This window comes from Nomascus leucogenys, chromosome 14, assembly GCF_006542625.1.
Source record: "Nomascus leucogenys isolate Asia chromosome 14, Asia_NLE_v1, whole genome shotgun sequence".
NCBI classification, from domain to species: Eukaryota; Metazoa; Chordata; class Mammalia; order Primates; family Hylobatidae; genus Nomascus; species Nomascus leucogenys.
The window spans coordinates 7653597-7720410 of NC_044394.1; the positions used below are offsets into that span (position 1 = coordinate 7653597).

A 66814-nucleotide genomic window follows, 5' to 3' on the forward strand; every position below is an offset into this window, starting at 1 on the left:
CATTTTTATACAGTAGACGTAAAAATTCAAATTATTTTAAAAGGCAAAATTTATATACATATGTGGTTGTTTTCTATATATCACCTTCTTAAAGAGACTGTGCAAGTCCATTTGTTGTATTTTCTTAAAGAGGGAGAAAAATTATTTGCAAAACTTGCTAAAGTCAATGATTTTGATGGGATTATTGACTTCTGCTTATGGAAAACAAATATTAGAATTGGACACAATGCACATATGGAGAGGTTATTCAAAGTGAAGGGGACACATCACATTTCTGCATTTTACTTGCATTAAAAGAAACCTTTTTATGTGCTACCATATTTGTTCCTATCTCTCCCCACCCCCCACCCCATCCCCCGCCCACACACACAAATTTTTACCGTTTTACCTTTTTGAAGAATTTTTTTGTAAGACCAATAACCGGGATGAGAAGAATCCTGAGAATGCCTGGAGGTGAGGTAGAAAATTAGAAATACTTCCTAATTCTTCTCAAGGCTGTTGCTTTACTTCGTTTCAGATAATTGGAGAGTAAAAAGTTAAAGCCTATTGGGAGGAGTTGATGGTTTCTGAGAAATACTAGGTACATTCATCCTCACAGATTGCAAAGATGATTTGGGTGGGGCGTATAGTAATTTTCTGCTTAAAAAATGAATACCTTGTAACCATTACCTATATGCTAAATATTCTTGAACAGTTAGTAGATCCAGAAAGAAAAAAAATTATGCTTTCTCTGTGTGTGTACCTGTTGTATATGCTAAACTTATTAGAAAATTTTGTATACTTTTTAACATGTCGAGGGCAGAAGGTAAAGCCATGTTTTGACTTGGTGAAAATGGAGTTGCCAAACAGCCCATTAAGCTCCCTGGTATTTCACCTTCCTCTCCATCTCTCCCCTCCCTCCGGTATGCCTTTACCCCTTTGAAAGGGTGCCTTGTACAATTTTATATATTTTATTGAAGAGTTATTATCTCTTACTCTGAATTAAATTAAACATTTGTTTTATTGCAAAAAAAAAAGAAGAGAAAGTTATCTCACTTTTAGCATTGTCTAAATAGTTCCCCAAAAGGCATTTGCCCTTTGTTTTTGTTCCATCTTTACTAAATACTCTTTGGATAATCTTCACATTGTGCTACTTAGCTGAAATGGCTTAAATATGTCCACTTCAAAATTCAGGTATTGAAATTTAATGATAATTCGATGGTGTTAAGAGGCGAAGCCTTTAAGGGATGATTAGGCCATGAGTATTCCTCCCTTATTAATGGGATTAAGGCCTTTATAAAAGAGGCTTCATGCAGATTAGGCTCGCTAGCCCTTTGGTCTTCTGCCATATGAGGACACAGCATTCCTCCTCTCTGGAGGATGCAGCAACAAGGTGCCATCTTGGAAGCAGAGAACAGCCCTCACCAGACAACCAAACCTGTTGGAACCTTAATCTTGGACTGTCCAGCCTCCAGAACTGCAAAAGAATAAATTTCTGTTCTTTACAAATCATGCAGTCTGTGGTGTTTCATTATAACCATACAAACAGACTAAGACATTACCCAGCACAATCTTTCCATCATTTGTATAGTATGGCTGAGAGGAGGATGGCATAATATAATTGAGGAACCAACGCCAGAGAGGCCAGGGCCATGCCTACTAGTGTTCCAAATCTAGGGTAGTGAATTCAGTTCCAAGGCTACTACTTCATGTGTGTTTCTTCTTTTCTGTTTAACTGGAATGAGAGCTTCTTGAGGGCAGGCGCCATGCATTATTCATCTTTAAATCCTCCCAGCACCTGAACAGTACCTGACAGAGAGAGGAAGAATTTTTACTTTTACCTTTTTTTAACATTTTTCCAGCTTTGTATAGTTTCCCTCTGTCAATTCCTGTATATTTATTTCTTCCATCTTCCTTGGGGTATGCATCATTTTGTAAAAGTCTCAGGCAATGTATAATATGGACCCAAAGTTAAGAAGATGATGCAGAAGCTTTTTGTTCCCCCTTCTCTCCCAGCAACCATCCCATCCAAGAAATGAAAGTCAGAGACCAGGCACGGTGGCTCACGCTTGTAATCCCAGCACTTTGATAGGCCGAGGCGGGCGGATCATTTGAGGTCAGGAGTTTGAGACCAGCCTGACCAACATGGTGAAACTCCATCTCTACTAAAAATAGAAAACATTAGCCAGGCGTGGTGGTGGACGCCTGTAATCCCAGCTACTCGGGAGGCTGAGGCAGGAGAATCGCTTGAACCCGGGAAGCAGAGGTTGCAGTGAGTAGAGATCGTGCCACTGCACTCCAGCCTGGGCAACAAGAATGAAACTTCGCCTCAAAAAAAAAAAAAAAAAAAAAAAGAAAAGAAGATGAAGAAAGAAAAAAAAAGAAATGAAAGTCAGAGGCTCTTCCTGGTTTCTCTTGAAGCCATCATGTCAACTCTGAGCTTATCCTTTCTCCACTTCTTCCTCTTTGTTTCTGTTTCACACATTTCTCCATATTCACACTCAACCTTTGGAAATGAGGAAGGGTAAAATGGACTCTCTGTCTTATTTGATCTCCGTGGTCCCTTAGAACAGCATTTTCCTCTTCCACATTAAAATCCTTTAAATATCAAATGATGCTTTTCACATCCTCCAATTTGTCTCTTCTCCACGTGCAACATCTGCCTTCCTAGAGTTGTTCCTCTTGTGACAGGTTTGCTGATTCCACCACCCCGGACATCTCTTCTGTATTTACTCTTACATGGCAACAACCCTCTTAAGGTGTGATGCTCACCATATGACACTGCTGCACTGGGCTGTAATTTCTTTGAGAAAAAATGATTTTCTCCTCTGAAATATACATCCATAACAATGCTTTTAACTGCAAGTAGCAGAATAACCAAGTGACAGTGGCTTAAATAAAGAAGAAAGTATTATCTCATTTAAATAGAAGACTAAAGGATAAGCAATTCCAGAGTTGGTTAATTTAAACATTTTAGGGCTCTGAGTTGGCTGCTCTGCAATTCCTTGCCTTTCCTCTCATGGTAGCCATATGGCTGTCAAGGATCCAGGCATCACACCTTTATTTCAAATGATTCAGCAAGAAGCATAAGAAAATGCATCCATGTGCTTTTTTTTTCTTTTTACCGGGGACAAAAGAACTACACCAGCAGAATTATCATATGACCCAGTTGACCAGCACTGCATCATATGGTCACGCCAGTCTGCAAAAAGTAATGGAAGGGTGAGTGTCTGGTTTCTTCAGCCAGGAAAAAGAGTACTGGGAATGGCAACCAACAGTGTCTGCCATGTATGTGTAAGCCCCTGGCAGCAAGAAGACAGACAATTAGCTTGAGTGAAAAATCTTATTGATAAGAAAACTCTATCATGGGCAGTGATCATAAAATCAAATGCCTAGAGAAGCTGACAATAAGTTAAGTGGGCCCAGGGAAAACTAAGGGGAACTGGAGGAGCTCATCCAGATAAAAGAGGAAATCCTACTTCAAGTCTTCTCTTTGACCCTAATGCAGAATTCCAGTACTTAAGTCCTTACAAAAAAATCGGAAGGATTTTACTTAGAGATACAAAACAGCCCCAAATCAATAGTCCCAGGCTATTTTCTCCAATTGACAAAACAGCTGACATGATAATCCTAAGAGAGGCCTTCAAGTTCTCCAGTCCTACTCATGCACATAGTGCTTCCAATCAGCATTTTAGTGGTTTGATTTTAAATACCAGTGGTTAGCTGGAGACCACTAGGCAGATGAAGAAAATTTCCAATATAGAAGGCAGACACAAAAACAACACAAAATGGAAAAAGAGAGAAGTCCAAGTAAACAGAAGCAATTCAAGTAATAGAAGAAAACTTTCTAGGTGTTTGTAAATTTAACTTTATATTTTGAGGTAACTGCAGATTTATTTGAAGTTGTAAGAAATAATAGAGATCTCATGTACATTTTACCCAGGTGCTTTCAATGGTAACTGCCATATGCTAAATGTTTATGTCTCCCCAAAATTCATGTGTTGAAACTTAATCCCCAGTGGAATGGTATTTGGAGGTGAGGACTTTGGTAGACGATTAGGTCATGAGGGCAGGGGCCTTATGACTAGGATTAGTGCCCTTATAAAAGAGTCCCTGGAGAACTCCCTTGCTCCTTTGCCATGTGAGGACAGTGAGAAGACAGCTGCCCATAAACTAGAAAGTGGACCTTGATGAGACACCAAATCTGCCAGCATCTTGTCTTGGACTTCCAAGTCTTCAAAACTGAGAAATAAATTTCTGTTGTGTATAAGCCACCCAGTCTATGGTGTGCTGTTACAGCAGTGCAAACAGGCTAAGGCAGAAATAGCTTGCAAAACTATAGTATTATATCACAAGGATATTAACATTGATACAGTCAAGACATAGAACAGGAAACTTTTTAAAATCCTACCATTAATATCCACAAAAGATAAGTCATTGTATTCATAAAACAAGATTAGGATGCTATTTTAGAAGGGTACAATAAGAGGATGAGAAAAAAATTCTTGGAAATTAAAGATATGTTTGTCGTATACTGTATTTTTCTAAGATGACCACATCAATATCTTCCATTTCACATGCTCTTCATTACAGTATGAATTTCACATTTTTTTTAATTGAGAAGTGAGATCTTTGTTTCCTACCCTTGAATCTGGAAGGGCTTTTGATCTTGGTGGAAGTGTCACTATGTAACCTCTGAGGATAGGTCGTAGAAGGCAATACAGACTCCAATTAGTTCTCTTTGGAATGCCCACTCTGGGAAGCAAGCTACTATGCTAGGAAAAAACCCAAGTAGCCACATAGTGAGACCATTTGCATTTCTATTAATATCTTGATTGACTGGCATTTGTCCCCAGGTAGCTTTTTCAAGAAAGATTTATGAGAACTATATTTTCTGAATTAAATATTTGAAACTATCTGTTGTTTTTATATATAAATGACAATTTCACTGAATAAGCATCTTTGGATAATATTTTTTATTTTTCTTAGGTCTTTGTAGATGTTCTTCTGTTTTCTAGGGCTGTTGAGAAGTTTGAAGCCAGCCTTCTTCTTATAGATAGATTCATCTTTTTCCATGGCAGCTTTTAGGATTCTTTCTTTATCTTTGGAGTTCTGTAACTTTATTAAGTTCTGTTGTAGCATCTGTTGACATTTATCACATTTCCTGGCACATAATCTGCCTTTTCAATCTATTGATTCCATTTATTTCATTTTCAGGAACATTTTCTTGAATTGCATCTTTGGATATTTTTTGCTCCAATTATTTATATGTCTTCTTCAAGGACATCCAAGTATTAATTAAACTGATATTCTTTGTCTATATTTCATGTGCAAACATATACACACACACTTCTTACTGATCTTTTTAAACTTTTGCTCTTTTCCATTTCATTGTGTTTAGTTCTCTTAAGCCTGCCTTTCAGATATCTTACTGTATTTTAAGCAGTGACTATTCTCATTTTCACTGCTTCCATTTTTTTGTGATGATTTTATTTTCTTCCTATTCTTTTTTCCTGATCTCTGCCAGTTAAGTTTTCCATCTCTGTTTTCATATTATCATTTAATTCTTAAGATTTAATTATTCTGCTCTGAGCTCTTAATAGATAGAAGTTTGATTTATTTTTTTCTGAGTTATCTACATTCTTGAAAAACTTTTCAATAAAAATTTTCTTCTTTATTCTGTTCTGTGCTCTTCACCTGCCTTCTTTCCTCCTTTTTGACCTATTTTTGATAGACTCTGCAAGTTGCTTTTTAATTGTTACACATTCTTAAAGAAGCAATTTGTTTAACTAGTTATGTGTTAAAATAAAAAGTGGTGGTGATGGTAGTGAAGACAGGCCAGGGAGTGCTCTCGGTTAATTGTCTTGGGCTCAGAGCACAGCCCTGAACACTGAATGATAGAGGCATTTGTGTGTGTGTGTGTGTGTGTGTGTGTGTAAATTTAGTCCATCTCTTCAGCTGGTAAAGATCAACAGCTGCAGGGGTGCCCATAGCCCACAGTTTCTCTATCTTACTGGATACTGCAGTTATAAATGTGGCATAAGCCCAGCCTCTCAATCCCTTTTTGGTGTTAAATATCACCTAAGGAAGCTCTTGCAGCCAGCCTGTGTGCCCGGATCTGGTCCATCCACACAAAGGTGGTTGTTTTATCCTTCATCATATACCACCTACTTAGGAGCCAACTCTGCCAGCATTGTCCAGGAGTTGTTGTGGGCAGAAGCCTCTCTCTCTTCACAGTACTTGATAGTCCTTCATGGTTCATTTTGGGTTTTGTTGTCATCTGAGTTGTAAACATGTCTTAATTTTATTGAAAGTGGAATTTCTGTTTCCAGTGAGGAAGAGAAAAATAAAAACCTTCGTTTTCTTATAAACAGAAGTCATTTGTTCATTTAATTTTTTAAAAGTTGTCTTGGGCAACTTTTTAGTTTATAAAACTCTTACTTTTATATGATTCAGAATATCAGTTCTAAAGGTAATATACAGCACAGAAAAGCTGCTTATAATCTACAACACCGACACAAAGGGAAGGAATATAAGTAAAATTTCTTCCAGATTTATCTTACACATGGTTATTCCACAACACCAGGTGCTTAATTGAATTTGTTGAATATGCCCCCATTAAAATGAATATGGCTATGTTTATGAGAATTTATGCCTTTAAGACATCTCTTACTGAGGCTATGTTCTCTGAGAGAGAGAGAGAGAGAGAGATAAAGGTATTTAGTGCAAGGACTTGGCTGCCATGATTGTGAAGCTGGCTAGGCAAGTATGTAATCTGTAGGGCAGGCCATCAGCTGCAGTTGCTGTCTACACGCAGAATTTTCCTCCTTCAGGGAAACCTCAGTTCTTCTCTATAGTTCTTTCAACTGACTGAATCAGGCACACCCAGATTATCTAGGATAACCTCCTTTACTTAAAGTCAACTGATTATAGACATCAATTATATCTACAAAATACCTTCACAGCAACACCTAGATTAGAGTTTGATTGAATAACTGGGAACTATAGCCTAGTCAAGTTGACACATAACACAGACCATCACAAAGGGAGAATGATTAATTATCAATGATGCTGGGATTCCTGCATGATAATTTATATGATATTTCCTCTACAGGGAGTAATATTCCTCTAAAGGGAGTAATAATTGACACGTAAAGAATGCTAGCACTTTGTGGATGGTGTGAGTATAATTGATATTGGTAGTGAATCAACTGTGGGGGTATGGTTGACAAGATGAAGAACAAGATTTATGGGGTAATTAAGTTTTCATTTTAGTATACAGACATTTTCCCATCCATGACGTTGCCTATGTAAAGATCAATTCAGTTTAAAAGGAGAATGGGTGCAGCACACCAACATGGCACATGGATACATATGTAACAAACCTGCACATTGTGCACATGTACCCTAAAACTTAAAGTACAATAATAATTAAAAAAAAAAAGGAGAAGAAATCAAACCAGTTACCTTGACGACAATAAGAAAGAGAACTGTCCATTGTGCTGATGAGCAGGTCATTGGTTCTCAATATCTGGTCCCTGGAACAGTTGCATCAGCATTATCTGAGAACTTGCTACAAATGCAAATTCTTGGTCTTACCATTGATGTACTGAATGAGAAATTCTGGGCTGGGAACACAAGTCTGCCTTTTAACAAGGCCTTCAGGTAATTTTCTCAAGGGTAAGAGTCATTGGTCTAAGAAATAGGTTCTCCTAAAACTCTCAGAGTCTCCTTTTTTTTTGAAGACCCTCTTGTCCTTTTGGATCTTGGCCTGAATATTATCCATTCCTCAAATCTCTAAAATTTTCAATGTTCTTGGTACTTTGGGCCCCACAAGGAAGACCTCTCAAAGAGTATGTGCTTTTGAGACATTTAGAAACTTTTTAACAACTCCCATTGCTCCTTTGGCCCCAGTGATAATCAGCCCAGCTCAGCTTCCTGAGCCCTGTCCAATAGTTTCTCCCCAAGGATATTCCCCATTGCCCTGGGGTCTCACCCATAGTATTATTTATGAAGTAAGGGCAGGAGCTAGGAAACTGTGAAGCTGAAGCAAAGGATCTCCAAGAAGATGTATACTGAAGCCCCATTCTGGGCTAAAGGGAGGTGAGAGACCAGTGTTTCCCCAGCTGCACAGAGATCAGCTGTAAGAAAGATCTTGCAACACCTGCTAGAGGGTGGGAGTGACATAGACCTGATGGTAGTAAGTCTAAAGGATGAGCAGAGACTCAAGAAAAACTGCAGGGGGAATGTGATGTTGAAAACAGATGCCTCCGATTACATAGGAAAACAACAAAGCACAGAATTCACCCTATGAGACTTAGAGGGAGGATGCTCACAGCAAAGGACATCAAGGGTGAGGAAAATCACAAGATTCTCGACATTGTCACAGGAAACAAAGTCACATTTACCTGCTAATATATTAAGTTGGCAAACATTTCTGAGCAAGTGCTAAATCAGAGATGCTGTCATAGACGCTGGGCTTACTAAGTTATGGAATTTACAATCTAGTTAAGAGGAGAAATAGAAAAAATGATAAATGCTATAATGGAGGTATTTATCAAATGCTATTGGAACACAGAGAAATGAGGAATTAATTCTGCATGAGAGAAATGGGGGAAGGAGTCAAAGGGAAAGTGATATTTCTCTTACTGCCTCTAGGTTGAGAAGGTAGCAAAAGGCATTTCAGGAAACAGGATTTATTACCAAAGATATGAAAATAATGAAATATACTGCCTACATAGAAGCTATGAGTTCTTTGAACAGCAATCAGTTCCCAGGTGACAGTGATACTGATTAGAAAGATATAGGGAGGCTATATTTTATAGTCTTGTGTGAAATGCTGAGAGTTACATGCACATACGTAGGTAGGTTTTTCCACCCTGAGTTTATCCACAAAGCATTTTAGGTGGCTTCTGAGAGTCTGAGTTTTAAGCTGTGAGCAAATCAAATATTATAACAATGAGGAATATGATCACATCTGAGTCAGAGAGGTCTCATGGATAGCTGTGTAGAAGGTGCCCTGGAGTGTAAGTAAACTGAAGGAGCAGAATAAGATGAGAACAACCTCTAATATTGTAGATAATAGATTGCAATAGGCCAGGTAAGAGAGGGTAGGAGAGATTGAGACAGGGCAGGGGGAGGGGGGAGACCACTGACCCCCTCCCCTGTCACCCTCCATCATCTTCTTTTTTTTTTTTTTTTTTTTTTTTTTTGGTTTTTTGAGACAGAGTCTCGCTCTGTCACCCAGGCTGGAGTGCAGTGGCATGATCTCCACGCACTGCAGCCTCCAACTCCCAGGTTCAAGCAATTCTCCTGCCTCAGCCTCCCAAGTAGCCGGGATTACAGGTGTGTGCCACCACGCCCAGCTAATTTTTTTGTATTTTTAGTAGAGAAGGAGTTTCACCATGTTGACCAGGCTTGTCTCAAACTTCTGACTTCAAGCGATCCACCTGCCTCAGCCTTCCAAAGTTCTGGGACTACAGGCGTGAGCCACCTTGCCCGGCTCCTCCATCTTCTTCTGTCCTTTTAGTCCCATTTTCTCCATCTCCCCAGCACTTTTCCACTTCCCCTACCTTCACTTGCTCTATTCCTTCATCTCCCTTTATTCCTTTGTCTATTTCTATTTGTTTTCTTTCAACAACTTCCTTTGTCTCCCACCCTTGGGTTCAGTAACATCTTGTAAAATTCCTGTTTCATTCAGAGGCTCTCTGAGTCCCATTCATACAATATTCATCATCTATTTCTCAATCCAATGACTCTCCCTCTCTTTTCTCCCTCTTGTCTCAGCACCACCACATATGCCTCACTCAAAAGGGGCCGCCCACAGTGGAGGGCAGGGGAACTACTGGATGTCTCAGGCATCCAGCTGCATCCAGCGTCTTCCTTGTGCTGAACTTGTACACCCGATAGCTATTCACCCACGCAGCAGTCAACACCAAGTGCTTTTTTAGGTTGACTGTCATTAAGAATGGGTACTGCAGGGCACAAATAAATTGTGAGATCCAGATACAGCCTCTGGACTTAATAGTTGAATTGTGGAGGGAAAATATAGACAAGGAAAATCCATTAACACGATGATGTATTAAATGTCATGTGAAAAATAATTGGCAAAGAATCTTATTACAGAGTGGAAGAGAGGATATCTTTAGATTAAGAGAATTCACAGAGGTGGGTAATTGCCATTGATTATTCCATGCACCGTTTTAGGAACTTTGTATCTATCATTCTACTTAAGTCCTCAGAAAATTCTATAAAGCAGGTATTTTTATTTCTACATTACAAATGTGAAAACTGAGGCCCAGAAAGATTAAGTAAGTTACTCATGGTCAAATCACAATGAAATGAAAGACCTGAAATTTGACTTCAGATGTATCTGACTCCAAGTGTCTTCCCACCACTATATGAATCTTTGAAAGGCGGGTTGTATATACTTCTGAATGGTGCTAAGATTTCAGGAATGTATATTCCAGCACCCACTTGTAAACTCTCCAGAGACAAGACAGCACCTAGTATCATGGTCTACACATAAGGATGCTCATCATATGGGCCCAAAACCTTGGTTCTGAGCCCCTGAGCCCTGAAAGGGAAAGTAGTGACTTCATGCATCTGTGTCTGTGGTTCATTTTCTTCAGGTGTATGGAGAAAACACCATGAAACCAGGGAACCTCACGTGGGTATCAGACTTTGTCTTCCTGGGGCTCTCGCAGACTCAGGAACTCCAGCGTTTCCTGTTTTCAATGTTCCTGTTTGTCCACATCACCGCTGTTATGGGAAACATCCTTATCGTCATCACACTGACCTCTGATTCCCAGCTCCACACACCCATGTACTTTCTGCTCCAAAACCTGGCTGTCCTAGACCTCTGTTTCTCTTCGGTCACTGCGCCCAAAATGCTAGTGGACCTCCTCTCTGAGAAGAAAACCATCTCCTACCAGGGCTGCATGGGCCAGATCTTCTTCTTCCACTTTTTGGGAGGTGCCATGGTCTTCTTTCTCTCAGTGATGGCCTTTAACCGCCTCATTGCCATCTCCCAGCCCCTCCGCTATGTCACCATCATGAACACTCAGCTCTGGGTGGGGCTGGTGGTGGCCGCCTGGGTGGGAGGCTTTGTCCACTCTATTGTCCAGCTGGCTCTGATGCTCCCACTGCCCTTCTGTGGCCCCAATGTTTTGGATAACTTCTACTGTGATGTTCCCCAGGTACTGAGACTTGCCTGCACTGACACCTCACTCCTGGAGTTCCTCATGATCTCCAACAGTGGGCTGCTCGATGCCATCTGGTTCTTCCTCCTCCTGATCTCCTACTTATTCATCCTGGTGATGCTGAAGTCACATCCAGGGGAGGCAAGAAGGAAGGCAGCTTCCACCTGCACCACCCACATCATCGTGGTTTCCATGATCTTCGTTCCAAGCATTTACTTCTATGCCCGGCCCTTCACCCCATTCCCTATGGGCAAGCTTGTGTCCATCAGCCACACAGTCATGACCCCCATGCTCAACCCCATGATCTATACCCTGAGGAACCAGGACATGCAGGCAGCAGTGAGAAGATTAGGGAGACACTGGCTGGTTTGAGAGTGACAATGGTAGGTTGCTTCTCTTTGGCTTTGTTTTCCGTTTGTGAAGTGGAGAGGGAGCTACTACATTTGCTCTTTTCATAGTGTGTTGAGAGTCATCGTAGTAGCAGGGAATGAATTTTGAAACCAAGCAACTCCGTGTTTTAGGAAAAAAGAAAGTATCTTCTTTGGTGGTTAAGATTTGCGATAAAGAGTTTTAACACACCTGCAACAATGAGAATTGTTCACATGGCCCCTGAGAACCACACCCTCCTTTTCCCCTTCTTGTGGACAGTTTCCTGTTGACAGCATTTCCTCTGTGAGAACATTTCTATTTTCTGTATTTTGAGCTCTCTTCCCAATATTCCCTTTTGGTGTGAGACTGGGTTTTTGGGAACAGCACAGAATTTGGAGTCTTAAGCTCTAAATTAGAGGCCCTGACCCATCATTGACCAAACTGATGACTTCGAATAAGCCACCCAGCTTCTCTTGGCCTCATGATTTCTCCCTCACCAATTTGCTTAAATTAGTATGTGCCCCTAAAATATTCTAGGTTTGTTATGAGATTCAAATAAAAAAATTTTATGATAAAACAATGAGTAAATCATATAACTATATGTTATCTTCCAAGCTTTTAAAAATGATTGTATTTTATTTTCAAATATGAAATTATTATGAGTATTCAAGCTTTTTCTCTCTATATTTACATTTTAATATACTAATTGTAAATAAAAGATCATGGGCAATGCATGCACATTATGAAACATTATGTCATTATGTATGAATGCTCATGTATACACTACTCGATTCAAGAACCAGAAGTTACCAATAACTTGCCTTCACCTGTATTGTCCTCTCCATTGCGTTCACCTTGATTCCTATCCAGAGGAAATCACTCTGTTGAATTTCATGTTTATCATTTCATTGCCTGTATAAAATAGTTTTATCATTTTTTTTTACATAAACAGTATATTGTTTTGCACTTTGGAGTTTTATAAAAATATCGTACTGCACATAATATTCTGGGATTTGCTTTTTTCACTCCACGTTATGTTTCTAAGCTCCACATGTGGATGTTTGGCTGTAATTCATTCATTTGCTCTGCTGTAGAATATTCCACCATGAGAATAAGCTTATTTGGGTTGTTTCCAGGTTTTTGGCTATTAGAGAGTGCTTTTTCTGAGATGAAGTTTCACTCTGCCACCGAGGCTGGAGTGCGCTCATCACCACACCCAGCTAAGTTTTGCATTTTCAGTAGAGACGCAGGATTCTCATTATGTGTGTGTCTTGGTATCCTTGATGGTGTCTCACAGGCTTCTGAGCCTATGTTCATTTTCCTTTATCCTTCTTTTTGCTCCTTAGACTGGATGATTTCAACTGACCTATAATATCTCTAGACCTCTGATTATGAAATGCCATCATAGAGGAAAATTGGATTCACTCCCCCATTTCCACAGAACCAAAAACAAATATATAGCACTGAGATCTACACCAGAAACAACCCAGAGCTCAAGTACGAGAGTGAGACAGTTCTTGGGGCCACAGAGAGATGAAAAAACTCCAAGCAGCTGATAGGAGAATCAGACTTCCACATCTGGGACACCCCTCACCCCCATTCTGTTCAGCACCAAGTGCCAAAAAATCTCCTCCCAACTACAGTTTCTACACTGGAAAAACTGAAATTGAGGTGGCCCACCAGCTTCCTTACCTTTTTGGGTTCCCTGGCAGGAGAACTGTTCTTGCCTTAATCCACAGATAGCATCATGACTGCCTGAAAGAAGAAATGTCCCCGAAGAAAAGCAGAGAAATTCTGCTCTGTAACTCAGCCAAAGGAGCCACCAACTCAGAGTTGCTGTCCAGCAGCACCATGCTGTAGGAGGCATGTTCCCCAGGTCCCCTAGGCACAAACCCCTAGCCAGACTTCCCACACTGCCAGGATAATCTCTTTGGGATCTCCTTGATTTGAGACAGGAAGTGCTTCAACCATTTACTAGTCCTGAGGTGAACCTGGGCTTAAGGCACCACCTAGAGTCGAATAGAGGCAGTGACTTAGCAGTGAAGATTCAATAAGCAAATATATTCAATAAAAACCAAAACAAGCTGTACAGAGAAAACTGGAATAAATAATCCTTCAGTGCAAAGATGGATACATACCCACAAGAAACAACAGCAAACAGGGAACTATGACTTCCTCGAGAGGAAAAAGCAAAAATCCAGTCACTGATCCTAACAAGATGATGATTTGTGAGCTCTCTGACCAAGAATTCAAAATAGCAGTTTCAAGGAAACTCACTGATCTCCAAGAAAACACAGAAAAGCAATTTAGAAATTTAACAAAGAGATTGAAATGATTCCAAAATGTCAAACAGAAATCTTGGAACTCGACTAACCTATCTTCAGGTTCATTGATTTTATTTTTATTTTTTAAGACAGAGTCTCACTCTGTTGCCCAGACTGGAGTGCAATGGTGTGATCTTGGCTCACTGCAACCTCCGCCTCCCAGTTTCAAGCAATTCTCCTGCCTCAGCCTCCTGAGTAGCTGGGGCTACAAGTGTGTGCCACCACACCTGGCTAATTTTTGTATATTTAGTAGAGACGGGGTTTCACCACGTTGGCCAGGCTGTTCTTGAACTCCTGACCTCGTGATCAACCCGCCTCGGCCTCCCAAGGTCCTGGGATTACAGGTGTAAGCCACCAGGCTCAGCTGATTCTTTCTTCTACCTACTTGAAAGCTGCTATTGAAACCATCTTGTGAACTTTTCATTTCAGTTACTTTTATTATACTTTTCAGCTCCAGACTATTTCTTATTTTAAATCATTTTCTCTCTCTTTTTTGATATTTTTTATGTAAAACATTCTTCTTCTTCCCTTTAATTCTTCACCCATAGCTCACTCTAGCTCTTTGAGTATGTTCAAGAAAGTTACTTTAAAGTCTTTGTCTAGTTAAGTCAAAATGTCGGTTTTTTCTCAGGAAGTTTCTGCTAATTTCTTTTCTTCCCTTGAAAGGGCCATACTCTCTTCTTTGTTTGTATGTCTCATAATATTCTGTGAAAACTGCACATTTTACATATTATAATGTGGTAGGAGTGGAAATAATTTTCTTCCGCCTCCCTAATATTTGTTGTTTTTTCTTGCTGTGAGTTGCAGTTGTTTAGTGACTTTTAAAACTTTTTTTGTCAAATATGGCCTCTGAAATCTCTGTTTCTTTAGTTCATAGTCAGCTAATGGCTTTACAGTAACTTTGTTAAATGCCTGCAGACAAATGATATGGTTTGGATCTGTGTCCCATTAAATCTCATGTCGAATTATAATCCCCAGTGTTGGAGGTGATGCCCGGTGGGAGGTGATTAGATCGTGGGGATGAATTTCTTATAAGTAATTTAGCACCATCCCTCCCTTGGTACTGACCTTGCAATAGTGTGCGAGTTCTCATGAGATCTGATCATTTAAATGTGTGTGGTACCTCCCTCTCACTTGCTCTTCCTCCTGCTCCAGCCATGTGAAGTGCCTGCTCCCACTTCACCTCCCACCATTATTGTAAGTTTCCTGAGGCCTCCCTAGAAGCCAAACAGATGCCAGCATTATGCTTCCTGTAAAGCCTTCACAATCATGAGCCAATTAAACCTCTTTTCTTTATAAATTACCCAGTCTTAGTCTCAGATATTTCTTTATAGCAATGTGAGAATGAACTAATACAACAAAGAAATGAAAAAGAAAGAAAATATACTTTCCCAGTCTTTCCAGATTGGCTCTGTGTTTGGATACTCCCTCAACACTTAACAAGGATGTTTATAGCTCTGCCTTAGCCTTCACTTTCTGCTTGCATTGGACCTGAAGATTAGCCAGAACTTATATCTTAGGACTGTCCCAAGTCTGTGTTTTCATCCTGCCCTTATATGCAGAATGTGGCATTCTAGATTTCATAGTATATACAGGAACTTTCCAAAGTTCTTATTCACCAAAGTGTCTCTGTTCCTAACTTTTCCTCCCAAGCTTTTGGTGTGTGTTTGATTGCCCCAGCTGTAATTTTTTGCCCAGGTGGCAGAGGCTTGTTCATTTGATTTTCAGTGTTTTTGAGGAATACTTTTTACGTAGCCACTTTTCTGCCCATAGTGAATTCTGAGTTACGTAAAACAAAGGCAAGCTCCTCACATCAGTCCTTCAGGAACCTCCAGACATTTCAAAACAGACAATACAATCCTAGGGAACAAGGTTCATTCTGCTCCTTCTGGAACCAGGGACTCACATCAGGAACATACATTGCCATCTTCAAGACCACCAAGCTGGGAGGAGTGTGGAACAACAGTAAGTTCAAAGTTTTCCTACTGTGTTTCAGTCACCTTTTGAAACAAAGTTCATTTAGTTGCTATTTGACTATTTTCTTTGACAATTTTCCAGAATTCCAACAAGGTTGATTCTGATCATTTCTGCTTTTTTTTTTTTCATTTCTATGGGGAGATGAGCCCTTGGATTCCCAGACTGCTATTTTTATGACATCATCATATTTAAGATAATAATTTATTTAATTCACTTCTCCATGCAACCAGTCTTTCCTAGTTGCTCCATATCTGTTTCCATTCCTTCACCAGACACTTTCCTCACTCGGCTTGGGCTCTGATATCCTGCTTCAGGCCAGCGCCCTTCCCAGCCACTTTTCTTACCCCACACGTGCTCCAACATCCCACATCAGGACATTTTCCATGCTCCTCCTTATTTTGCTTGAGCTCCACACCTGATGTCCCACTGCACCTCTGTGTGGATGCATTTCTTAGCCCTCCCATGCTCTGACTCCCCATAGTGAGCCAGCCCTTGCTGGGATACCCTCTTCACCTCGCTTTAACACCCACAATGGGCAGCTCACAGGAGTAGACACCCAGGCTCTGACAACCCATGCTGGGCCACATCCTATGGACACCTTATTCACACTATGTTTTTGTTCTACATTAAGAGGAGATTTCTCCAACTCTAATTTCCAATATTTTTATTAAAGTTTTTATTTTTTAAATCAAATTTTAGTTTTCAAGAACTCTTGCATGTTCTCCTTTTTATGCCATTCTATTCTTATTTTGTGGATATTATATTTTCTTTCTTCTCTCAAATGATACTAATTTCATAAGCTGAAGGGTTTTTTTAAGTTTTCTTTTGCTTTCTATGTCACTTCTGTTTTCTTCTTATTTATTATTTTGTATTGGAGACCTTTCTTAAACTCCCAGTGATCTTTGGTTAGCTACATTTAAGAGTAAGGCAAGAAAATGCTGATTTGAACTTCTATGTATGGGAAAAGTTTTCAAACTTTACTTTTTTTTTTTTTTGAAACAGGATCTTACTCTGTCACTCAGGCTGCAGTGCAGTGGTGCAATCATGGCTTACTGCAGGCTTGACCTCCTGGACTCAAGAAATCCTCCCACCTTAGCCTCTTGAATAGCTACGGCTACAGGTGCACACCATCATGCCCAGCTAATTATTTTAACTTTGTTAAGAAGGGGAACATCACACTCCGGGGACTGCTGTGGGGTGGGGGGAGAGGGGAGGGATAGCATTAGGAGACATACCTAATGCTAAATGACGAATTAATGGGTGCAGCACATCAACATGGCACATGGATACATATGTAACAAACCTGCACATTGTGCACATGTACCCTAAAACTTAAAGTATAATAATAAAATTAAAAAATCAAAACAATAAAAAAAAGAAGTTTCTAAGACTCTCAAAAACACCATTAGAGAGGTCTGCCAAGGACATTGAAAATCACAGAGATTTATGAAATGTAGGATAAGTAGGTCAAGATCAGAAAGGACAAAAGTATCCTCACAAGAAACACATTTTGGAAGGACCTATTGCAATGAACACTGGTTCACGTGTGTGAGCATGCATCAGAATCAACTGAGAGGGCTTGCTAAAACTTGGAAACCCAATGCAGAGTTTCTGATTTAGTAGGTCTTGGGTAGAGCCCAAGAATATGCATTTCCAGCACGTTGTTGGGTGATGCTGATATTGCTTATCTGGGGGCCACAGTTTGAGACTGTTGACTTCAAGATTCATTGTTCTGTGTTCTTCAGCACAACGGACAGCTCTCTCACACAGCACCAGAGACAACTTGTTTGATTTCTTTTTAAAAAAATTTTTCAACTTGGGCAATGTAATAGGTGGGGAAATGTTTGTATATTATATTGGAAACTTAAATCCTCTAAATCTTTTTTTTATTCTACCAACCAGACCCCAAGGGCGATTTCTAATCCATACCCATTTTTACAGCACCATCTGTAAAATTCCGTGCAGCCCATAGGGGGTTCTTTTTCTGTGAATTTAAAAACAACAATTATTAAGAATGGATTTTTATGATCACCATGCTTGGGCAATGTTAGAGATAAAATACTCCTCCCTGCCTTGTGGATTTGCTCCCACCACCCTGCCGTTCACGAGCTGTGTGTGTGTGCTACAGAGGGGATCTGAGAAAGCAAGGAAAGAATCAGAATTGGAAGGGTAAAGCCCAGAGGCCTCCTGAGAGAGGGGAGCATGAGGAATGGGGAGAGGGGCTCCGTGCCCTCTGACTGAACAGGTGTCAATCAAGCAGCGAGATTGCGAGTGACCACTGAGGTGAAGGCTGAGGGGGAGGAGGAGTTTGAGCTGGAGCCCAGACTCTGATGACAGGGAGTACACAGGGGGAGCCCCTGGACAGCCCTCCAGGAGCTCAGAAATGGGGCCCATGGGCCCTTAGGCCTGGCCCCACAGCTGACAGAAAAGGCATGAAGACCTGGAGGCTGGCTGCTTTGCAGTGAGAACTCAGAGGGAAGGAGACATCTCTTTCTCTTTTCCTCCTCCCAACACCGACACCAGGCAAGAGGTGCCGGAAAGAAGGAGGAAGAAGTGTTGGAGAGCAGAGTCCTGCACCACCAACAACGCTCCACCCTCAGAGGTCTGGGCCACAGCCTCCCAAGTTGAGGGACAAGGTGGACTTGGAGTCAAATGTAAGAAGGGCATTTTCACTAAATAGGACAGTCTTAAAAACTGGAATGAAACTGGTGACTGTTGAAATAAACAAAAGTGATGAAAAGTGTATAGGACTGGACTGAGCTGTTGTGAAGGGAGAGAGTCACCCAGCAGGAAAGAGGGGTGACAAGGCACCGTTGGGAGCAGTCTTGAGAAAACAAGAATTTTTTGTTTGTTCCTCAGTGAGTAGCAACACCTTGTTAAATGGATTACATCATGTTTCTTAAACCTGAGTAATATGGGGAAAGATAAAGAAATAAAAAACGTATTATGGACTTCTACTGCTGACTTAAAATCTTTTTGTGATGGTAAGTATGTTCAAAAACAAAGCTATGTAAAAGTTTCTCATTCTTCTCTCTTCTGGGACCACAAAAGCAAATAAATGTACACAAAAAACACAATTCAGGCCAGGTGCGGTGGCTCACACCTGTAATCTCAGCACTTTGGGAGGCCGAGGTGGGTGGATCACCTGAGGTTGGGAGTTCGAGACCAGCCTGATCAATATGGAGAAACCCCGTCTCTACCGAAAATACAAAAATTTGCTGGGTGTGGTGGCGCATGCCTGTAATCCCAGCTACTTGGGAGGCTGAGGCAGGAGAATTGCTTGAACCCGGGAGGTGGAGGTTGCAGTGAGCTGAGGTGGTGCTATTGCACTTCAGCCTGGGCAACAAAAGCGAAACTCTGTCTCAAAAAAAAAAAAAAAAAATTCACTAGCAACAGATTTATACTACTGATCTGGGAATGTTTTTGAATGTGGCATTTTCATTCTGCCATGTGCCTTGTGTTTTGACTCAGTTTCCCCACCACTTCGTTTTGCATCTGATCCTTCATTCAAACAGTGCTGAAGGCAGCAAAGCATTATTATGTGTAGCATTTTTTAAAGAGGCAGGACTAGGCCGGGTGCAGTGGCTCATGCCTGTAATCCCAACACTTTGGGAGGCCAAGGTGGGTGGATCACTTGAGGCCAGGAATTCAAGACCACCCCGGGCAACATGGTGAAACCCCGTCTCTACTACAAATACAAAAATTAGCCAGGCGTGGTGGCAGGCGCCTGTAATCCCAGCTACTTGGGAGGCTGAGGCCAGAGAATCGCTTGAACCTGGGGGTGGAGGCTGCAGTGAGCCGAGATCGCGCCACTGTACTCCAGCTTGGGTGACAGAGCAAGACTGTATCTCAAAATAAATAAATAGGCAGGATTATTTGAGGCCAGGTGTACTGTAAACCCAATTACAAACCTGGACACTGAAATTGTGTGACTGTACTTGTTTAAAAAACACACACACACAGAGAATTGTTTATTTGGATTTTTCTATGTTTAGTTGAACACGTTAAAGGGACTATGAGATCAAGCACTATCTACAGATATCTTAATGTTATTCTTATTAAGGGCCTCTCCTTCCATATCATAGTCCTTCATCCTAGGCGCCTCTGAAGTGGTATGATTGGTTGTGTAAATGGTACTTTGGCCTCCAGCTTGTCTCTGAAAGGGTGTGGGTGATTTTATGCAACAAGTTGAACACTGTTTCATAGCTCCCAGCATTCTTTTATCCCATCCTCAGTCCCAAGATCTGAATTTATTCCAATATTACCCCCACCCCCCAGGATATTTTTTTCCTTCTCAAGGCCAACCCTATGTGACTTCAGCTGGAGAAGAACTAGAGAGCTCTGAGGCTGCAGGAGGGATGGGTCATCCTGGAAGGTGGCCACCAAAATTCCCTCTCCCATTCCGAATGCAGGCTTCAGGATGCCCACCTCAGGGACAGGTCTGTCATGCTGAGGCCCTGCCAACACCCAGCCAGGTTGTCCTCCCCTGCTCTGCCAGACTGATGGTTAATATTGAGTGTCAACTTTATTGGATTGAAGGATACAAAGTATTGTTCCTGGGTGTGTCTGTGAGGGTGTTGCCAAAGGAGATTAACATTTGAGTCAGTGGACTGGGAAATGCAGACCCACACTCAATTTGAGTGGGCACCATCTAATCAGCTGCCAGCACCGCTAAGATAAAAGCAGGTGGAAGAACGTGGAAGAACTAGACTGGCTAATCTTCTGGCCTCCATCTTTCTGCTGTGCTGGATGCTTCCTGACCTCAAACACCAGCCTGCAAGTTCTTCAACTTTTGGACTCTTGGGGCCTACACCATTGGTTTGCCAGGGGCTCTTGGGCCTTCAGCCACAGACTGAAAGCTGCACTGGTGGCTTCCCTACTTTTGAGGTTTTTGGACTTGGACTGACTTCCTTGCTCCTCAGCTTGCAGATGGCCTATTGTGGGACTTCACCTTGTGATCGTGTGAGTCAGTACTCCTTAATAAACTCCCCTTCATATATACATCTGTCCTATTAGTCCTGTCCGTCTAGAGAACACTGACTGATACACAGAGTGAAGCAGTTCGTGTATCTTGTTTCTCTTAGAGGGGCTGGTGACCCTTTAGAATTCAGTTCATTTGGCTGCCTTGTGACCTCATCTCTCTAATAAGTTTATAAAATGTTTATGTTGTGTAGATTACCCTGCGTTTACTTATTCTTCTGTTAGGAGCTGTGCATGTCCTTATGACTTTCTTCCTCTGAAGCAGAAGCAGAATTCTTTTTTTGAGTTTGATTCTGTCACCCAACATGGTGGCAGGGCTATGGATGGCACACTTAGTGCCTTTATGGGAGTTAGAAAAAGGCATCCCTTTCACCAGGCTGATTTAACCCAACACCTGGACACAGCGTGGGGAGCATAGTGTAGGCTGGCTTTCAGCCCCCACACCTGCTCTCAGTCAAGTTCGTTGGGGCGGGGCTTAATTTGCAGAAACAATATGTTCAAACCAGCCCAGAAAAAGATCAACATGGCTGGAATGTAGAAAGGTAGTTTTTTATTTCATACCTTTCAGACATCTGTAAGCTTGACAAATGTTCCCCTGCCTTCTCTGTCTGCCTTCGTATAAGCTTAGTCCAAAGTCCTGGTTTCTCCTGAAAGAAAAGAGTTTTCATTCATTCATTCATTCATTCATCCTTTCATTCAACAAAGCTTATGGAGGTCCTATTGTATGCAGATCCCTTCATTGTGTCCCCGTGGGAAAGAAGCAGGCATAGTAGAAACAACACAAAGTTCTAGAACAAGGCAGCCAAGGTTGAAACTCCAGTTCTGCTTCTTACTAGCCCTTGGTTAGTTAAATCTTTCCTCAAGTCTCATTTGTGAAATGAGAATGATGACCCCTTTGTCATGGAGTCTTCATAAAGCCAATGGGGCTGATGTAAATAACATGTTTTATACAGTTCCTGGCATACAGCAGTGGCCTAATATGTGTAGCTGTACCTGTGTACATACAAAGTACTTGCAGGCCCAGGGTGCTAAAGAGAAGTGCCCTTCTGGTTTGGATTGGCAAGTCACCAGCCAGAGAAGGGAGAGCCCCCTTCCCTCCCTGCACCCTGTGGCAGGCACGAAGGGGTGCCACTCCAATGTCCCCACAAGGAAGGCAGTTAGCTGACAGGATCAGCTAACAGGGTGACACCAGGGACCACCCCAGCTTTTGAGCTAAGGCCACACACTTCCCAGGCAGCCCCAGTTGATGACTGAGCATGGCAGTGGGTGAAGGGCTCCCCATTTCTGGCTGTCTTTGTGCCAGGGCTCCTCACTAGTCTGGCTGGAGCTTTCTCAGAGCCCCACCATGGTCTGCGACTCTTCCTGCCCCCTCCTCACTCCTTTTCCCTCCTGTTCACCGGAGCTGAGCTTGTGCTGCAGTCTGAAGGCGTCCCCTGCCTATGCCTGCCCTCTCTGCTCTTTTTCTCATGGACATTGCCCTCTTCTAACTCTGTCTTAGTATCTAGATGGACACAACTCTGCTTTCTCCCATAGCCACATTTCCTATGTCAGGATCTTGCTTCCCATTTGTATAGTGAGTTCCATGGCCAGCATCTCCGGGGACGGCCTCAGTTGTAACAGCTCCTGTTGCCTTGATGGCACACACCACCGTGTTAATTCTACCCACAATATTTGCATGATTTCTAGGTGCCAAGCACAGCTCTAAATACCAAGGATACAGCATTGAACTGAGCAGACAAGGGCTCAGCCTCCATAAAGTATATGGTCTATGGGGGAGACTGACAAAGTGACAAATGGATAAATAATTTCCTCTAACAAGAACTGTGGAGCAGATGCATGGAGTCATGTGACTGGTAGGGTGGGCAGCATCATGAAAGGTGGTCAGGGAAGGAATCTCTGAGGAGGGGGTGTTTGAGCAAAGACCTGGGCAATGAGAAGAAGCCTGTCAGGAAAAGATCTGAATGAAGAACAAGCATTCCGGACAGAGGAAACAGCAAGGGCAATGGTCCTGAGGTGAGAATGAGCTTGGTGTTAAAGGAAAAAGAAAAGAGGCTGCTGTAACTGGTGGGTAATGAACAAAGAGGATCTTGGGAGGAGGTGAAGTCTAACATTGCATTATTTATCTGCCACTGCAGAAAAAAATCAACCCAAAACCTAGGAGCTTAAAACAAAGTAATCATTTACTATCGTTCATAGATGCCATGGACCAGGAATTCCAATGGCACAGCAGACAGCTTATTTCTGGTTCATGATGTCTTTCCTGGGCCTCAGCCAGAAGATTCAAAGGCCAGGGATAAAATCATTTGCAGTTTCACGTGGTCATTCAATCTGGCTGTTGATGTTGATGTCGGCTGGGTGCCTAGATGGGGCTGTTAACTGGTCTCTCCATGTGGCTTGGGATTCCTCGCTGCATGGTAGCAGTGTTCCAAGCACAAGCATCCTGAGATAGGAGCCAGGTGGCAACTGTATCCTTTCCACCACCCAGCCACAGAAGTCACATAGCCTCACTTGTACTACATTCTATTAGAAAGAAGTGTGTTGCCAACTCCAGCCCACATTCAAGAGAGGGGAGTCACACCTCACACTTTAAGCGAGGCATGTCAAAGAATTTGTGGACATATTTTTAAATTACCATCAATGAAGACAGGAGCCAGGTCATTTTTAAAAACTTGAATTTTGTTCTACGTGCAATGGAAAGTCATTGAAGGGTTTGGGGTGGCAAGTGGTGGCATAATCTAATTTATGCTCTACAACGGTCATGTTGGCTGCTAGGCAAAGAATGGGTTATAGAGGTCAAGCCTAATGAAGCAGGGTAAGAATCTGACTTGGAGAAGGAGACGTGATTCAAGTTCAAATTTCTGCACTAGCTAGCTATGTTACCCTGGGAAAGTCTTCTAACACGGGAGGGTGTAGGGGTACTGTCTTGCATTTATTATTTATTTATTTATTTATTTATTTATTTATTTATTTATTTTTGAGATGGAGTCTCACTCTGTCGCCCAGGCTGGAGTGCAGTGGTACCATCTTGGCTCACTGCAAGCTCCCCCTCCCCGGTTCACACCATTGTCCTGCCTCAGCCCCCAAGTAGCTGGGACTACAGGTGCCTGCCACCACACCTGGCTAATTTTTTGGTTTTTTTTTAGTAGAGACAGGGTTTCACCATGTTAGCCAGGATGGTTTCGATCTCCTGACCTCGTGATCCACCCGCCTCAGCCTCCCAAAGTGCTAGGATTACAGGCGTGAGCCACCGCGCCCAGATCTCTCTTGCATTTATATGAGGATTTACCTAAGACCTGCAGGAAAGTGTTTGTTTCATGTCCTCCTCCATCGGGTGCCTGTTTTTGCTCACCACCATGTACCTAGTACCCAGCACGGGCTGTGGCATAGGGAGGCTTTCCATAAATATTTATTGAAAGGGTAAACAAACATGTAATATTGTAAACCCTGCGTTAGTCCTTCAGGTCAAACTTCTCTGATCTTCCAGGTCTGGAGCGTACCCACCAACCCAACAAGCTTTGAGGAATTGGGTAGCATCCGGGAGGAACACTGGGGAGGCTCTGGGCTCCATCTCTTCTGAAATAATTCCATGCCCCATCTTAAATTCAAGTCCATGAGGTCTGATTTCATTCAGAACCATCACCACTGCCCAGATAGACACAAAGAAAAGTAAGGCCAGCTCTTGCCCAGAGCCCAGCATGTGTGGCAGACCCAGGAGAGCCTGCTCTGGGGACTACAGGCAACATCAAGTGGCACATTCATGGCTGGCTAACGTACTCTCCAGGGACAGTGAGGAGGGGCGAGAGGAGCCTCTCCCTTTCCCATGACACTTACCAGAAGATGACACTGTAGGAGGAGGAGTGGAGAGAGAGAGCAGCCCTCCCCTAGCACGAAGAGCCCCAGCTAGTGGGATTCCTGCCCTTGACATTGGGCACTGACTGCAGCCATCTCCAGGGCTACCGAGGGGTTGGGACTGCCAAGATCACCACCCCCGTGCTCACCACCACTGTCAGAGAGACACTGAGGAAGCTGTGGCTGGGGACTTGGGGGTGGTGCACTGCATAATTTTTTTAATTGCTGTTTTGCATTTTTGAGCTTTCTGAGTGCCCAGGCAAGAGACTGTTTCATTCAACAGGGTGTCTAGATTCCTATAACCTTCAGGCCTTCATTCTTTCTAGGTGTATTGAGGTGCTAGGAGGCAAAAATGCAGCAGCATGGGCCTGTTCTCGTGGAGAGACTGTGTTGGGTTTGTATTTAAAATTTAATTTTTTATTAAATTTTTAAATTTTTAAATTTATTAAAATTTAAAAATGCAGCAGCATGGGCCTGTTCTCGTGGACAGACTGTGGTGCATTTGCATTTAAAATGTGTCAGGCCGGGCCCGGTGTGTCACGCCTATAATCCCAGCACTTCGGGAGGCTGAAGAGGGCAGATCACTTGAGGCCAGAGTTCTAGACCAGCCTGGCCAACATGGTGAAACCCTATCTCTACTAAAAATATACAAATTAGCCAGGCATGGTGGTGCACGCCTGTAATCCCAGCTACTCGGGAGGCTGAGGCAGGACAATGGCTTGAACCTGGGAGGCGGAGGTTGCAGTGAAATGAGATCTTGCCACTGCACTCCAGCCTGGGTGACAGAGTGAGACTCCTTCTCCAAAAAAAAAAAAAAAAAAAAAGTGTGCAGGTCAAGGGAGGTTGGGGAAGGGTGCAGCCCTCCCTCCCAGGCATCTGCCAGCCCCTACCTTTTTTGTGTTCCTTCCCCTTTCCTGCTTCCCCTGCTTCTGAGTAGCTTCTATCCTCCTCAGGACAGAAGCAACTAGCCCCTGGGGCTCACCCAGGAGGGAGCCCCAGGAAACCGCTCTTGGCCAGCTGCAGAGTCAGTACAATTGGTGCAGCCAGCGCCGCCTGTCAGACCTGAGGCATCCTCCCAACCTGTGGGAGGCAGCTTCCCTCCATTGGGTCACATCTGGGAGCTTGGTTTAGAATTAGTCTCAGGTCGCGATCCCCTTCCTGGCTCCAAGATCATGCCACATTCTTTTCTCTCTGCTTCAACCATCGAACAAGTCCCAGCCAGCAGCTCCCGCATCAGAGGGTTGTTACAAGGACTCAGGGAAGAGCAGTAAGGCACATGGCACTGGGCTGGCATACGGCAAAAGGCGAGGGGCAAGGAATTGCCCCGGTCAGCCGTGCCCCCTCCTGCTAGAGTCCAGCACTACCAGGGCTCCAGTCACACTGGCAGTGCCCCATGGGTCACATGTCCCACTGAGCCTTCCCACTCGTTACTTCTTTGATCTAAAGCAAGGTCTGTCTCTTCTGCAAGCCCACAAACCCTCTTCCATGCCCCAGGCCCTGCCCTTGGGAGCTCCTAGTCTGATGGAGGAGTTGAGGTACAAACTGTCACATCAGGCCAAGGCAGGAGGGAGGAGAGAGGAGACAGGTGCTTGCCCTCAGCTGGCCCTCTAGTGTGGACCTGTGCACCTCCCAAGTGCTCACCAGAGAGCCCTCCTGCCCCCACGATCTTCTTCTTGCCCTTTAGTGACTTTACTAGCAGATCAGAGAGGCCAAGCCCTTGCTCAATGTCACACAGTCAGAAGTGGTGCCAGACTCCCAGGCCAGCTCTCCAAGTCCCTGAACTGAGTTTTCTTCAGCCTTGCTAAAGGCAGAGGACTGAGAGCTTCCTTGGTCAGGAGAGTCCTCAGCTCTGGACCACACATGCACACATGTGCACATATACACATGCACACATGTGCACACACTCCTGGCCTGCCTCAGCCTCTGGTACAGTGTGGGGCCACTGCAGTTTGAGCCAGAACCCTCCTCCCTGCCCACCCTCAGTGTTCTCACGAAAATAGGGCCAAGGACCTCATTCTCAGGAAGCCCTGGGAGCAGAAGCAGGCCCTTCAGGCCCCGCACTTTGGCCAGTACCTGCTGTCTCGGTGGGGGCCGTTGGAGCTGAACAGATAAAGAGATCTAATCAGGCCCGTGGCCACCAGCTCCACCATGGACGGTTCTTGTGAAAGCAGAAGCTTGAGGTTTTGAGCTGGCCAGGGGAGGGTAGGCAGGTGTGGAGGATCTTGGGTATTGCAGCTGAAAGATGCCCAGGAAGGAAAGCTCCCTCATGGTGTAGGGTCTGTATACCGACCAGGCAGGGCCAGGCCTGTCACAGCATCCACTGACCCAGGGCTGGCCTGGCCCTGAAAGAACAATGCCCCTGACAAAAGGCACTGGATCCTGACGGATGTACAGGCACAATCCATTCCCTGACTCAAGAGCCATGACAAGCAAGGTGAGAGCAAATGCATTCATTCCACAAATACATATTCAGCCTCTGCCAGGTATTGTGTTAGGTAATGAGGTTACAGTGAGCATCAAAACAGGCACACACCTGTTTTCTGTGACACTCACAGACCTGCAGGGACTGGAGCTTAGTCACATCCAACCCTAGAGAAATATGTTTAATGATGTTACTCTCTAGGAAGGGAGCTACAAAAGTAAGGAATGGGAAGGACCAGACTGTGGAAGTGGGACAGAAAAGCTCTCTGTGGATAAGACCCAGAGGATGAATGGGAGCTGGCCAGGCAAACAGATGGAGGAGGCTTCATGGTTATGACCCAAAGCAGGAAGGAAATAGGCCTGTTTTGGGGACTGTAAGCCAGTGGGTTCAGAGGGCAGAGGAATAGAGGGTGAGGGGATGGGACACTGGAGAGGAAAGTGGCAGGTGCCAGACTGTGCAAATCCCTGCAGGTTCCCTTTCCTTAGGAGCAACTGCAGCAGAGGTGACTGGATGTTTACAGGACCAGTGGTGCCAAATCTCCCAAGGCCTCATACTCCCACAGCCACCAGGGAGGGAGGGACAGCAGCAACCAGAGGGCTGGCTGGTCAGGGCCCTCTTCCCCAAAAACACCTCTACCTTCTCTGTCCCCTTCATTCCCAGTCTCCAAGCAGCCTTGTCTTCTCCTGTCACCCCAAGAGCGGTCTTTCTGATAGGTCTCATTACAAACCTTTCCTCCTGCATAGCTTGGTCTTGGACATTTCTTTTGCCCATTTCTCTTTCTGGGGAAGAGCTCTCCCACACAACTCCCCAGCCTCTGAGGTCCAACCAGGTCCCAGGCCTGTAGGGAGCCTGGCCCAGGCCCAGCAGCGGGTTCTGGACTCCACTTATTGAGGGAAGAGCTCACACGGGCCTTGAAGGGAGCCGGGCTTCCCACACACCCAGCCCTGGGAGGTGTCCCAAGTGATGTCCCCAGCAGGTGGCCTCCATGTCCAGTGGGTTGTCCATCCTCACCTCCCTTGGACAGCACCCGCTCTAACCACCCACCTGGCCAGCCTTGCAATGGAGATGGCCTCAGCCTCAGGACCTACCTGGTGCTCACCCTAAGGCTCTTCGTACTCTACATCACCTCGTGGTGGCACCCCCACCCCTGCCCCACCCCACCCACCTGGCTTATCAAGGTCAAAACCCTGGGAGTGGCTGAACTGCCATCTGGAGAAGGAAGAAGATTTGGGATGTGGGGAGGAAAGGGGACCTGTTTTCCTTTCCAGGGTGAAAAAGGGTGTGTGGACTTACAGAGTTAGTCTGTGACGTGGTTCACTCATGTTCCACAAACATTTCTGAGCACTGGCCCTGGGCCCAAACCTGTGTTGGGTACTAGGTATGCAGCTGTAGATGAGACCAGGACTGGGGCTCAGTGGCCAGTCCAGGAGACGGACACGGTGACAGCATGCCTTCAGTACACACAGTATGTGTTGAGGGAAGTATCAGCATCAGGTGCCCCACAGACAAAAAGGGGGTGTCTAAATCAGATCATATCTGGGGAGTGAACAGGAAAGGGATGAGGGAAGGCTGCCTGGAGAAGGTAATGACGTGGCTCAGTTGGGAAGATGAGTAGAAGTTAATCAGACAAAGGGAACACGTGCAAGGACCCAGGGGAGAGGGGAACACGGTGCATCAGAAACCTTCGGGGGAAGAAGCTGGAATGTGGAGGAAGGGTGGTGGAAGGGGTGAGGGCAGAGGCTGGAGAAGTCCTCCAGGGCCTAGGAAGCCATGGAAGGATTTGGATTTCCCCGGGGCTGCTGCTGAAGGAATATCATGAATAGACCCCACAGACTGTGACCCTGCCCACTAGGACCCTGGATGGCCTGGGCTCATCCCAGGACACCCACGAGCAGCTCCTTCTCTACCTCCGGGTGCTCAGGGCCCAGTGCTCTTCCCTTCCCCTCCCTCTTCCCTGGGGACCCAGAGTGTGTTGAAGGCGGGGTGGAGAGAGGGTGTGGAAGGACATGAAAGCCTCCCAACTTGTCACTTAGCAAAAGTAAGTAGACGGGACAAATGCCAGTACCAAGGACAGGGCAGAGGAAGCACCCGTCCCAGTGCAGAAAATAAGTGGTGCATCATCTATAGGGAGTTTACAAGAAATAACAACACAGATAAAAAGTCAGGCTGCTTACGATGATCACCATGCAGGGGCAAGTTTATGTAATTTCAGAGCTCAAATCCTGCTCCCCAAAGAAATCTTGTGTTGGTCTAGATTCTAACCCATTGCTGTGATTAGCATTGGGCTTTAATAATATGTGGAAGCTTCAAGTTAATGCACTTTTATTGCTTATCCTTTAAGAAGCACTGTCTTCCATGTGGAAGTTGGTTGGGAGAATTCCCAGTCATACAGTGGCTGGCTTTGCTGAGTGTGTTCCCTCTGAGGATGGGCTGATGGCTCAGATTCCTCTGAGCAGGCTTCGGTGCAATGTGCGCCTTCTGCCCCTGTTAGCACTGCAGATTCTTGCATTTAAACAGCTCGTTCGATATAAACAATGATAGCACAGTGATTGTAAAGATGAGGAGACAGAAACTGATTTTTAAGTGCAAATTTTACTTCATACATGAAATATTGTACTGAATTTGAATAATTACTTTAAGATCTAATTTATTCTTCTAAGTTTGTAATTGTTCATTTTAAAACTAATGAATGGATCAAGAAGACAGAAAATGTAATGACATATTAAATATTAAAATTACAAATATGTACGTAGATTTCCCCTTTATTTAAAATGCATTCATGTAATTTAAAAGTATTAATTCATTATACTTTTCTTTTGTATATTATTTGTTTATTTTGTTATGTCTCTACTGGCATGATTATACATAAAATTCACTAAAAGCGAACTTTTACATATTTCTTTGCTGGCCGTTATTATGACTTGTTTCATTTAGTGAGTATTACTAAAAATTATTTTGTTGTATAGAGGAGGGGGTATCAAAAATAATCTGTTTCCAGGCCAGGTGCAGTGGCTCACACCTGTTACCCCAGCACTTTGGGAGGCCAAGGCAGGCAGATTGCCTGAGGTCAGGAGTTTGAGACCAGCCTGGCCAACATGGCGAAAACCTGTCTCTACTAAAAATACAAAAATTAGCTGGGCATGGTGGAGGGTGCCTGTAGTCCTAGCTACTTGGGAGGCTGAGGCAGGAGAACCGCTTGAACCCAGGAGGCAGAGATTGCAGTGAGCCGAGATTGCAGTGAGCCAAGATTGCGCCACTGCACTCAGCTTGTGTGACAGAGCAAGACTCTCTCTCTATATATATATGTGTGTGTGTGTGTGTGTGTGTGTGTGTGTGTGTGTGTTGTATATATATATATATATTTCCGGTGTCAGATACTCCAGGTTGCTACTGCACAGCCCTTAACGCTAAGGAAAATCTTGCCAATGAAATCCCAGTGGGCATGATGAAAAGCCCACGAGGGGGACACAGAGGGCAGGGGGCCCTTGCCTACACTCCTCTTCTTGTCCCTGCATGTGGTTGGCCCTGACCAGAGGAAGGAAAAAGCAGATGTCAACATGGACCACTGTGAGACATGGCGAGCGCCCTGCATGTCACCTGCCCCATAGTGGGGGCCACAGCTGGAGAGGGTGGGTGGGGTCCAGGCTGGAAAGCCCCTGGAGAGGGGCTGGAGAGGTCTCCATCACTTCATCACCTCCTTTCACTCCGTCTCCAGTGGCCCCGTAGCTGGCATGCCCACTCTCACATGAGGAGGAGTGGCTTGGAGAGCCTCGGTCTGAACAGCCCTAACCTTGGAGGCCTCCCTTCCAGGCGCCCAGCCCTGAAGGGTCTGCAAATCCCTTGCACTCACTGCCTCCACCCTTCAGGCCAATGGCAATTTCTGCCCTTAACAGACAGCCTCAAGGGACCTCAATAAAGGAAGCAACAATAGGGCAGAAAAACAAGGTATGTTCAACAACACTGTTGAGCGCCTGCTGTGTGTCAGGAATGATGTCTGCGAGGTAGAGTAGGAATGACCTCCATCTGACAGTGAGGAGGTGGACTCAGAGGTTGAGGAGCCTGCCCAAGTGGGTGACGGTGCTAGAATGGGGACCAAGGTCAGCTTGTAGCCACCTCCCTGTACTGCTCTCAAGGAGCTCCTGCCTGCTAAGTGCTGTGGCTTAGGCACCAAGCCCAGCTTGTGGGGTGACTCAGAAATGGCTTCCCAGAGGGACCTGCTCGGAAGAGGAAGCTTCCAGCAGAATTAGGAGCTGCTTGGAAGGAGAGAAAAGGTGGGGGTTATATGTGGAAGGTTAGGATGATTGGAGCCTAGGGGCAGGGTCCCGTGGGGGAAATGTGGCAGAAAGTAGGCTAAGGAGACATCCAGAGCCAGAGTCCAGGAGAGCCAGGCAGCAGGCTCTCATCACCACCCTGAGCAACCAATAGGCCCAAATCCCCAAGAGATCAGCCACCATGGCAGGGCTGGGCTTAGAGCCCAGGGTTCTGTCTCAGGCTTGTCCCAATAACCCACGCCAGCCCATGGCTGTGGAGAAACCCTTGCACTGCTCACTACTGTTGAAGAACTAGATTCCCCTCTGCAGGGACAGCAGAGCTCACTCTGAGTGCTGGGGACCCTGGAAGTACAGCAATCCAGGATACATGCACCCCATCCTGGCTCCAACCTGGGTTAAATACACCCCACCCCAACTCCAACCTGGAGTATATGCATCCCATCCCAGCTCCAACCTGTGGTACATATATCCCACTCCAATTCTATCCTGGGTTACAAACACCACACCCCGGCTCCAACCTGGGTTACATATACGCAACCCTGGATCCAACCTGGGGTACATACATCCCATCCCAACTCCAACCTGGGGTACATACACCCCACCCCAACTGCAACCTGAGGTACATACACCCCACCCAACTCAACCTGGGGTATATACACCCATCCAACTCCAACCTGGGGTACATACATCCCATCCCAACTCCAACCTGGGGTACATACACCCCACCCCGGGTACACCCCACCCCAACCTGGGGTATATACACCCCACTCCAACTCCAATCTGGGGTACATACATCCCACCCTGGCTCCAACCTAGGGGACATACACCCTACTCCAACTCCAACCTGGGTTATATACATCCCACCCTGGCTCCAAGCTGTGGTACATACACCCCATCCAGCTCCAACCTGGGGTACATACATTCCACCTGGCTCCACCCGGGAAGCACCTGGCTCCCTGAGGGCCGGGAGGTGACACACAGCTGAGGAGCACTCTGATTTATACAATCTCTCTCCTCCATGAGGTTCCCTGTCCTCATCTCACAGGTTTGGAAACGGGTCCATGGAGGGGTGTGATTTACCCAGTCATGCAGTGGGTCGGCATCAAGGAACCCAGTGTGCTTTCAGCTCCTACACAGTGACTTCTACCCATGTCCCCTGTCACAGGAGAGGGGCCTCTGCTAAAGATAAGGAGATAAGATTAGGAGGGCTTAGGCCATCAACTGGAGCTTGTGAAAGGGGTTGCCGAAGAGAAGTGGTTGTTTCAAGAGCAACTGTCAGGCTGGTAGCGTTGCTGTGGGAGGAGGAGGCTGTGGAGGGCACTGGGCAGGGTTTCAGTAGGGTGTGGGGGTGGGGGAGGAGAAAGGACACTTGGAACAGCCTCCCTGGGAGTCTGCAGCAGGCATGGGGTCCACACTGAGGAGGGAATGGACACGTCCTCCTGAAGAAGGGGCGAAGACACGCAGGCTGCTGGCCACAGTGGTAGTGACTCTGGAACTGCCCCAGGGACGAGCACGCGCTCTCCAGGCAGCTGGGATGAGGTCAGAGGCAAAGGATGAACCTGGCTCATCCAGGGCAGGGAACTGCAGGAGGAAGGCTTAGGTGCAGAGAGGATGGGCCCTGGCGGAAGGCTGACTGGGATGCATTCTGCACTTAAGGTGGACACGGAGGCTCACCCAAGGTCACGAAGCTAGTGACAGGGCTGGATTCAATCCAGGCCAATCAGGCGCTGGTGCAGCACACTGCCTCTAAAGAAGCTACTTCTCACCAAGCCCGATAGGAACTCATAACTGAAATCTACTTCTCAGAGTAAACCTACTACTGATTGGCACCTAAGAAACTCCAAGAGGATAAAGCCCATGGCGGGCGCTTACTTTTAGGCTCTGCAGCAGCTCACTGGGCTGGGTGTTTTACCTATGACGTCCCGCCATGTCCCCAGAATGGCCCCATGAGGGATTTCACTGCCAGGCCCTGCCTCAGTCACAGCCTCACACTCTCCCTGGCACCTTGGAGGGAGTGAGTAGGGCTAGGGGATAAGGAGAGGGGCCAAATCATTCATCACAGATCATTCGTTCACTCAACAAACACCTGCTAAGCATATACTAAATGCTGGGCTTTGAGCTGGGTATGGCGGGTGTGTATAACAGTAAGGCAGATTCAGTTTCTGCCCTGTTGCGGGAGGAGAGGCACCTTTCCAATCATCTGGCCCAAGTCTCATTCTAGGGATGTGAAAACAGGCCTGGAGAGGGAAAGCGGCTTGCCCAAGGCCATGCAGCCAAGCGGTGGTGACTGAGGTGCACCACTCCTGTCAGCCAACAAATATCCATTGAGCGACACCCATGTCCCAGGTGCTGCTCTGGGTCCTGGGAGAAGTGCATCAGTGGGCTTGGTAGTAGAGGGTAGGGACAGAGTGAAGGGTAGGCAGGAAGAATGTCCCCAGGCTGGCAGGGGGTGGGGTGGGGGGTTTCAGTCTCAAAACTCCCATGAAAACCAGAGGGAAGTTTCAGAACTCCACCCAAGAGGCTGGGTTTCTGGGGCCAAGAGCTGCCCTCCCCCACCCTAGAATGGGCTATAAAAGTCCCTTCCCAGCTACGTCCAGAGAAGAGCTGGAGGAGGTGAGAGGTCGGCTGGGGGTCCTCAAAGTGAGAGGGGAGCAGAGGACCCTCCCGTGCAGGCTGTGGATGTCACTCATCCCAGCTGGTGAAGCCTCACTGCAGAGATGTATCTGCTTCCAGCTCTGGCAGGGGTCCTGGCCACACTCATCCTTGTCCAGCCCTGTGAGGGCACTGACCCAGGTAATAGCCCCCTAGACAGGCGAGGAGGAGGGAAGGGAAGTGGAAGGGGAAGCACTTGGGTCTTGGAGGGGGTCTTGTGGCCTGCTGAACCCTGAGTCCCCATCTCTTTGAACAGCCTCCCCTGGGGCAGTGGAGACCTCCGTCCTGCGAGACTGCATAGCAGAGGCCAAGTTGCTGGTGGACGCTGCCTACAATTGGACCCAGAAGAGGTAGACTTGGGTCTGGGGGCTGCATGGGCCTAGGAGGATCAGTGAGGGGTGACGAGTGAGCCAAGTTCATCTCACTCATCACCCACCTCTGGACCCCATGAACCTCTCCTGTTGGTAGAGCCTCCCTTCCATCCGTCCTTCTGTCCGCTTGCCCTGTCCTGACTGTCCCCCAGGACTGGGTCTCTGCTGGGTGGGTCTGCACCCTCTCTCCAGCCCTCACTCCTCCTCTCCTGGGCAGCATCAAGCAGCGGCTTCGCAGCGGTTCAGCCAGCCCCATGGACCTCCTGTCCTACTTCAAACAACCGGTAGCGGCCACCAGGACAGTTGTTAGGGCCGCAGATTATATGCACGTGGCCTTGGGGCTGCTTGAAGAGAAGTTACAACCCCAGCGGTCCGGACCCTTCAATGTCACTGGTACTCTGATCCCCACTGAGCCCCCTGGGCCTGCCCTGGCCTGGAGTAGAAGGAATCCAGGAGAGGGAGGCAGGGTACACAGGCTTGGGGTGCTGGGAGGAGAGAGGGTAAAGGGATGGGAGGTACAGAGCAGGCCAGCTGAGGTCTGCCCACCTGCCTTCCCACAGATGTGCTAACAGAACCACAGCTGCTGCTGCTGTCCCAGGCCAGCGGCTGTGCTCTCCGGGACCAGGCCGAGCGCTGCAGTAATAAGTACCGCACCATCACTGGACGATGCAACAACAAGTGTGTGCGGGGCGGCGGGGGGCGGGGGCTGCCCCTGCCTGGGGGACCCCTCTCTTCCTGCACCCACCCTCTCCCTCCATGCTGAGCCATCTCCAGGCCCTGCTCCCTGCTAACCTATCCCACCCACGGCTGCAGGAGGAGACCCTTGCTAGGGGCCTCCAACCAGGCTCTGGCTCGCTGGCTGCCTGCCGAGTATGAGGATGGGCTATCGCTCCCCTTCGGCTGGACCCCCGGCAGGAGGCGCAATGGCTTCCTCCTCCCTCTTGTGAGTTGGGGCTGAGGGCCTGGGAGGTTGCTTGATCTCTTAAATGCGGGGAGTAAAACACAGCCCAGAGTCACCCAGGCAGGGCTTGAACCCAGGCCCTTCCACTGACCAGTGCAGTGACTTGTGGCAAATAACACAGCTTTCTCAGGCTTAGTTTCCTCATCTGTAAAATGGCCCTAAAACCTACCTTGTAGAGCCTATGTGAATATTGAAGTCCTTGGTATAAATAGCTATATAGGACATGCTCTATTCATGCTAACCATTACGGTGTTGTAGGGTTTTTTCTGAGAAAATTAGTGTCAAAGTCTTGCTAAATATAAACAGCTCTATACCTTAATCTGGCTTTATCTATTGATCTATTTCACATTTATCAACTTATCAGTTTTCTATTGATATATCGATATAGCAGTCTATCGTCTACCCATCTATCAACATCTATTAATTAATTTTCTTCTATCCACCCTTCCATCTGCTGACCCAGTACTCCCTACATGTGTTATCCATCACCTGGCAACCAGCCCATGCACCTGTGAATCAGTGCTATCATCTGGTTAGCTATTAGTCTATAAATTGATCTATCTATTTGATCTGCCTTCCCCTCTGGAAGAGCTGGTGAGGTCTGAGCCAGTCAACCTAGCCCCTCTCCTTCTCTTTACCACCGGAATCCTCAGGAGCCCAGCCAGAAACCATCCTTCTAGGAATGAGAGCAGGAGGTGGCTACGCCTCCAGGGACAAAAGGGGCATGGAGGGCAGAAGAGGAGAGGCTGTCAATTCCAGCAGGGGAGCTGCTGCTCCCTGAGTGCTGGGTTGGCTCTAATACCTTGTGGGGTCAGGGAGCCCATGTCCCGTGCTGACGTTATTTCCCCACCAGGTCCGGGCTGTCTCCAACCAGATTGTGCGGTTCCCTAGCGACAGACTGACCTCCGACCGTGGCCGGGCCCTCATGTTCATGCAGTGGGGCCAGTTCATTGACCATGACCTGGACTTCTCCCCGGAGTCCCCAGCCAGAGTGGCCTTCACTGCAGGCGTCGACTGTGAGAGGACCTGCGACCAGCTGCCCCCCTGCTTTCCCATCAAGGTACCCTCAGCCAATCCCCCACGTCTTTGTGTGGCCTCCCCCAAAGGCAAGGTGCTGGGGGTGGGGATCTGGAAGACTGGAGCACCATCCTTAAGGAACTGCCTGTGGAGCTGGGGTACAAGACAGAGACACAAGAAACACAGCTGAGCAGAGACCCTGCGCCGTGAGTGTTTGAGAGGTGGGGGTAGGGCAATCTGCCAGGAGGCTCAGGTCAGGCTTCATGGGGTGGGAAGCCCTTGAGACAGGCCTTGACCCATGGGTCTGAATCCAACAGGGAAAGCCTCTGGGCCCCTGCTTTTGGCAACCTAAGGGCCTCTTAGCTCTTGTCCTTCTCTCCTTCCCAGAGTAGTCCAAGGGCCCTGCAGCTCTTGCCAACTTCCTGGGCTTGGGCTGTGAGTAGGGTCCTAACCTTCAGGCTAGAAGGCCAGGACAGCGTGGGGCACTAGGGAAGAAAAGATAGAATCCAGGGAGCAGGGTCTCTGCTAGGAACATAGGGTTGACACACGTGCACACACACTCTCTCACACACACACGTGCACACACTCTCTCACACACACACGTGCACACATACTCTCTCACACACGTGCACACACACACTCACACACATGCACACACACACGTGCACACACACACTCTCTCCCTCTCACACATACACGTACACACACAGTCACCCTTAATAGGTGGGGCCACATTCATGAGGGATGACATGTGAGGGCCTCTGGATGGCCTCTCCCTGTTGCAACCTTATCTATTCCTCAATCCCTGGCTTAGGGGCACTTCCTCTGGGAAGCCCTCTCAGATCTTCCTATTACACTTTTAACATATGGCCTCCCCTCCCCTCTCCTCTCTCCTTCCTTCCTCTTTCTTTCTTCTTCTTTCTTTCTTTCTCTTTCTTTCTTTCTTTCTTTCTTTTTCTTTCTTTCTTTCTTTTTCTTTCTTCCTTCCTTCCTTCCTTCTTTCCTTTCTTTCTTTCTTTCTTTATTTCGTTTTCTTTCTTTCTTTCTTTCTTTCGTTTTCTTTCTTTCTTTCTCTTTCTTTTTCTTTCTTCTTCTTTATTATTATTATTATTATTATTATTATTATTATTATTATTGTTTTGAGACAGAATCTCACTCTGTTGTCCAGACTGGAGTACAGAGGGGCAATCTCAGCTCACTGCAACCTCTGCCTCCTGGGTTCAAGCAATTCTCATGCCTCAGCCTCCCGAGTAGCTGGGATTACAGGCATGGGCCACCATGCCTGGCTAATTTTTGTATTTTTAGTAGAGATGAGGTTTCACCATGTTGACAAGGCTGATCTCAAACTTCTGGCCTCATGTAATCCACCTGCCTCGGCCTCCCAAAGTGCTAGGATTACAGGCATGAGCCACCACACCCAGCCCACATATGGCTTTTCTATCAAGCACAGCAGATGCCACTTCAACCTAGTTTCTTAACTCTATGTGTGTGTGTCTTTTTCCACTGAACTGCCAGCTTCCTGCAAACTTTCCTGTGAATTTTAACCTTCATAGTCTCCAAAGCACCAAGCAAGAAAGGGGCTTCGAAAAGGTCTAAATTAAAGAAGCTCAGGCCTAAGAGTCAAGAGAACTAAGTTCTAATCCCACCCTTCCTGCTAACTGGTTGTCACTTCCCCTCTCTGAGGCGGTTTTCCTTGCTGTAAAATGAGGATCGAGATTGTTTCAAAAGCCTCATTCATTCCTAACCTTTTGAGACTGTATGAAACAAAATGCTAAGGACACTCAGACTGAAGAGGTGAGCAGCATGGGCCTGAGTGAGTCAAGGAGGGCTTCCTGGAGGAAGGGAGTTTTAAGCAAGGTTTTCAGGAGGTGGGAGATGAGGGAGAGGAGTGAGTCTGCTATTGAGGGGGCCCCATGTCACTGGCTCCTCTTCCATCTCAGATCCCACCCAATGACCCCCGCATCAAGAACCAGCGTGACTGCATCCCCTTCTTCCGCTCGGCACCCTCATGCCCCCAAAACAAGAACAGAGTCCGCAACCAGATCAACGCGCTCACCTCCTTTGTGGATGCCAGCATGGTGTATGGCAGCGAGGTCTCCCTCTCGCTGCGGCTCCGCAACCGGACCAACTACCTGGGGCTGCTGGCCATCAACCAGCGCTTCCAAGACAATGGCCGGGCCCTGCTGCCCTTCGACAACCTGCACGATGACCCCTGTCTCCTCACCAACCGCTCGGCGCGCATCCCCTGCTTCCTGGCAGGTCAGACTGGGAGGAAGGTGGTGTCTTCCCAGGAAACAGCCATCTCTGGGGTCCCAACTGGGAAGCCATGGTGGGATGTGGTGAAGGTACATGGTTTGGGACCTCAGTATTAGGCACACCATAAGCATAGATCTGTGCACAGTCATCATAGAATCAGAACGTTGGAGTCCTTTTGCAAGCTCCCTGTGTGTGGCCAGAGATAACTGCTTAACCATCTCCAGTGAGAAGGCTCTCACCGCCTATATGGCACCCCAGCTCAGCCACAGGCAGCTCTGACTGTTAGAAAGGTCTCCTTATTTTGATCAAATATTCACCTATTCCCCTTAATCATGCTTCTGGAACCTCAGAAAAGACACTGTCTCTTTTTCACACAGGAATACCTCAAAGTGGCTGTTAACTCCATCTCCATTTTTTTTTCTCTTCTCTGGGATAAATTTCTGTAGTTCCTCCCTGTCCCCAGCTGTTGCTAGACAGTTAATACCTTCTTCTGGAAGCATAATTTGAACTTTCCTCAGGGTCTTTTGTCCCGTGTACATGGTTACAATAATAATGGTAGTCATTTCTCATTAAGATATTTATTATTATTATTATTATTATTATTTTAAGATGGAGTCTCACTCTGTCTCCCAGGCTGGAGTGCAGTGGCATGATCTCAGCTCACTGCCACCTCCGCCTCCTGGGTTCAAGTGATTCCCCTGCCTCAATCTCCCAAATAGCTGGAATTACAGATGCCTGCCACCATGTCTGGCTAAGTTTTGTATTTTTAGTGGAGATAGAGTTTCACCATGTTGGCCAGGCTGGTCTCGAACTCCTGACCTCAGGTGATTCACCTGCCTTGGCCTCCCAAAGTGTTGGGATTACAGGCGTGAGCTACCATGCCCAACCTTATTAACCTTATTAAGATATTTAAATGTACCATCTCTAAACCTACCTTGCAACAGCCCTGAAGGGAGGGAATTATTATTGTTCTCATCTTACGATGAGAAACTGAGACTCAGGGAAGGTGAATCATGTGCCCAAGAGCACAGAGTTAGTTTCCAATGGCAGAGTCCACTTGAGAACACAGTCAGTGTAGTATCAAGGTCTCTGCCCAGTCCACTGTATTCCACTGTTTTCCTCACAGGGAGTCGGCCCCAACCCCTCTTTTGAAAGATTGTACATTTGTGTGTCCTGGAAAGAGCAGCGTGTGCCTTCGGGAGAGGTCAACTGAACTAAGATCTTGTGCAAAAGGGTTTAGTTAAAACCAAGCAAATGATGGAATTAACTTTCCTTCCCTTCCTGTAGTAGGTCTGTTCCTAAGAACAGTCTCTGCCCCACCCTCCCTCTCTTCCTCTTTCCCTCTGGCTCATGGGGGAGAGCAGTATTATACCAAGCCCAAAGGTGGGGAAATGTATACGAGCCCTTGGCAGAGAACATACAGGCAGATACAGCTCATGGGCAGGTGGGCTTGCAGTCCCAAAGTCAAGGTGCCCTTGCCCATAGCTGGTCCGGGCTATGGATCTGGTTGTGTTGTAGAGTAGAATCCTTAGGCAAAGATGCCCCTGCCTGAGACCAGCAGCTGCCCTGTGCTTTCCCACCTAACCCAAGCCTGCTAGGAACCCCTGGTCCTCCCGCTCCTGGCCTGTTGTGTTAGGGAGGAGGGTGGTGATGAGGAGCCTCAGCACAGCTGAAGAGATGGAGGTCCAGTGAGGGCCAGGAGTTTGGCCCACCCCATCTCTCCCATCCCCAGCCCTGGGTCTACCCTGGTAGAAAGACATTTTTCTGGGAAAGGCTGCAGTAAATCTGAGCTTGGGGTTTTCAAGGTGACACCCGATCAACGGAAACCCCCAAACTGGCAGCCATGCACACCCTCTTTATGCGAGAGCACAACCGGCTGGCCACCGAGCTGAGACACCTGAATCCCCGCTGGAATGGAGACAAACTGTACAATGAGGCTCGGAAGATCATGGGGGCCATGGTCCAGGTAAGGAGCTCTGCATCCCGGCATCCCCCAGATGACAAGCTTGGCATGAGGAGCAGTCCTTAACACATCCTTGCGGATGTGCCTAAAACCAGCTGGGTCTGGGCAACCGGCAGAGCACCTGGACCTGTCCTCTTGCCCTGATTCTGCCTCTAACTCCCTGTGTGACCCTGTCCGTGTCACTCACCCTCTCTGGGCTTTGTATCTCCACCCACCAATAGGAAATTAATGTTGTCACGTTTGACGTGATGACAATAAAGAATACGTCTGAGCCACCCTTTCAAGGGCAAGGGTGTGGGTGAGTGGCCTCTGGGGAATGTTCCTCCTGTCTTCCCTTCCAGATCATCACCTACCGAGACTTTCTGCCCCTGGTTCTGGGCGAGGCCCGGGCCAGGAGAACCTTGGGGCCCTACAGGGGGTACTGCTCCAATGTGGACCCACGGGTGGCCAATGTCTTCACCCTGGCCTTCCGCTTTGGCCACACAATGCTCCAGCCCTTCATGTTCCGCTTGGACAGTCAGTACCAGGCCTCCGCACCCAACTCGCACGTCCCACTTAGCTCTGCCTTCTTTGCCAGCTGGCGGATCGTGTATGAAGGTGACTAGGTTTTCCAGGGGGCAAATGGGGGTGAGGGTGGGGAGCATGCCCTCCCCTAGGTGGGCCAAGCTTACTGCCAGGAAGCCAGGCTGCTGCAGAGGCCACTGCTAACATTTCCCCAAGACAGTGGAAACGAGGCAGGTGTCAGCAAGACCCTCAGTCACGGGCCTCCCATCCTCTGTGGAATGAGAGGATTTTTTAAAGGGGTGGAGACTAATGTCAGATTGATGGGGAGCTCACTTTCCACTCCTTAAGAAGTGCCTCCCAGCTCCAGCTGCTTCATGTCTCTCCAGAACTCTGTTTCCTGACAAACGTTACTAACATACCCGACTGGCTTGTCCAGCTCTGGGCTAGCTTGGCATCATGTGATAACCCAAGTAGCTTCCCAGAGGCTGGTCCAATCTGTGCTGCTCACATTCCCTGCCACCAGGGGGCATCGACCCCATCCTCCGGGGCCTCATGGCCACCCCTGCCAAGCTGAACCGTCAGGATGCCATGTTAGTGGATGAGCTCCGGGACCGACTGTTTCGGCAAGTGAGGAGGATTGGGCTGGACCTGGCAGCTCTCAACATGCAACGAAGCCGGGACCACGGCCTTCCAGGTGAGGGGCTGTCCGCCTCTTCTCCCAGCTTTGCTCAGGCCAGGCTGCTCAAGGGGTTCTGGGAAGACCCTGGTACCTCCTTTCTGATTGGGACTGTCTACAGGATGTGCAGGAGTGCAGAGGCATGCAAGGCCAAGGTTGATGTCCCAAAGCACTCCTGGAACACCGCTTGCTGTCCTGCCATGGCTCCCCCATCCACTGTAGGGGCTCCAGCTTTAGGTTCACCACAGGACCAGAACTTAGGCCCAGGAGCTGAAAAAGGGAGGCTCGAACTTTCCAAGTAGAAAAAAAGCAATAGGCTTAAAAGGCAGGGAAGAACTGCTCCATTCCCAACACGCTGGCAAGTTCCAAGGAGGAAGGCTACAATTCCAGAGCTACAGAAACGCTCCTTGCTCTAAGTGGAGAAAGGCAAAGAGCCTTAGAGGCAGGGAATAGGTGGAATAAAACTAAGGCTGCAGTGGCTGTTTGGTGAGGGCACAAATGACTTTATCCCAGGAAAGAAGAAAATGTAGGCACTTTGTTAGTCACTTTCACGTATATTAATTTATTTTGTCCTCCCAATCACCTTGAGAAGCAAATGATTACAGCCATTTTATAGATGAGGAACTATGTTCAGAGACAGCTAGTAATTTGCCCAAGATCACATAAATAAGAAGTAGTAAAATCTGAATTTAAATTTACAATTTCTCCTTTCTTCCCCGTTCAACCCCAGTAGGGGAAGGCTTTGGCCACTGCCTTGCTCCTCTCTCCTTCCCACCTCCTACCTCCCTGTCTAGAAAGAACCTGAAGGCCCATCTGCCCATGTATGAAGCAGTGGTGGCACCTCCTACTGCCCACCCCACTTCACACAGCGCCTGGTAGAGCACAGCAGGCACTCCAGAAACCTGAGCTTCTTTCCTTTCTTAAACTTGGGCCCTCCTGGCAGCTAAGGAGCTGTGGGCGCCCCTGCTGGAGAGCTGAGATCGCTAGCCACCCAAGTTTCTATTAGGTTTTGAAGGGAAGGCAAGGGTTAAGGAAAGACATAAAGAGAGAGGGCGGCTCAACAGCCAATGCAGGTATTTATTTCCAGCATAAAACCTACAGAGGTGGGGGACCAGCTTATTGCCAGAGCCTGCCGCCGCCTACAGCTGGGGTACTGGGTATGGGTATGGGCAGGAGGGGTCTGGGCCGTATGGCTTGCTGCCCGGCAGGTTATTGATAAGATGTACCTATGATCAGGCCCTTTTCTCAGTGGGATGTGGTAAGATGTTCCTTGGACCTTTGCCCAGCAGGATATGATAGGGATGTTCCTTCAGTTGGGCCTTTGCCCATTAGGGTATGTTACGTCTTTCATGGCCCGACCTCCTGTGGAACGTTTCACTTTGACCAAGGTCTGGGAAATGGTGGGGGGCTTACAAAATGGTGCAGTTTGGACTAACATTCTTGCCTTCTACTTTGGTATAAAAGGAAGAGCTGGAGAGCTGAGGTCGCTAGCCACCCGAGTTTCCACATTGCAAGTTTCTGCTCCCTGCAATACCTGTGCCCTCCAGAAATATTATCCTGACACTAGCTCTTGCCATCTCCTCTAATCCCTTCCCAAGTGCAACATCAAACTGGGAACTGGACAACCTGGTTTGAGCTCCACTTAACAGTAAAGTGGCCCTGAAGCCTATGGTTGCTCAACTTTAGTAAACATACCAGATATAGTTAGCATGCCATAAAAGCACCTCACAAAGGTGCTGTGAGGATCCTGAGATATGATTCACCCAATAATGCTCAGTAATGGTACAATACTGTGTGGTTTTCATGTGTTCCGCTGGGGGATGGTGTCTGTGAGCTGTAGTTCAATGGATGACGTTGGGCTGGTGTTCCTTCGGGACATGGCAAAGCTATCTCCTACCTTGATTGTCACATCTTATGACGTGGCTTGGCCCTGTGTGGGATCCTGACGGCTGACAAATTGGTATGGCTGGTCTTTGGAAGTTTCTGAAAACTTTTTAAAAACTGCTTTATTGAGATATACCATAAAATTCACCCATATGAAATAGACAATTCAATGATTTTAGTGTATTTAGAGTTATGCAACCATCACCATGATCTAGTATCACACCATTTTCATCACTCCCCAAAGAAACCCTGTAAGAACAGTCAATCCCCATCCCCACCCCAGCCCCAATCACCTCTAATATACTTTGTGTCTCTATATTGGCCTATGCAGGACCTCTCATATCAACGGAATCATAGTGTGCCATCCTTTTCTGAGTAGATGAATTTTATCCATGCTCTCCATTTGTTGGCTTGTTCATTTATTTATTCATTCGCTCATTCATTCATTCTACAAACCTGGAGAATCTTTTATATTCTGGGTACTGTCTTACTTGTGTCTAATGAATGCAGTCGAGCCCAGTAATAGTATCACTAAGTGTCGGATTTGTGGTTATGAGTTTTGGGTTAAAACAGCTTTTCGGGTTAGGACACACTCCTCAGTCTGATGCACACTGAGCATGGTTGTCCACTCACATTTTCAATCAGAGGACAGAAACCTGGTCTTTGGAAGGTTTAGGGACTCTTCTGCCAGCAGGATCTTCTGGTTCTGCCCAATATTGACTGGCCACAGCTTCCCGCCAGAGGACTGGTGGAGAGAAACAGAAGCTCATGGGAGGTCAGCAAGACTGAAGCTGCTTCTCCCCGTTCCCCTGCAGGGTACAATGCTTGGAGGCGCTTCTGTGGGCTCTCCCAGCCCCGGAATTTGGCACAGCTTAGCCGGGTGCTGAAAAACCAGGACTTGGCAAGGAAGTTCCTGAATCTGTATGGAACACCTGATAACATTGACATCTGGATTGGGGCCATCGCTGAGCCTCTTTTGCCGGGGGCTCGAGTGGGGCCTCTTCTGGCTTGTCTGTTCGAGAACCAGTTCAGAAGAGCCCGAGACGGAGACAGGTAAGTGACCCTATCATAAAAGACATCAGCACCAGAGGCAGAGCAGAAAAACACTAGCATTTCAAGACTAAACAATGAAGAACACTGCTCTTTTTAGTATCATTTCTTCCAAGTTCACAGGATCTGAAATCAGGAGGCTCCTCTCTGGAAAGCTGGGTCAAAGGAAGAGAGACACTGACCCAGCCAAGGCCCATATTGCCTGAGCTGGAGTCATCTTAAACCCAGGAGGTTGCCTGGCAGCCTCACTGTTCTGGGTTGGTGGATCCCAGAAAACATGGGCAGAAAGGGCTAAATCTGGTTTCCCTCCAATACGTTTGTGATTTACGACCTGACTCCTTATTTGGAGTTGGTATTGCCTGAGTTCAAATCCAGCCCTGGCCACTTAAATTACTGTGCACTTAATACTGGGCAATTTATTTGGCCACTGAATTTGTTTCATTTCTGAAATTCCAATCTTGCAGGAATTTTGTGAGAACTGAATGGAATAATATATGTAAAGTACCTGGCACACAACAGGTGCTCATTATAAGGTAATTCCTCCCCAACCTTCACCCACATCTGTTGACTGCCTGGTAGGTTCTGGTGGCAGAAACGAGGTGTTTTCACCAAAAGACAGCGCAAGGCCCTGAGGAGAATTTCCTTGTCTCGAATTATATGTGACAATACTGGTATCACCATGGTTTCAAGGGACATCTTCAGAGCCAACATCTACCCCCGGGGCTTTGTGAGCTGCAGCCGTATCCCCAGGTTGAATCTGTCAGCCTGGCGAGGGACATGAGGCTTCTGCAGGTAAGGGGAGGCCACCTCCAGCACCCTGGGCTGGGTTAAGCCCACACATCCTTCCCTGGATGGATGGCTGGGTCCTCTTAGGTCTCTAAGCAGAGAAACAGAACTTGTCACTAGGTACTCTTTCTAAAGTGGCTTCCCAATGTGCTAGCTTCTGGGCTGACAGTCAATTCCAGGCCCTAGGACTTTGGGGGGAAATTAGGAGCATCCAACTATCCTCAGCTTGGTCACTAATACCTGAAAACAGCTCCATTTCTAAACGTCCGGTAAATTCCTCACTTATCCAGTTCTGTTACTTCCACAGGAGTCTATCCCAAGCCTCCAACTTTTGGAGACAAGGGGAAGGGGAGGACCATGAGGCTGCCTTGTCTCCCTGGAGCAACTGCAGGCTGCTGATGCTTCTGCTGGCTATAGCTCAGAGCTGGGTTCCCCAGCCGGGAGTGAGAGCTGGGGGCTCCTATCAGCAATGGACCTTCCCGCCTTGGGAGCCACTTAGGTATTAGGCTATGAATCAGCGCCACGTGCAAAGGCTTGGGAGCCAAGCCATGTGGTCTTGCACCCCAGGCAAGAAAAGTCAGCTGGAGGGTTTACAGCACTTTATACTGTTTCCCAGCCCTCCTTCCCCTCCTTGACCATGACTAAGAGACCACTCAGTCCTAGCCTCCAGACACCCCACAATACTCCTCTGAGCCTGGGGCTGGGCAGCATGCTCTGCTTCTACCAATAAAGCACTGATAAAGGCAGGGGCTGCTGTTTCTGTGTTGGGCTAGGGAGGACATGGCCTCGGTTCCATGCTTTGCTCCAGATGTTTAAGGGAAGTGCTGCTAACACGCAAGCTGGACAACCATCTAAGCCTCTCCTGGGGGCTGAATTAGAGAGCCCAAATAAACACTGTGGAGTAGGGAAAGGCAGAAAAGGGGAAGGGCAGACATGGTAGGGGCCCCGACATTAAGAACACCCTAGCCATACCAGCAACCTGAGCAGACAAACAGCCAACAGAACATCAGTCAAAATAAAAGGGGTTTATGTAACAAAACAAACAAACAAACAAACAAAAAAACACAGTAAAAGATACCACCCAGCTAGCAGAAAGGACTCGGCACTGCCTTCAGCCTTCACTTACTCAGAAATAACTCACATCTCAACCTCAGCAAGCCCCAAGCAGCAGAATGAGGCTTCCCTAGAAAGAGGCTGAGACTCACAGGCTGGGGATTTAAGACCCCTCTCATCGTCCACCTTCCTTCCTTCTTTGGTCTTGGAAGACGAAAAGCTCCATTTTTAAATGGTGGAGAACAGCAGATCCCTGCATCCCCCTGCTACTGTGAGACAAGCCAGAAAAGTGAGTCAAGGTCAGACTCACTATGGGGTCACCCCAAACAGCCTCAGATCAAAAAGACTGCCTTGCTGTGATGCCCATTTACAGTGGCTGCAAATATAAAGGGGGGGCCACACGGTCTCTGGCTTTATTTCCAGAGGGTAGGGAGAAGACTCTGCAGAAGGCTAGGCAGAGGGGCCAGCTGGGAATTTCCCAGCTCTTCTGGTTCTCAGCAGACCAACGTGGTCTCTAATCAGAAAGATGAAGAGGCAGGAGAGCACTGGCCTCAGATATCCCCCATCTTGTCCTCTGGCACTGTGGGCCAGGGCTGCCGTGAGCTAGGAGACCAGGGTTCCAGAGGGGCTCACTAGGTCCTGCGGGAGGCTTTCCCGGGCCTCCTGCATGCGGCGCCGGGCTCGACGGAAGGCCTCTGTAAGGAAAGGAGATATGGTATTTGGCTGCCATATGGTATTTCTCTCTGCACTGCAGAGAGAAACAGGCCCATGCTGACCTGGGGTGGCCAGCTTGGGGAGGGGACATACCTAGCACATTGTGAATGGAACTCTGCTGGCTGAACCCTTCCAGATGGTCCAACACACTCCGCATCCTTTTCCGAAGGGAGCTCGATTCCATGAAGGCCCTGCAGGGAGGTCAGCCACGTGGTTACAGTTGTTCTCCACCCCTCAGGGGTAAGGTACCCTGAGGCAGAGGGCCAGGTCACTCACCTGGACTGCTGCAGACAGTGCAAGCGGAAGGTGACAGTGCCTGTGGTCTCTGTGCGGAGTCCAAAGCGGCTCAGGCGTTCCCCCTGTGGCATGCCATTGGGACAGCATCAGGTTTCTGCTGTCTCTAGACACCCCCACACCATGCTGGCCTCGCCCCCATTCTTATTCCCATTCTTGGGAAGCGCAGTTCTGTTGGGGAAACCTTATTCCATCACCCAGACTCTATTACCTCAACGATAATACTGGGCTATTGGGCTCCCCCAACTAAACCAGGGAACACTCCAGCCTCATTTGAGAAGCAGCGGTCTTATATGCTTACTGTGAATCCTCCCCACATCTGATTACTGAGGCCTTCAGTGATGGGGGAAAGAGCCAGTTATTCTGATGGGAACCAGGGGAAATCTCTAACTATACTATTTTCCAGAGACCTCCTATGATAGCAGTGCAGATATTGGAACCTGGTTCAAAATGTGGTCATGACTTCCAGCTTAAGCCACAGGAAGGAAGGGGCTAATACTGAAGCAATGCACAACTAAGGGGTCTTGACCCAGATCCCACCTCCTACAGAACAGAAGGACAGGACCATAAGTTCTCAGCGTGAAGTCACTCCAAAGACAAGTCACCTTGAAGGATCCTGGTATCCGCACGTAGGAGAGGTCCTCCAGTTCCAGAGAACCGCCAATGAAAAACCTCCTCAGCTCAGCCACCGTGCCAAGCTCCACAGGTCTCCACGTGGAGATCGTCAGGGTGTGTGAGCCTGCGCAAGGGAAGAGAAGACTGGGGCCAGGTCCAGAAAGGGCATGTGGCCCCTCACTGACTCCCCGGCAATGACACAGGCCTAGACTCAGCTAAAACACCTGGTCTGGTGGTGACCTGGCCTCTGGCGAAGGTTATCATGGTTACCCATAGCACCTGTGTGGAATCAATCCGGGAGAAATTCAAATTTCCGCTCTGCCAGTTATTACCTGCATACCCAGGACAGGTTTCTTAACCTTTCTGAAGCTCATTCTCCTCACCTAGTAAAATGGAAATGATACCACCTGCACCTCACAGAGTGGCTGCGAGAATTAAGTGAGAAGTATGGCACAATGCCTGGCACACAGGAAAAGACAGATGCTTTTATTCCAAACTGAATGCTGATTCATTCAATACACATATGCTACGAGCCAATTTTGCCATACAGCTTCTCACCCTGAGTCCAATCAGAGGAGCACGAAGCACATGGAGAGACTGTCAGGAAGTCAGTGCCAAGGCCACATCATTGTCTCTAATGGAGGGGGGCAGAAAGTCCTCAGAGGAACAGGAACTCTTTCAATCCAAACACTTCCAATTCCCAATTATCCTCATCCCTCACCAGAAGCATTCGAGTGTTAGTCTTGTTCTTAGGGCCTAGGGCATGTGGGCCACAGAAGGGCAGAGACAAGTGGTTACCTGGAGTGGCAGGCAGCACCACAGCCCCATAGCCTTCCACACGGTACCTCTGCCAGAAGTCCAGCGAGAGGACCTCACAGTAGAGCACAGGCCACTCTGGGAGTGCATCTGGGAGCAATGAGAGAAGCGGCCAGGTCACAGGCAGCCTTCACCAAGAGACAGCACTGCTTGAGGGGAACCAAGGCCCAGGATCAACTGCTGAGCTACTCACCAGAAGATTCATCCTCCTGGAGGAAGAAGGCTTCAAACGTGAATGGGTAGGAGAAGTGAGCCACCTTGTCCTATAAAAAGGAGTGTCATAGGGTGGGCAAGGCCTCCCTTGGAATCTGTTCTCCTTGTGGCCAATGACAAGGTTATGTTCACAAGGGAAAAAGAAAAATGATCACCCAGGTGGGAAATAGGAGTCTGAGATGCAAAGGGACACCCAAATACAAGCTGCTGCCATGCTCAAAAAGACAGAGAGGATCTCTGGACCAGGTAGCCCTGCAGAACCCACACACAAGTCACCCAACTCTGGAATCCTCCCCAGGGCGCACAGCACTTGGCCTGATAAAACCTCAAATGCCATCCCAGGAGCAGATCTCATTCCCTTCCAGACACCCACTCTCATTCTCCATACCATTCCCAGGGACTTGGTGGCGCAGGTCTGTGTTACTCCTGAGAGCTGCTGGAATGCTGGGCTTGACCAGCCTGAAAGCCAAAGACCAAATATAGTAAGCTCACCTGGGAGGAAAGCAAGTCGTTCAGAAAAAGTTTCTTTTTTCATTTATTCACACAATCAATCATTCATTTACCATTTACTGAGTGCCTGCTATGTGCTAGCATATCTTAGGGGTATCTTGGTAACTAGATAGAAAAGATCCCCATCTCTCATGGAGCTGACATTCTGGGGGAAGCAGGGAGACAGACAAAAAACAAACCAACAAGAGACTATTGGGTAGTGATGAGTGCTATACTAAAAACAAAATGGGGAAGGGACTGAGCGATTGGGAGGCTCATTTAGACTGAGTGGTAAGAGAAGGTGTCTCAGAGGCGACACAGGCTGAGATCTAAACTCAGAAAGAACCAGCCATGCTAAGATATGGCAGAAAGGGTTTCAGACGAAGGAAACGGCCCTTAAAAGGCTCTAAGGTGGGAATGAACCTGGCTAGGAAGAATGACTGGAATGTTGTATGGAAGAGATAGGCAGGGGCCAGCTCACTCAGGGTATCAAGTTTACATTTTACTCTAAGTGGGAGGGGAAGCTGTTGGGGTTTTCAGCTCAAAAGGGACATAACTTGTTTACACTTTTTAAAGCTCAGCTTGGCTTTGGTGTCTGTGGCAAATGAAATGCAAATGGGAGCAAGGCGGGAAGCAGGGGGATAAGTCAGAAGTTGAATGCACTGGCCTAGACAAGAGATGGTGGTGGCTTGGTGTAGGGTGGTGGCTTGGTGTAGGGTGCTGGAGAGAACAAACAGGTTCACAACAGCTTTTGAAGACAGAACAGACAGGAACTGTTGACAGATTGGCTGGCTATAGGGAGCTAGGGAAAGTGAGGGATCAAGGATGTCCCCTAGGTTTTTGGCATCAACAACTCAGTAGATGACACTGCCATTCTGTTAGGATGGGGAAGACCAGGGAGGAGAGGTTTGAGGGAAGAGGAGGAATCAAAAGTTCTTTTTGGTCATGTTAGACAGAAATGACAAAGAGGTAACTGGATATGAGTCTGGAGTCCAGGGAAGAGGTTAAAGCTAGAGGCAGAAACCTGGGAGTCTGAGACGTATCGATGGTATTTAAGCCATAGGATGGATGAGGTCGCCCAGAAAGACTGCGGACAGAGAGTAACAGAAGGCCTTGGCTTAGCCGTGGGTACTCTCACAGTTGAAGATCAACAGAAGGGAAAGCATCACCCAAGGAGGCTGAGGGGCCACCAGCGAGACAGGAGAGAGAAGTGTGGAGCCAGAAGCCAGAGAAGTGTGTCATGCAGCACAGTGGGCTCTGGCAAATGCTTCAGGAAGGTCAAGTGAGGTGAAAGCAGGGAAGTCCCCACTGGGTTTGGTAAAGTGGATGTGATCTATGACCTTGAAAAGGACAGTAACAGTTTCAGCAGAGGAGTGGGAAAGGAAGCCTGACCAAATGCCTCTAGATCTGTCTGAATGGGTATAAAAGGAGAGACTTAAGAATATTACTTACGAGTAGTTGGCAATTCTACAAAGAAGTGGACATAGAGATTGTCATACTCATAGCCTTGGGCTGAAACTGCGAGAGAAAACAGGAAGCTATTTTAGCTTTTTCTCCTACTACCCTTAGCACCCAACCCAATCCTGAGGGGCCTACACACCCTGAGAGCAATTCTTTTGAGGGCCAGGAACCCTCTGTGTTTCCAGGAAAGACTCACCACTGAGTTTCCCAAGTACAGCAGACAAGGCCTCTACCAGAGTGGAGGAGACTATTCACAGCTCCATCTAGGCACGTGCCTAAGCATCAAGAGATCTATGCTAGCAAGACACTTACCTACCTCTCCATTTACAAAGAGCCGGAGGGCACCCGGGACAGTCTAAGGTGAAGAGAAGTGGGAAAGGATCAGCAGGCCTGGAGGGAATTGGCACTTCTCCTCCAGCCCCATCTACAAATCTGCAGACGACCTGACACTGGGGGTCAGGCCCTGGGTGTCACTACTGCACTTTCTCCCCACCCTGACACTCCTCCACAGATCTGTTTCCTTCATTCCTAAGATTCACAATGTAGGGGGAAAGTACATAATTTAAATGGCAGTGAGGACAATGCACTATGGGAAATTATTCAAGCAACAGCAACTGTCCTGTGGTATGCAATGGGAAGCCAGAATGCCCTGATCCCTTTAGATGGCTGAGGTCAAGAAACCAGGGAATTTTCTTTTTTAATTATTTGTGCATCTGTCTTATCTAACTTTTAAATACTGAGTATTTGTTGCTTATGCAATATGGAAATAGTGAAGGTTAATTTTTCAGAGAAAGAGAGAGAGACCAGGAAGTAATTCTATCCTTGTTTCCAAGTCTAGAGGTGGAACTCTTAGAATGAGAAAAGACAAAGAACAGCACAACAGAATAGCTGAACTAAACCACTTTTTTTTTTTTTCAGACAGGGCCTTGATCTGTTGTCCAGGCTGGAATGCAGTGGTGTGATCATAGCTCACTGCAAACTCAAACTTCTAGGCTCAAGCAATCCTGCTGCCTCAGCATCATGAGTAGCTGGGACTACAGGTATGTATCACCATGCCTTGCTAATTTTTTTTTATTTTTGTAGGGATGTGGTCTCACTATGCTGCCCAGGCTGGTCTCAAACTCCTGGCCTCAAGTGATCCTCCCACCTCAGCCTCACAAAGTGCTGGGATTATAGTCATGAGCCACCACATCGGGCCTATATTTTTTAAGAGCCAAAATATGTGACATACAGAAATGGCATCCCTGCCTCTCTATGGGGTATTTTGAAAAAATATCCACATGAAAGGTGAAGAAGACATTTTTCATCCTCGTATTTATTTTTTAAATTAATTATAAAGTCATACATAAATACATTACCACTGATAAAAATTCAAAACTACCTAAGTTTAGGGAATAAAAAGCAAAAATCCCTGATATATCCCTCTCACCACCCACTACCCACCTACCACATCTAATCCCACCCTCTCCAAACAAAGCCACCCACAGCATGTGCGTAGCCTTTCAGACCTTTTTCTCGGCATTAACAGTTCTCTATCAACATGCAATGTTGCAAAACACATAACAAGGACTATACGTGCTATTCTTTGACTTCCTTTTTACACCGTGGAGTATACCTTTGGGCCTTTAAGAGAGGTGCTGTAACTCATCCACAGTCAGAATGCTCCGGCTAAACACAGCTCACAGTGCTGCAGGAAGCCAAGCTACTCACCATCTCAAAATCAGTGCCTACGAGGCTGCTGAGATACTCCTTGTGCCGGCCATAAAGCTGAGGAAACAAACCAAACCAAAACTCAAGATGCAACCCAAGCTAGACCAAAGTTCAGTTCTGAACGGCAAGAAGAAAAGCAATAGTGGGAAGGGTCAGCAAGAGCTGGAGGCATAAGCACCTGACCCACCGCCATTTTACTGTGAAGCAGAGGCCCTGGAGTCAGCTGGTCTGGGGCGGAATCCTGACTCTCGCGCTTACAAGCTATGCCACCTTGGGCAGACTACTTAGCTCCTCAATCTCCGTTTCCCCACTTATAAGGTGGTAATAAGTGTTCACCTCAAAGGGCTGTTGTAAGGACTAAAGGAAACAAGGTATGTAAAGTACCTAGCACAGAACATGGTAAATGCTCAAATAAATGGTTATTGTTATTATTATAATATGATCAAAAACTTCTGTCTGATATGTCAGCAATGCTGCCTAAGTCAGAAGGGGCTATGAAGGGCAAGGCTTTTCCCGAGCAACTGCTGACATCAAGTTCAGAAATGGTCTCAGCTCCAGGCACCGAGGCTCATCCCTTCGATACTTGGAATGAACTCGCGCTTACATCCTTGAACACTCGCCGTTCCCGCTCCTCCTCCTCTGGCTGTGCGAGGGGAGAAACATTGTCGATCGTATATTTCCACAGCTCCTGCTTCTCCCCCTCCGTCTCAATCCTGTAAGGTCAAAACCACAGAAAGGAGCAACTCTAATAATGAGAGATGGGCCCTGGGATAGCTCCCAGCCCAGGGATGAGCGATCGGGACCATACACCTCACTGGAGTATATGATGATAAAAGTGGCTGTATTGACGACCAGGAGAGAGAAACAAAAGGGTAAAGCAGAGAAGGCACCAGACTAGACTCAGAAAGTATAGGTTCTGGGCCCATTTCTGGCTTGAAGTTACAGTCAAACTGTAAGGCACAACATTCCTGCCACCCAGTTCTCTCACCTGAAAAACGGACAGTTGGTCCAGATAATTTCTAATTTACATTTCTGTCATTTCCAAGATACAGAGATGAGGAACAGTCAGCCCACAGGAAAAGCCTGGCTGAGTTCACCCCACTCTGTTCTGGTCAGGTCCTACATTCAGCAGCACAGAGAATCACTGTCATTTAACTGTACCACTGAAGTGATCCCTTTCAAATTGGTGCAGTTGCACATTTTCTGAGAAAGGAGTCCCCGGTTTTCTAAGGCCCTATGACCTGGAACAGAATGCGAACCATTGCCTGGGAATGTAAAAGTTAGAACAGATGAAGGACTTTCTGACAGTCTAGTTGACTAGGGACAAAAAGTGCAACCAAGGGAAGGAATGCCAGTCTCCACTACCCCTTCCTTCCTCTCCTCACCGGAATGCCAGTCTCCACTACCCCTTCCTTCCTCTCCTCACCGGTAGGGTCCTTTGAGGCCTGTGAAGTCAGGCTTTACTGTGATCACACCATTGCTATCCACCTTCAGAGTACACAGGACATGTTCATACTTCTTATAGCCAAGCCTAGAAATCAGGAAAACACCAAGGTTGAGGTCAGTGGTCCTCCAGGGAAACAGGAAGAGATACTGAGCCCACTTCAGGGCAGAGAACAGAGGCTACAGGGAGAGCTGTCAAGGTAAAACTTTCTTCCAAGTACAACTAAGAAAAAAAGGAAGAAAAAGTCCCTCCCTCTCCTATAACCCAGGATGATAACAGAAAGGGGATAGCTGGTGAGAGGAGAAGAGGATGAGGATCTGAGCTGGCAGTGAGAAGCTTCACTCATAACTAAGAAAAAAAGGAAGAAAAGGTCCGTCCCTCCTTCCGCTATAACCCAGGATGGTAATAACAGGAAGGGGAGAGCTGGTGAGAGGACAAAAGGATGAGGCTCTAAGCTGGCGGTGAGAAGCGCCACTCACGTTTTACAGGGCCCCAGGTCCGCCATGATGTGCATTGTCTGAAGAGGGGTGTTAATGACATGGTTGTTCCTGACGAACTCTTCTGAGGGTTCCCAGGTGACGACGCGTGACTTGAGGATGCCGCCCTCCCTGGGAGACACCACAGAAAGGTCACTTCCCTGGCACACCCCAATGGAGCACCCCAGTGGAGAGCCACTTCAGAATGGGAAGTTAGAGCTGGTGGACACACTGTTTTGTTTTGTTTTTTAAGAGCCAAAATATTTGACAAACAGAAATGACATCCCTTCCCTCTCTCTGAGGCACTTTGGAAAAATGTCCACGTGGAGAGTGAGGAAGATATTTTATATTTTTATATTTATTTTTTAAATTAATTACAAAGTAATACTTGAATACTATATATAACCACTGATAAAAATGCAAAACTACCCAACTTTAGGAAATAAAAAGTAAAAGCTTGCCCCCCATCCCATGCCCGCACTCACATCCCTCGCCTGTCCTGCCGGCGCCGCCTAACATTTGCCATTCGCTCGACCAAGAATGAAGGCACCTCGCTGGCTGCAGTGGTCATTCTCTGACAGTGCTGGGAAAAGCAAGCAGCCCTGTGTAAGCCATCTGGTCAGGGCCACATGGGCCAAGTACCGGAAGGGAAGTATTCCTCCTGAAACCTCATCCAGGACCTGAATCCCGCAGGTTCCGCCACCTCACAATGATACACGCTAACAGAGGGAGCAGTGGCCAAACAACCCAAAGAAGATTTCTACCACATCGTGGTTTGCCTTCGGATTTTAAAAAGGAGTTATTTATGTTAATATTAAAATCAGCCTGCATTCTCTGAGCACAAACCAACAAAAAGTTGGGTTAGTTTGCTTGGTAGATGTTGAAGTTAACAAGGTGGTTAGAAAAATGCCAAATGGGATACAAGTATTTTGTGGGAAATCCTCACATGGTAACTGAGCACCAACTGCATTTTCATTTGCTTTTCCAAAACAGACAACCCAAATTTTATTTCATTTATATTATTTTTTTAAGAGACAGGGTCTCACCCAGGCTGCGGTGCAGTGGTGCTATCATAGTTCACTGCAACCTTGAACTCCTTGGCTCAAGTAATCCTCCCGCCTCAGCTTCCCAAGTAGCCAGGACTACAGGTACATGCCACCATTCCCAGCTAACGTTATCAATCCACAGCTCTAATAATGAAAGCACGTCAATCTTTCAAAAACATTTATTAATACCTGTTCCTTGCAGAGACCTACAGAGTCATAGACAAAAATAAAAAAATATAGGCTCTACCCTCGAGGAGCTTAAAATCTTACCGAGAAGACAGAAACAACTGAAATGCAGTGACTAAAGAAAATGTGAAACAAGGTTACAAGAGTATTTTTGTCATAGGCAAATTGAGGACATAAGCCATTTTCCATAGCTCTACTGAATTCCTCTTCAAACCCATATACTCAGAGTTGGGGCTGAATCCCCTGATGAATTTTATCTAGATTGTTCCAGACTCCACCACCTGTCTTTTTTCATGATGCATGGAGGAAGTCAAGCCCAGTGGTTACTTCTCCAAGTATGCACTCTGCAAGCATATAATAAGAGATACTGGCAGCTCCCCCAGGCCCTCAAGCAGGCAGAGAAGGGATCAACAGCCTTACCACCTGCAGACTATGCCCATTCTATTCCAGGCTGGCTGCCAGCAGCAGCAGCTCACAGCGGTTCCTAGACAGGCTACTTGTCTCCCCTTACTAGGCTCCTGACATAACACACAGAACTCAGTGAGGCAAAAAAGCTAGAGGAAGCAAAGATGGAAGCTACCAAAGATGGAAAGAACAATACCTCCTCCAAATTGGTGTATCTATCAGAGTCAGTGTAGGTAAAGATTCGTCGGTTCTTCTTGCCACCCGAATTCTCCAGCTTCAGGATCTCCTGACGGTACTGATAATCCAAAGGACTCTGACAGGCTGCTTCATTTTGGTACAGATCTACTTCAAACTGAGGTTACCATAAGGAAACAGAGATGTGTACATCATTATAATACATCAAACTTTTGCTTCTGTAACTGTTTAATCAAATCAGTTCTACAGAGCTGATGCTATCTGACACGTTTTCATAACCAACACTAAACTAATGAATGGTAGGGGAACCAAGAACATTAGAGCTAAAAGGAACCAGACTGATAGTCTAATCCAAGTCTGCTATTTTACAGATGGCATATAGCCCAGAGATGAAAAGTGCCTCACCCAGAATCATAAAACTGAGTAGTGGCAACCCCTATGTTACACTGCCCTTTAAACACAACAGGGGAAAGTATAAACTGTTACAACCTGTCTGGAAATCACTTTGGCAATATGTATCACCAGCCATGTGGAGGTAGACCAGATGGAATGGACAGAGAAGACAAGAGACACTGGCTCACCTGGCTAAAGAGCTTCTCTTGCCACCCAATCACAATCTCCTCCTCTTCGTCTTCCTCTGGGCGGTGTCCACCTCCAAAGACAACAGAGTGAATCAAATGCTTGAGCCAAACCAGCACCACTTCTTGCTCTGTGGTTGATTACAACCAAAGTCCCCATTCTTAAATTTGCCACAAAAACCAGCTGGAATTCAGCAATTTAGTAAGCACTCAACCTAGAGAAATGCTAGAGAGGCTGTATATGAGAGTTAGTATGAGTAGAAGCCAAGATTAGAACCCAAAAAGTCTTAATCATGACTCTAATTTGAATAAAAGAAAATACCCCCCAGTAATTTTTTTGGGGGGTGGGGGATGGAGTCTCACTCTGTCACCCAGGCTGGAGTGCAGTGGCACTGTTTCAGCTCACTGCAACCTCCTTTTCCTGGGTTCAAGCGATTCTCCTGCCTCAGCCTCCCAAGTAGCTGGGATTACAGGCACACACCACCAACCCAGCTAGTTTTTGTATTTTCAGTAGAGATGAGGTTTTGCCATGTTAGCCAGGCTGATCTTGAACTCCTGACCTCAGGTGATCCACCTGCCTTGGCCTCCCAAAGTGCTGGGATTACAGGCGTGGGCCATGGCGCTCAGCCTGCTCCAGGAAATATCTAATCTAACTGGATAAAAGAAACTGAAATTTAGATATAAGCTGAATAGCCAGCCCTTCCTCAGTCCCAACTGTCTGCGTTTGCTAGAAAATAACCCTGGCATTTTTATCTTTACTATTTCTGAAGCCATATATGTAGAATCACAAACACTGAAATTTAGGAGACCAAGTGTCAGGAGAGGACAGTGAAGGCAAATAAATGATTTTTTAACAGAACCAAATCTGGCTGAATGCAGTGACTCACGCCTGTAATCCCAAAATTTGGGGAGGCTAAGGTGGGAGGATCACTTGGGCCCAGGAATTTCAGACCAGCCTGGACAACATAGCAAGACCTTTTCTCTACTAAAACTTTAAAAAGATCAACCGAGTGTGATGGTATAGGCTGTAGTCCCAGCTAGTTGGGAGGCTGAGGCAGGAGGATGGCTTGAGCCTGGGAAACCACAGTTTACAGTGAGCTATGATCATACCACTGCACTCCAGCCTGAGCAACAGAATGAGATTCTGTCTCAAAACAAAACAAAAACAAAAACAAAGAAAACAAATCTAATCTAATACACTCTTGGCTGGCTGAGTATGCCTTTTTCAGAGACATGTTTCACAACCTGCGAGCCCACACTCTTGCCCAGGAACAGCTCTGAACAGAAAGAGAAACAATAAAAGCAGACAGACTGCTGACAATAACCACTCTGTCCTCTCCTCCTCATTCTTTTGGTTTCCCAGATAAGGAAAACCACAAGAACACAGTTGATCTTCATATGCACATCATATGCATATTTTTCAAGCAGTCCCCAGTTTAAAAATTGTTTTTAAAAGTGTTTATATGTGTGTTTAGAGTTTGGGGCACGTTTTCTCTTTTAAAAATGCCACGAATAGAATGTAGGTTTCCGGGCAAATCTGTAACACATCAGAAGTACAGTATTTGTTATCTCACTACATTTGGCCACAATTCTGATTAGTATCAGAATTAGTATTAGATGGCACATCACCACCATAACACCCACTGGCAGTTGGCTGAGGCCTAAAAGTGGCCAAGTCTATGAGGTTCTTCCCGAGCTCGGCAGCAGGCTGATAATGAAGAAAGTTGCTTGATGTGATTCTTTGCAGGTGGACTCTGTCAAGAAAAGCCCAAAATATTCGTTACCAGACATGCAACCGGGAGATGAACACAAAGCAAGGATGGGGGAAACAGAACAGAGGAGGTAGGGTTGCCAAGGTGTGCTGGGTGCAGACAACGGAGAGGGGGTGGGTGGGTGCGCGGTCCTATAGGGAAGAGTGAGGGTGAGAGGGTGTACTGGGGACACAGGGCTCTGAGAAACTGGGAGCAACAAGGACATGAATGGACTTGGGTGGGCCTGTAAGGGGTTCTTGGAGGCTGTGAGTGGATGGGGGGTACGGATAGTGAAAGAAGTGGGGAGCCCGGAGAAGAAGCGGTCGGGATTGTAAGAAGTGGGGACTTCAGAACACCGAGTTCAGGTTGGAATGATCTAAGGATATAAAAACATGGGGCCTCGGGGCTGGGGCGGTGCGACTACCGGAGGCGCAAGTTGCGCACGGGGTCCCGGGAGCGATACACTGCCTCCCCGGTGTCAGTGCTCCAGACGGTCTCCGCCATGACAGCTGCGACGCGGCGCGACTGCGCCGGAAAGCGCGCCGCTCCGTTTTCCTGGCAACGGAGACGCTGGATCGGGAGGCGACGGAGGTGCTGCGCGCGCAACCCGCCGTTCTCGTCACGGTGCCACAGTCGCAGTCGGTCACCCAGTGCAAGTGCAACCCAAGCCGAACGCCCAAGAGGGCTCCAGGGTCCTGCCGATCACCGCTTACCATGTATGCGAATAAAGCTCACCCAAAGCGGGACCTCGTGCGCTGTGCAAATGAGGAAACTGGCACAGCCATCAGCCCACCTCATATAGACAGACAGATGCAGAAATGATGATGGGGACCAGGTGACCTGAGTCTTCGCCCTCTACCTTTTCCACCATGCCACACTGCCTTCCACTGAACGCGTGAAAACTTTGGCCTGAAAATCGGTGGATGTGACTGTAAGAAATGCACTCATTATTCCCAAAGGAGTCAGGGAAGGTGATGGCCCTTAGCCAGACAGGAAAATATATTCTTGGAAGACAAAAAAAGTGTCAGAAGATTTATTAGTCTTTGTGTTGATATTCACTGAGCAAAGAAAGAAAAAACAAGGAAGTCAACAGTAAGGAAGGAAACGATGTTATTATCGAACTGGTTCTTAGCTTGTGTGTGTTAGTTTTGGATCATTAAGCCACTTTGTTACTGCACTGGCTCCCTGAAAAGCCAAAAAAGTGACATTCACAAGTCATGCTTCGTTGGACTAGCAAAGGAACGACATGCTGTAACCTCACGTCTGGCGTCCCAGCGCTTTGGGAATGTCAACATTTATCAGCCTTGTTCACATCTGGTCCTCCTCCAACAAAGTAAGCAATTGTCCCCTGAACTCGAGAATCTCATGCCAGTTTGATGATTTGGCATTGGAAGCTCTGGGTGCCATAGCCAGTAGTTGTGTAACACCGACTCACCATAAATAGCACCATTTATTTAGGATCTAGTGCGGCTTGAGCACTTTGTTTGCATTGTCCCAAATCCTTGTAGAAGCCTCTCAAAAAGGTATTTTTATTCACTTTAAGAGTGAAGTTCGTGAAGGCCAGGGTTTAAAGGACTTGCTAAGCTTGCAAGTGGTAAAAGTACTGGGATTCCAGCCCAAGTTCTGTCTTTTGAAGCCTAACCACCTTCCACTTTGCCTCACAGCCTCTCACCTACCAATTTATTCCATAAACGCACACATTTCCAACCTGGGAAATAATAATTTTAACAGATAAAACAAAAGGCACCTTTCCAGCTCCTAAGAAATGGTCTAATGTTTCCTTTTAAAATTGTGAGTAGGCAATCTGTGCCACATGCACAACAGCTGATAAAGTGGAGCCTGATTATAGTTTAATTTTATAACGAAATCCAACTTATAACAAAGTTAATCTGACATAATTATATGCAAAATAGTTTCTATACCACATGTTATGGAAATATAAGCTATTTGTGTAAGCAACCATAATTAGTATAATTTTTATATAGGTAAACTAAGTTTTCATGTTTTGTTTATTGATTTCTGTGAATCAGGATCCTTTTATGTTTAAATATTCAGCTTATTGGTCTTAAGTACATTTACGTTGTTTTGCAACCATCATCACCATCCATCGCCACTACTTTCTTATTTTTGAAAATTGAAACTCTGTTCCCATTAAATAGCAACTCCTCATTCCCCTCTTCCAGCCCCTGGCAACTACCATTCTACATTTTCTCTCTATGAAATTTGACTATTTTAGATACCTAATCCATATTGTAGCATGTGTCAGAATATCTTTTTTTTTTTTTTTTTTTTACTTTAAGTTCCGGAATACATGTACAGAACATGCAAGTTTGTTACATAGGTATACATGTGCCATGGTGGTTTGCTGCACCTATCAACCCATCACCTAGATTTTAAGCCCTGAATGCGTTAGTTATTTGTCCTAATGCTCTCCCTCCCCTTGCCCCAGACTCTGCAACAGGCCCCAGTGTGTGGTGTTCCCCTCCCTGCGTCCATGTGTTCTCATTGTTCAACTCCCACTTATGAATGACAACAGGCAGTGTTTGGTTTTCTGTTCCTGTGTTAGTTTGCTGAAGATGATGGCTTCCAGCTTCATCCATGTCCCTCCAAAGGACATGATCTCATTCCTTTTTATGGCTGCATAGTATTACATGGTGTATATGTACCACATTTTCTTTATCCAGTCTATCATTGATGGGCATTTGGGTTGGTTCCATGTCTTTGACATTGTAATTAGTGCTCCAATAAACATACGTGTGCATGTGTCTTTATAGCAGAATGGCTTATATTTCTTTGGGTATATACCCAGTAATGAGATTGCTGGGTCAAATGGTATTTCTGGTTCTAGATCCTTGAGGAATCCCCACACTGTCTTCCACAATGGTTGAACTACTTTATATTCCCACCAACAGTGTAAAAGTGTTCCTATTTCTCCACAGCCTCGCCAGCATCTATTGTTTCCTGACGTTTTAGTAATTGCCATTCTGACTGGTGTGAGATGGTATCGCATTGTGGTCTTGATTTGCATGAACCAGGATTCTTAAACCTGAGATCCATGGGTGGGATTCAAGAAGTCTATGAATCCTTTCCCTAGAATTCTGAATGGGGGATTTTTCTAGAAAGAGTTCATAGCTTTTATCAGATTCTCAAAGGAGTTTGTACCCTGATATCAAGAATGGCTTGGGCCAGACACAGTGGAGTTTAGACCCAGGAGTTTAGACCCACTAGGGCAACATAGGGAGACCCTGTCTCTAAAAATAAAAAATAAAAAAATTAGCCAGGTTTGGTGGTGCATGCCTGTGGTCCCAGCTACTTGGGAGGCTGAGGTGGGAGGATCACGTGGGCCCAGGAGGTCGAGGCAGCAGTGAACATAATTGAAAAGGAAGGAGTAAAATTGTGTTTATCTACATACAATATGAACCTAAACAATCCTAAAGAATCTACAAAAATGCCAGCAGAACTAATAGGGTTATAGAATGCAAGGTCAATATACAAAAATCAATGATATTTCTATATACTAGGAACAAACCATTTGAACTTGAATTTTAAAAATACAGCCATTTAAAATAACATCAAAAAGCACAAAATATAAAATTAACAAAATATGTGCAAGCCTTGTACACTTAAAATGTCAAAACATTGGTAAGATGAAGACCTGGATAAAGTAGAGTACTATAACATGTCCATGGATTGGAAGAGTCTATTATCATTAAGGAAATTATCCTCAAGATTATCTAAATCTCAGTAAAAATCCCACCAGGTTTCTTTGTAGAATTGACAAGCTGACTCTTAACATCTATATGGAAATGCAAAGGAGTTACATGGTTAAAATAATTTTGAAAAAGATCACACCTGTAATCCCAGCACTGTGGGAGGCTGAGGTGGGCAGATCAAGAGATTAGGAGATCGAGACCATCCTTGCCAACATGGTGAAACCCTGTTCTACTAAAAATACAAAAATTAACTGGGCCTGGCGGCATGCACCTGTAGTCCCAGCTACTCCAGAGGCTGAGGCAGGAGACTCGCTTGAACCCGGGAGGCGGAGGTTGCAGTGAGCCGAGATCACACCACTGTACACCAGCCTGGCAACACAGCAAGACTCTGTCTCAAAGAAAAAAACAAAAAAAAGAGTCCAAAATAGATCTGTACATAGATGGCCTATCAATTTTTGACAAAGGTCCCAAGGTAATTCAATGGAGAAAGGACAGCATTTTCAACAAATAATGCTGGAATAATAAATCCATAAGCGAAACAAATACAAAGATGAACAAAATTCAACTCCTTACCCTACACAATTTAATGAACTGAAGCAAAATGAATTATAGACCTAAAAAGTAATAGTTACAACAATAAAACTTCTAGACAGAAACATAGGGACAGATCGTTGAGATCCTGAGTTGGGTAAATATTTTCTTAGGACTCAAAATGTACAAACTATAGAAGAAAAAATCAATTGTCATCAAAATGCAAAACACCTTTTCTTTGAATGACACTGTCAAGAAAATAAAAAGAAAAGACACACTGAAAAATATTTGCAAAACACCTATCTGATAAAGGGCTTATATCTGGAATATATAGTCTTACACCTCAGTAATAATAATACAAACAATCTTATTCTTTAAATAGTCAAAAGATTTGAACAACTTACCAGAGAATATATATGAATGACATTAACCCAGGAAAAGATACTTGATATCATTAATCATCAGAACATTACATATTAAAAACACAAAGATACCACAGCACACCTATTACAATGGCTAAGATTTAAAAGTTAGATCATACTAAATGCTAGTGAGGACATGGAGCAACCGGAACTCTCATAATTACTTATCAGAATGCAAAATAATACAGCCACTTTGGGAAACTGGAAATTTCTTATGAAGTGAAACATTTACATACCATATGATCCAGCAATCTCATTCCTAAGTATTTACTCAAGAAAAATGACAGTATGTGTCCACAAAAAGGCCTGTATGTAAATGTGCATAACAACTTATAATAGTAAAAATGGGAAACAGTCCAAATGTCCATCAATGTGTAAATGTTTAAATAAATTGTGTAATTTGTATAATATTTATACAATGAAATACTACTCCATAATAAAAACAAAGTAACTACTGATACATAAAACCACATGGATGAATCTCAAAATCATTATGCTCAGTGAAAGAAACCAGACACAAAAGACTATATACTGTACAATATATTTGATATGGCATTCTTTAAAAAGGAAAAGTTATAGAGATGGAAAATAGATCAGTGGTTGCCAAGGATTGGGTGTGGGGATAGGGATTGAGTATAAAGGGCAGTCAGTGTGAGGGAATTTTAGGGGTGATGAGACCGTTCTAAATCTGTGGTGATGCTAAACAACTTGTTGCATTTGTTAAAAACCTACAGAAGTGTATCAGTGAGCGAATTTGACTGTATGTAAATTTTAAGCTATTTACCAGGTTGTGAGGGGTACTTAAAATGGAATGCAAAGTATGACAAATGACTCTGTTATAGATGACTCACCTAACCACACTGAAGGGGGTGAGGAAGCAAAGAGCCAACCTAAGTAACTTTGGAAAACTATTTTGGCTGAAAGCTGAAGGATGAAGACAGAGAGATCTGTCCACAGACACTATACTCTAGTTGGTAAATTTGTTCCTCAGAGGAGTTGAGTTAGCAATTCTAAAGCTACTTTATGTATGTACTATCACTAAACAAATAAGTAAATATGTGGTAGATAATGAGTACCACTTCCATGTCTGAGAAGGAAGTTATAAATAAGGAAAGGGGTGAAGGCAAGAATGGACCCTGTGATGCTGGATCAGAGTTGGAGGTAGCAGTAAAAATTCATGGGTGTTTAAAAAGATATGTATAAATACCACTTGGTTGAGTCTTTTTTTTTAAGAAATAAAAAATAATAATAATAAATAGACCAGGCATGGTGGCTCATGCCTGTAATCCCAGCACTTTGGGAAGCTGAGGCAGGTGGATCACCTGAGATCAGGAGTTCAAGACCAGTTTGGCCAACATGGCGAAACCCCATCTCTACTAAAAATACAAAAATTAGCCAGGTGTGGGGTACATGCCTGTAATCCCAGCTACTGGGGAGGCTGAGGCACAAGAATCACTTGAACCCAGGAGGTGGAGGTTGCAGTGAGCCAAGATCACACCACAGCACTCCAACCTGGGCAACAGAGCAAGACTCCATCACAAAAAAAAAAAGAAAAAGGAATTTTAAAAATATATGTAAAAGAGTCAGAAGTGTGTGTGCGTGTGTGTGTGTGTGTGTGTGTATATGCATGAGTTAGTATCCACACATGTAACTTCTAGCTCTGTCTACTGAGAGAGCCCAGAAGCAGTCACTCCTCAACAGAAATGAGCATACCTAGTACCCAGACCTTGGTTTCTAAAGACCATTCTCCACTACAAAGGAATCAGGGCTCCTTGGAGAATTGATTGATTCCCAGAGAAGCAGCAAAATGAAACTTCTTAGACACTTCTTAGCTGGGTAACTCCCATCAGCCAAGAACAATCCTGATATGGGTATAGGTATGTGCTGTTAACAGTCAACATACTTAGCAGCTGGCAAAGAAGATCTTGGTAGCACCAACAGCATCTGCTACAAGTACGTTTTGGGGAGGTGACCCCAGGGAACATTGGATGGGAGTGGGGCTAAACTCAGGCCAACTTACTTAGGGCACCAAAATCATGAGTATCCCCGCCTCTTCCCAGGCCCCTTCCAGGCAGTGTGCCAACAGGTAGAACAAGTGAGACTACATGAGTATTACCATGTTGATATTACCAGAGTCAGTAGGAGAATAAAATAGTTCAGCATTACCCAGGAGCTGAGCCTCTGAAGCAGGTCGCTTGTATATCCTAGCCAGATCTTAAATGTCTTTTCCAAAGAAACATACTAAGCTTCTGACAACTGATTGCTTTATCCTGAGCAGCCCTGTTTTCCCTACAGTGTCCAACAGGTTAGCTCAGGTCTCCAGTGACATGTCAAGACTTGGGGCAATAGGAGTATTCTAAACAGTAGGACACTGATAATATTGGCTCCTATGGCTCCTCCTCCTCCAAGAAGAGGATTCAATTTTTTAGAAATACAGGGACTTTACAGTCCACCTTCCATGCTCCTCCCATTCTTGGTATTCTCCTGGAAATCACAAAGAAATTAATCTCTTCAGCAAATTCTAATAAGCCAGTCTTCTCCTTTTCTTTTTCCAGAACTTTCCACCAACTATAAGATTCTTTCAAGTTTGATCTCATTATAGCCCACTGACTTTTTCCAAATTATCAGTGAGCTTTTGAAAGTATGCATTCATATTTACCCAATAATTTTAAGTCAAGATTTTGGCTCTTGTCTCAAAAGAATCATTTGGCTCCAGCTATTAGAACTGAAATTAGATAGTTCCTTGAATTTGCTTTGAACAAGAATTCTCAGCAATCCTGTCAGAGACTACAAGATATGGTAGTTAAGAGTTTGTGCCATAATTCATTAATTAATTCACTTAATTTATTAAAAAAATTTGTGTTTTGATGGTCTTGGAATATGTAGTATACTAAACAGTCTCTGACCTCATGAAATTTACATTATGGTTGGGGTAGGTAGACAGTAAACAAATGAAAAAGTAAAACATAGTACAATATATGGTGGTCAGTTCCATGAAGAAAAATAAAGCAAGAAAGAATAATGCTATGGTTTGAATGTCTCTTCCAAAACTCATGTTGAAACTTAATCCCCAATGTGGATTAATGAATTAATGAGCTGATGGATTAATGGGTTATCATGGGAGGGGAACTGGTGAGGACCTGAGCTGGCACATGCACACTCAGCCCCTCGCCGTGCGATACCCTGCACCACTCTAAGGAGAGTCCTCTC

General features: G+C 46.1%; 3 protein-coding genes and 1 pseudogene across 8 annotated transcripts; 3 read left to right on the top strand and 1 right to left on the bottom strand.

The window, feature by feature from the left end:
- Positions 1-981, top strand: part of LOC100596556 — a 2328-nt pseudogene extending 1347 nt beyond the window's left edge.
- Positions 982-10628: 9647 nt separating this feature from the next.
- Positions 10629-11552, top strand: LOC100605130 (olfactory receptor 4D2). The gene has a single exon (XM_004090324.3). The coding sequence runs from the start codon at positions 10629-10631 to the stop codon at positions 11550-11552; it is 924 nt and encodes a 307-aa protein (XP_004090372.2).
- A 22418-nt stretch (positions 11553-33970) lies between these two features.
- EPX (eosinophil peroxidase) lies at positions 33971-46238 on the top strand. 2 transcript variants are annotated; one of them, XM_030827147.1, is made up of 13 exons: positions 33971-34165; positions 34281-34374; positions 34613-34788; positions 34956-35073; positions 35209-35338; positions 36210-36416; positions 38314-38632; positions 40435-40595; positions 40934-41189; positions 41620-41790; positions 44472-44709; positions 45286-45498; positions 45800-46238. In XM_030827147.1, exons 1-12 carry the CDS (start codon positions 34090-34092, stop codon positions 45485-45487), a joined length of 2148 nt encoding a protein of 715 aa, XP_030683007.1. In that variant the 5' UTR covers positions 33971-34089; the 3' UTR covers positions 45488-45498; positions 45800-46238. The 2 variants fall into 2 exon arrangements, with proteins under 2 accessions (XP_030683007.1, XP_030683008.1); XM_030827148.1 differs by having other exon boundaries at positions 34084-34165; positions 45286-46238.
- Positions 42315-59511, bottom strand: MKS1 (MKS transition zone complex subunit 1). 5 transcript variants are annotated; one of them, XM_030827150.1, is made up of 19 exons: positions 59363-59511; positions 58832-58941; positions 57191-57261; positions 56611-56766; positions 55263-55360; positions 54781-54909; positions 54284-54388; positions 53462-53570; positions 52858-52914; positions 51460-51502; positions 51139-51204; positions 49586-49656; positions 49178-49247; positions 48967-49074; positions 48159-48292; positions 47536-47618; positions 47353-47450; positions 47179-47240; positions 42315-44401 (listed from the first exon to the last, which is right to left on the bottom strand). In XM_030827150.1, exons 1-19 carry the CDS (start codon positions 59440-59442, stop codon positions 44294-44296), a joined length of 1758 nt encoding a protein of 585 aa, XP_030683010.1. In that variant the 5' UTR covers positions 59443-59511; the 3' UTR covers positions 42315-44293. The 5 variants fall into 5 exon arrangements, 4 of the variants coding, with proteins under 4 accessions (XP_030683010.1, XP_030683011.1, XP_030683012.1 ...); XM_030827151.1 differs by lacking the exon at positions 42315-44401 and having other exon boundaries at positions 46498-47240; XM_030827152.1 differs by lacking the exons at positions 42315-44401; positions 47536-47618 and having other exon boundaries at positions 46499-47240.
- Positions 59512-66814: the final 7303 nt, after the last annotated feature.

Excerpts from the sequence above, each read along its gene's own strand:
- LOC100605130 (XM_004090324.3), top strand. The coding sequence starts at position 10,629 with ATGAAACCAGGGAACCTCACGTGGGTATCAGACTTTGTCTTCCTGGGG.
- EPX (XM_030827147.1), top strand. The coding sequence starts at position 34,090 with ATGTATCTGCTTCCAGCTCTGGCAGGGGTCCTGGCCACACTCATCCTT. Across the intron at positions 40,596-40,933 it reads TCATGGGGGCCATGGTCCAG|ATCATCACCTACCGAGACTT; the intron begins GTAAGGAGCTCT and ends CTTCCCTTCCAG. Across the intron at positions 41,791-44,471 it reads CCGGGACCACGGCCTTCCAG|GGTACAATGCTTGGAGGCGC; the intron begins GTGAGGGGCTGT and ends GTTCCCCTGCAG.
- MKS1 (XM_030827150.1), bottom strand. The coding sequence starts at position 59,442 with ATGGCGGAGACCGTCTGGAGCACTGACACCGGGGAGGCAGTGTATCGC. Across the intron at positions 58,942-59,362 it reads GTGCGCAACTTGCGCCTCCG|AGTCCACCTGCAAAGAATCA; the intron begins GTAGTCGCACCG and ends TTTTCTTGACAG. Across the intron at positions 47,241-47,352 it reads TTCCATTCACAATGTGCTAG|AGGCCTTCCGTCGAGCCCGG; the intron begins GTATGTCCCCTC and ends CTTTCCTTACAG.